The sequence below is a fragment of the Lipophrys pholis genome, assembly GCF_963383615.2.
Source record: "Lipophrys pholis genome assembly, chromosome: 16".
NCBI classification, from domain to species: Eukaryota; Metazoa; Chordata; class Actinopteri; order Blenniiformes; family Blenniidae; genus Lipophrys; species Lipophrys pholis.
The window spans coordinates 23,382,539-23,447,538 of NC_137634.1; the positions used below are offsets into that span (position 1 = coordinate 23,382,539).

The 65,000-nt window shown below is 42.5% G+C and overlaps 5 protein-coding genes across 10 annotated transcripts; 1 reads left to right on the forward strand and 4 right to left on the reverse strand.

Moving 5' to 3' along the window:
- Positions 1-8,419: 8,419 nt before the first annotated feature.
- On the forward strand, positions 8,420-10,234 carry LOC308121509 (uncharacterized protein). The gene is made up of 2 exons (XM_080482771.1): positions 8,420-9,166; positions 9,298-10,234. The coding sequence occupies exons 1-2, from the start codon at positions 8,422-8,424 to the stop codon at positions 10,017-10,019; spliced, it is 1,467 nt and encodes a 488-aa protein (XP_080338897.1). The 5' UTR covers positions 8,420-8,421; the 3' UTR covers positions 10,020-10,234.
- A 5,376-nt stretch (positions 10,235-15,610) lies between these two features.
- On the reverse strand, positions 15,611-18,344 carry nhp2 (NHP2 ribonucleoprotein homolog (yeast)). The gene is made up of 4 exons (XM_080483743.1): positions 18,035-18,344; positions 16,654-16,723; positions 16,227-16,332; positions 15,611-15,875 (listed from the first exon to the last, which is right to left on the reverse strand). Exons 1-4 carry the CDS (start codon positions 18,195-18,197, stop codon positions 15,750-15,752), a joined length of 465 nt encoding a protein of 154 aa, XP_080339869.1. The 5' UTR covers positions 18,198-18,344; the 3' UTR covers positions 15,611-15,749.
- A 305-nt stretch (positions 18,345-18,649) lies between these two features.
- LOC308122103 (cornifelin homolog B-like) lies at positions 18,650-22,396 on the reverse strand. Of its 4 annotated transcripts, none has more exons than XM_080483744.1 (4): positions 22,366-22,396; positions 20,522-20,663; positions 20,269-20,423; positions 18,650-19,514 (listed from the first exon to the last, which is right to left on the reverse strand). In XM_080483744.1, the coding sequence occupies exons 2-4, from the start codon at positions 20,622-20,624 to the stop codon at positions 19,392-19,394; spliced, it is 381 nt and encodes a 126-aa protein (XP_080339870.1). In that variant the 5' UTR covers positions 20,625-20,663; positions 22,366-22,396; the 3' UTR covers positions 18,650-19,391. The 4 variants fall into 4 exon arrangements, with proteins under 4 accessions (XP_080339870.1, XP_080339872.1, XP_080339871.1 ...); XM_080483746.1 differs by having other exon boundaries at positions 20,522-21,199; positions 22,366-22,392; XM_080483745.1 differs by having other exon boundaries at positions 20,522-20,625; positions 22,366-22,382.
- Positions 22,397-23,997: 1,601 nt separating this feature from the next.
- Positions 23,998-31,683, reverse strand: LOC308121412 (hepatitis A virus cellular receptor 1 homolog). 2 transcript variants are annotated; one of them, XM_080482635.1, is made up of 7 exons: positions 31,530-31,683; positions 30,183-30,524; positions 28,845-28,946; positions 28,185-28,225; positions 27,896-27,980; positions 27,011-27,038; positions 23,998-25,391 (listed from the first exon to the last, which is right to left on the reverse strand). In XM_080482635.1, the coding sequence occupies exons 1-7, from the start codon at positions 31,561-31,563 to the stop codon at positions 25,262-25,264; spliced, it is 762 nt and encodes a 253-aa protein (XP_080338761.1). In that variant the 5' UTR covers positions 31,564-31,683; the 3' UTR covers positions 23,998-25,261. The 2 variants fall into 2 exon arrangements, with proteins under 2 accessions (XP_080338761.1, XP_080338762.1); XM_080482636.1 differs by lacking the exon at positions 23,998-25,391 and adding an exon at positions 25,784-26,319.
- A 5,533-nt stretch (positions 31,684-37,216) lies between these two features.
- Positions 37,217-42,543, reverse strand: LOC308122285 (uncharacterized protein). Of its 2 annotated transcripts, XR_013936134.1 has the most exons (8): positions 42,412-42,543; positions 40,030-40,231; positions 39,694-39,830; positions 39,506-39,616; positions 39,361-39,425; positions 39,157-39,268; positions 37,532-37,968; positions 37,217-37,375 (listed from the first exon to the last, which is right to left on the reverse strand). XR_013936134.1 is itself a non-coding variant. In XM_080484027.1 (7 exons), exons 1-7 carry the CDS (start codon positions 42,458-42,460, stop codon positions 37,883-37,885), a joined length of 762 nt encoding a protein of 253 aa, XP_080340153.1. In that variant the 5' UTR covers positions 42,461-42,483; the 3' UTR covers positions 37,217-37,882. The 2 variants fall into 2 exon arrangements, 1 of the variants encoding a protein (XP_080340153.1); XM_080484027.1 differs by having other exon boundaries at positions 37,217-37,968; positions 42,412-42,483.
- Between the last annotated feature and the right edge of the window lie 22,457 nt (positions 42,544-65,000).

Consider the following 65,000-nt stretch of genomic DNA (forward strand, 5'->3'; position numbering starts at 1 on the left):
TAATGTGGATGCTAGTGGAGGAAGATGCTCTATAATGTGGATGTTCTATAATGTGGATGTTAGTGGGAGGAAGATGCTCTATAATGTGGATGTTAGTGGGAGGAAGATGCTCTATAATCTGGATGTTAGTGAGAGGAAGATGCTCTATAATGTCGATGTTAGTGGGAGGAAGATGCTCTATAATGTGGATGCTCGTGGAGGAAGATGCTCTATAATGTGGATGCTAGTGGAGGAAGATGCTCTATAATCTGGATGCTAGTGGAGGAAGATGCTCTATAATGTTGATGTTAGTGGAGGAAGATGCTCTATAATGTGGATGCTAGTGGAGGAAGATGCTCTATAATGTGGATGTTAGTGGAGGAAGATGCTCTATAATCTGGATGCTAGTGGAGGAAGATGCTCTATAATGTGGATGTTAGTGGGAGGAAGATGCTCTATAATGTGGATGCTAGTGGAGGAAGATGCACTATAATGTGGATGTTCTATAATGTGGATGCTAGTGGAGGAAGATGCACTATAATGTGGATGTTAGTGGGAGGAAGATGCTCTATAATCTGGATGCTAGTGGCGGAAGATGCTCTATAATCTGATGCTAGTGGAGGAAGATGCTCTATAATGTGGATGTTCTATAATCTGATGCTAGTGGAGGAAGATGCTCTATAATGTGGATGTTCTATAATGTGGATGTTAGTGGGAGGAAGATGCTCTATAATCTGGATGCTAGTGGCGGAAGATGCTCTATAATGTGGATGTTAGTGGAGGAAGATGTTGTTAACTGACTCAGGTAGAAGGACAGTGGAAAACAGCAGCTCTGCAGCTCTACAACTGTTTTCAAGGTTGTAAGAATTGAACTTTGAGGGTTAAAGTCACAAACCAGCTCGTTTATACAAACATCAGAGGCCCGTGAACGCACCACACTCAGTCAGAGAGAATCTGTTTGACAGGTGAAGGGGTTGGGTTACTCTTTCCCATGATCTCCCCCCCCCCCCCACACACACACACACACACACACACCATGTAATCCCAGTCCCGATCCCGATCAGGCCGTTATCCTATGAGCTACATTGTTTTGTCTGCGTCGTCTGTGAAGGAACCACCGCACCAAGATTACTGCTGCTTCACCAACTGCCACCACACACACACACACACACACACACACACACACACACACACACACACACACACACACACACACACACACACACACACACACACACACACACACACACTTTGTTTTTTAAATTAATTTGTGTTGGAATAAATCAGTAATACTGTCGGCCCACAGGCCACTGCTAGTGTGTGTGTGTGTGTGTGTGTGTGTGTGTGTGTGTGTGTGTGTGTGTGTGTGTGTGTGTGTGTGTGTGTGTGTGTGTGTGTGTGTGTGTGTGTGTGTCAGTAAAAGGAAAGTTAACAGATTGATTGATTTATTACTCTTGATGCTCACAGCTGTATGAGACATGTCAAATATCAATACATCATCGGGCTGAAGTACACGTTCAGGGAAAGGCTGAGAAAGATCCACTGGTCTTCAGCTTTCCTTCAAGAGTTTGTCAACAAAACGTGGACAAAGTTCAATTCAATTCAATTCAACTTTATTTATAGAGCACCAACTACATCACGGTCATTTCTAGGTGCTTTTAACAGAGAAACCCAACAAATCCTCATGAGCAGCAGAGCGGCGGTGGAAAGGAAGAACTCCCTCTAACAGGAAGAAACCTGCAGAACCAGACTCAGAGGTGGAGGCTTCCTGCTGCCCGGTTGGTGAGAGGATAGAGGAATGGATAGAACAGACAGATAGAGAGATTGGGGGAGGGTTACAGACCCTGGTTCGGGGAGCGAGAGGTAGAGGGGGGGGGGGGGGGGGGCATGGCAGTGTCTTAAAACAGCCTTAACTGTAAGCTTTAGAAGCGTTTGCTTCCACATAGTAGCACTACCGCCACCTGCTGGTTGTGGTTCTCCCAGTCACAAACTGACACCTGCAGGACGATCATATTGAGACCCACGTTGGTATCGATGTCAAATGATACCCGTGCAATAAGATTAATACTTACTTTTACTTGTACTCTTGTCCTTTACTCCTGCGTTACGTGCTGCGCCTGCCACTTTAAATGACAAGTGCGTTGTGGGAAGTGGAGTCGTAGCATGTGTTTGTTTTGGGAAATGTAGTTTTTATCGGTGTCATACTGCAGGTGTGTGTGTGTGTGTGTGTGTGTGTGTGTGTGTGTGTGTGTGTGTGTGTGTGTGTGTGTGTGTGTGTGTGTGTGTGTGTGTGTGTGTGTGTGTGTGTGTGTGTGTGAAATGACCTGTAACATTCATTTATATAGCACATAAAGTACGTCATAACACAGACAACACGGAATCCTAGCAGCCCAAAGGTCGTTAATTAAAAGCCTGAACTAATAGATGAGTCTTAAGTTTGTTCTTGAAGATGTCAACAGAGTCAATTGAGCGCAAAGAGGGAAGAAGATCCTTCCAAAGCCTCGGAGCAACAGCCTGGAAGGATCGGTCACCTCGAGTGAGACAATGAGAGCGTGGAACCTTCAGCAGGTTCTGATCCACAGACCTCAGAGCCGTTCAGGGGTGTAAGGCTGGATCAGACCACTGATATAAGAAGGAGCCTTGACCATGCAAGGCTCTGAAGACCAGGACCAGAACTTTAAACTGGATCCTATAGGACACTGGCAGCCAATGAAGTTCTTTTAGAACCGGGGACATGTGAGTCCTCCTATTAGTGCGGCTCAGAATTCTCTCTGCAGAGTTTTGCACTAATTGCAGTGGAGAGAGCTCCTTCTTGTTCAGACATGAAGACAAACTGTTCCAATAGTCGGAACACGAAGACACAAAAGCATGAACGAGAAGCTCCAAATCATTCCGTGAGACCATGTTCCTAAGTTTAGATATTTTCCTGAGTTGAAAGAAGCAGTTCCTCGTCAGCTGCACTATTGACAAGTCAAAGAGAACTCTAGTTTCTAAGACTTGGCTGAGCAGACCAGCCAAGTCACCCAGGTACTGTTTAATCCCAGGGATTGAATCATCAGGGGCAATAACCAGTGTTTATGTTTGGCCTGCATTGAGCTGCAGAGAGTTATCGCTGAGTCACTGTTTTATTTCCACCGGCCAATGGAGCAAGGAGTTCAGCCTCTGGTTCTCCGACGGCTTAAAGGAGCAGTGACGCTGATTTCATCAGTAAATAGGTGGAAAGAACCACCAAGAACCTTTGGTTAGAACAACGCGTGTTAAAAGAGGAATAAACAACCACAATTCTGAACCTTCTGGCGTCTTCCCTCCTCCCTCCATCAACTCCACGTCAGAATGAGACAGACAGTTTTTTGTTAGCAGCGGACACGAGTCCAAACTCTGATAAACCAGCTTCTCCACTGCGGCTGCGATGAGGAAGGAAACACCTGTTTGCTGCTCCATCCTGAACTCCACCTGCAGTTATATTTCATTCTGATTGGTTCTGGAGTGGTAGTTTGGTACACTTTGTTTATTTAAAACTGTCTTGAACAGTATTCTATGTTTACCTATAAACTTTTCCAAAATTCTGTATTAGGTTTAACTTCTTAATAAACCAAAGGAAAAATCATAAAATTCATCCAGTTTAGCACTTTGATGATACATTAACCTTAAAAAGTATTGGTATCGGATCCTATCAGCGATTCATTTATCTACTTTATTTTTCAGGGACCATGTACAAAAACATTAAACTTAAAGAAAATACAGGGCCAGTACATAGTGGACCTATATCTACTTAGTATCGGCTCGATACCAAATCTTTGAGTATCGCACACCACTATGCTGGACCGCTGGTGATTCCCTTAAACCAATCAGGGGACGAGCAGCCTGACGAACAACCAATCACGGAAGAGGGCGTTTTTGCACCGTCATCGTTGCCAATTTTCACTTCCTGTGAATCTCATGAAACCGTCACCAAAATAAAAGAGCGGAGAGCGACTTGTTGTGAACTCGCTGACTACGGCTGAGAGTTGGACAAAACCTGCAGGACGTCCTTTTGTCTCGGCGTCTGAATAACCATGGAACGTGTAGAATTATACCCCAAATGTGTACATCGTGCACAGGACTGTGTAGGAATGTGAGGAAGTTTTATTCAAGTACATTTACACCTTGGTGGTACTTCTACCTTGGGTATTTCAATTGTATACAAATGTATATTTCTACTACGTCACATTTGTGAGGGAAATACTGTAAAGCGTGTCAGCTGTAGCCCTCCTGTCCAAGCTAAAACATCTACTGCAATGCAACAGACTCATTAATACGAATATATATAAAGAATTATACATGTTGCATACTTTTGATGATCTCAGTACATTTCTCTTATCTTCTGTACTTTTAATTAAGGACCTGAGTTCTTTTTTCACCCATATTGATTCAGAGTGTTTTTTTTATTTTTAATTTTTAAATGCATTGTATTATATTTTAATGACGACTGTGAGATATTTTATATTAAGAATGCTTGATGCTGTAGCATTAAACTATAATTTTTTTTTGCTTCGTTACACATTGGAGATCGCTTGAAGTTGTTATTCTTTCAGAAAACGTCTTGGAAGAAGAACCACAAGGCCCTGGAGGACTGGACGTGGCAGCAGCTGGTTCCCGGCCCTCCAGTGCAGGCAACCGGCTCCCCGGAAACAACTCTGGCACCACCTTCACCATGAGGTGGGGCTGGGCAAAAAATCCATTTAATCGATTCATCGAATTTGTTGTGAAAGAAAAGTTTATATAGTTTTTTTTCCCTTGAATTCTGTGGTTTTGTCTGAAACTGTAAATGATGAGGTTTTTTTTTGTATGCGGTTGTATTTGAATAAAGTCAAACATTTTCCATGCATCAATAAACTGTCACGTGTTTTTCAAAAGGAGTATTTGTCTTCACCTAGTGGCCGAACCGTGGTACTGCTGTCTGGTAATAAGAATTAACTATTCAAACACAAGAATAAATCTTACAACGAGAGAGGGAGAGAGAGAGGGAGAGAGAGAGAGAGAGAGAGGGAGAGAGGGGGAGGTAGAGAGAGAGAGAGAGAGAGAGAGAGAGAGAGAGAGAGAGTGAGAGGGAGAGAGAGAGGGGGAGGTAGAGAGATAGAGAGAGAGAGGGAGAGAGAGAGAGAGAGTGAGAGGGAGAGAGAGAGGGGGGGGAGGTAGAGAGAGAGAGAGAGTGAGAGGGAGAGAGAGAGGAGGAGGTAGAGAGAGAGAGAGAGAGAGAGAGAGAGAGGGAGAGAGAGAGTGAGAGGGAGAGAGAGAGAGGGAGAGAGAGAGTGAGAGGGAGAGAGAGAGAGGGGGAGGTAGAGAGAGAGAGAGAGAGTGAGAGGGAGAGAAAGAGAGAGAGATCCGCTAACCGCCTGATGGCTGGCTGCCACATATTTGCATAACTCACACACACACACACACACACACGCACACACACACACACACACACACACACACACACACACACACACACACACACACACACACACACACACACTTCTCAATACCAACTTGATGTAGTTTTAATGAGAGATTTTAATTGTTATTTTATTATTTTCAGTGGGTTTGGATTCAGTTTTTTTTAGTTCTTTTAGAATTTGATACCAGTTTCGGTGGCGTTTGAAGGCACGTTTTTAACTTTCTTTTCTTTTTCCCAACTTTAAACGCTTTGTTTGGTCATTTTGTCGCACAGTTTATTGAAATGAATTGTTGCAGATATTTGGAGTAAATTGAGACGGATATTTGAAGTTCTTCTGTCAGTGTTTGTGAAGTTTGTGTTTTTGTTGAGGTTATTTTCAAGTTGCATCAACTTGGATGAAGGTTCTCAGAACTGTGTGTCGTTTCCCGACACACTGACTGAGGCTGCAGGATGATGTGAGCTCCACCAAACCAGGTGTTAGTGCTGAGGGTGGGTGGAGGCTCTGGATGATAGATGTAGGCTGACTGATGGTGGATGATGGATGGAGGCTGGTGGTTGGAGGTTGTGGATGGTGCTAGTAGCCCAGTGGGTTGTAGATGGAGGCTGTGGATGGGGGTTTAAGGCTGGTGGATGCAGGCTGATTGCTGTGGATGGTGGATGGAGGAAGAAGGCTGATGGATGATGGACAAGGTTGTGGGTGGTGGTTTACGAACGTTGGATGAAAGCCAATGGCTGGAGCCTGTTGGGTGGAGGATGACAGATGGTAGATGGAAGCTGGTGGTTGGAGCCTGGTGGATGAAGACTTGTTGACAATGGAGCTTGGTGGGTGGAGGATGATGGATGGATGCTGGTGGATGGAAGCTGGCGGATGGAGGCTAGCGGATGGAGGCTAGAGGATGGAGGCTGATGGATGGAGGCTAGTGGATGAAGGCTGACGCATGGAGGCTGATGGATGGATGCTGGTGGATGGAGGAAGATTGATGGATGCTGGTGGATGGAGGATGATGGATGGTAGATGGAAGCTGGGGGTTGGAGTCCTGGTGGATGAAGGCTGGTTAATAATGGGGCTGGATGGAGGCTGATGGATGGACCTAGTGGATAGAGGCTGACGGATGGAGGCTGATGGATGGATGCTGGTGGATGGAGGCTGATGGATGGAGGCTGATGGATTGATGCTGGTGGATGGAGGCTATAGATGGAGGCTGGTTATTAATGGGGCCTGATGGATGGAGGCTGACAGATGGAGGCTAGTGGATGAAGGCTGATGGATGGACCTAGTGGATAGAGGCTGATGGATGGATGCTTGTGAATGTAGGCTGATGGATGGAGGTTGATAGATTGATGCTGGTGGATGGAGGCTATAGATGGAGGCTGGTTATTAATGGGGCCTGATGGATGGAGGGTGATGGATGGAGGCTGGTGGATGGAGGTTGGTTATTAATAGGGTCTGATGGATGGAGGGTGATGGATGGAGGCTGGTGGAGGGAGGCTCGTTATTAATGCGGCCTGATGGATGGAGGCTGGTGGATGGAGGCTGGTTAATAGGGCCTGGTGGATGGATGCTGGTGGATGGAGGCTGGTTAATAGGGCCTGGTGGATGGATGCTGGTGGATGGAGGCTCGTTATTAATGCGGCCTGATGGATGGAGGCTGGTGGATGGAGGCTGGTTAATAGGGCCTGATGGATGGAGGCTGGTGGATGGAGGCTGGTGGTGCTGATGCAGGGGCTGCAGACTGGCTGACTGTCATTGTGTTTATGGAGGTGAGGAGAACAAAGGGGGAGCGAGCGACGCCTCAAACAGCAGCTGTCACTCTGTTTATTTTCACACTCGCCAACAATCAGAGGACATTAACGTCCCTCAGCTCATCATGATGCCTTTACTGACCCTCAGCTCATCATCATCTTCCTCAGCTCAGCTCATTCAAACACCGTTTCCACTTTAAAGGCGACAACAGACTCATGAATTTATGCCCTGAAGCTCTGAGACAACATGTCTGTTTGATCCTGTCTGCACCTTACATTCCACTTACTCCTCATGGAAAGTAACTAGTTACTACAAAAACACGACTTGTATTACTTTAGTCTCATTGAGGAAGTCTTAGTAATGTGTTCAGGGTGCAATCAGTCTTGTCCCACATTCTAACATAAATTAGAATTCCAACAAAGTATGAGGATTGATTTCAAAATATCATCATTAGCAAGTGGGAGGAAGATGCTCTATAATCTGGACGTTATCCAATAAGACATTATTTCATGTTTAACTGTCTCCTGGAAGAAAAAAATAGTCTTGAGAAAATTCATCTTTAGAAATCCTAAATAAAACATCGTGTTTTGCTATTTAATTTTTTCTGAGACGAATAACAATAAAACGCCCAAAAAGCAAAACTAAGGAACATTCCAACTGGTTTAATCAGGTTTAGTTTTTAATTATGTTGTCTTGACTTTCTCTACTCAGCAGCGGAGCAGGAAGTTAAAGAGTTAAATGAACCCGATGAGAAAACCTTATCTGGTGAATCGGCTTCATGTGTAGATCTCAATCCAGCTGCTTCCACTTCCAGAACTGAACATAATGTTGGTTCTCCTGAAAGTCCCGAGAGAGACGATTCTCCGTAGGACTGGCTGATGAAAACCAGTGAGACGTCACAGTGAAACAGGTGGAGGTGGAGATCCAACGTGCTCCGGATAAAAGCTGTTGGAAGAAACTCGGACGTGAGTTTGTGTCTGAAGGAGCAGCTGTGATTGAAGACTGGCAGGCAGTTACAGTTTGTTTGGTTTGCTCTGTGAATCAGCGACTTGAAGCGACTCCCGTAACGTCTGAAACTGTAAAAAGAGGCTCAATCAGCCATTTGTCAGGAGACGTGTTGACATTCGTCTGCATGAGCTCCGAGACGCCCCGGGCCCTCCACCCAACCTGTTCTTATTCAAATCGGGGCAAACCAGCGCCGGCCAATCGGAGGGGCCGGGAGGCGGGGCGGCGGGGGCTTTAAGTGTGTCTCAGGTGAGGAGCACAGCACACAGACATGGAGCAGCAGACTCTGCAGCCCCTGTTGCCTCCCCACCTCCTCCCCCAGCAGGATGGTTCGTCTCTGGGCCTCGATCCATCGGACTTCAGCCTCTACGGCGACCCGGAGCCTCCTGAGAATCCCTGGGGCTCAACGAGCCGCCACAGCCAGTCCTTCTCCTGGAACAGCAGTACTGACCAGGGGCTTCCGTTTGGCGCCACGGGAGGACTCGTAGGGTTCCCTTCAGGAAACCCTCGAGAACCCTCCTCGGAACCCCGTTCAGGCCTCCTTCCAGGTTTCTCTTCTGGCGTCCCTCATGGACCCCTCTCAGAACGTCCTGAAGTATTCCCATCAGGATACTTTCCAGGATTTCATCAAGAACTCCCTCAAGGACTCCCTCCAGGGAACCTTCAAGAGCCCCCTTTAAGACTCTCTTCAGGTTCTCCGTCAGGACTCTTTCCAGGACTCCTGCCGATGTTCGGAGGTCTCCTCCCCCACCTCTACAACCTCTCCAGTGGCTCCTGGTCCCCGTCCGACGACTTCCTGAACGTGATGCGCCCGCCCTACTCATACTCGGCACTGATCGCCATGGCGATCCAGAGCGCGCCCGGCCAGCGGCTGACGCTCAGTCAGATCTACCGCTACGTCTCCGACAACTTCCCCTTCTACAGCCGCAGCAAAGCCAGCTGGCAGAACTCCGTCCGACACAACCTGTCGCTCAACACGTGCTTCAGGAAAGTTCAACGGGACGAGGGTGACCCAGGTGAGACCGCCGCACGTGAGCTCTACCGCTGGTTCTGTCAGTTGGTGGAGGTCACAGAGGAGCAGTGGATTAGATGAGCAGCGTATTGAAGTTCCCAGCAGATGACTGATTGTGTGTTTTCCCTCCTGCAGGTAAAGGGTGTTACTGGACTTTGGATCCAAACTGCGACAAAGAGTTTGACAACGGAAACTTTCGCCGGAGGAGGAAAAGGAAGTCTGACGCCTTGACCCCCGACAGAGAGCCCTCCTCTTCTTCCTCCCCTTCGCCATCTTCATCATCATCAGAGCCCAGTCCCAAACTTCCCAGCATGCACTGCAGCAGCAGCAGCAGCATTAGCAGCAGCAGCAGCATTAGCAGCAGCAGCAGCATTAGCAGCAGCAGCAGCAGCAGCAGCAGCAGCAGCAGCAGCAGTGATGACGAGCTGCCTGCGATCACCTCCGACCTGTGCAGCATTCTGAGTCACCTTCAGGAATCCTTCTTCCTCCCCCCTGCTCCTCCTCGGCCCGACTCCTCCTCGCTGTGTCTGCAGGTACCAGACAGCGCCTGCCCCCCTGCTCCTCCTCAAGGACACAGCTTGTCGTACTCGCCCGGCGCCGTAGTGCCACAGTGGGACCACAGCAGCTCCTCTCCTCCGCCACATCTCTCCTGGTCCACTCAGCTGACCCCCCTTCACCCCGCCTCCCCCCCAGGTCTGGCTGGCCCCCCGCCCGACTCCCCCTCCCTGTACTTGGAGCCTCGGTTGGAGCTCCAGGAGAAGCAGCTGCAGCGTCTGCAGGCCCAGGACCAGACTCCACTGTGGGGGGGCGTCTGTGAGGCTGAGCCCCTGGACGTGTTGGTTCTGTGTTCACACTGAGATGTGTGTGTGTGTGTGTGTGTGTGTGTGTGTGTGTGTGTGTGTGTGTGTGTGTGTGTGTGTGTGTGTGTGTGTGTGTGTGTGTGTGATGGAGAGAGAGAAAGAGAGAGAGAGAGAGAGAGAATATTCTTATTTATGTTATCAAATGTTCTGGAATAAGCTGATTTTATTAATGTGTAAATATGAGTTGAAACTTTGGAATAAAACAACAGTTGAAAAGGAATTGAGCGTTTTGTTTAATGCTGAACCAATTTGATCAAAATACTCGTGAAAAAACAAACATATTGTCCCATTGTGTTTTAAAAATGTAATGAATAATCCATAATGATAAACGAGTCAATAAATGATAAATACTTCATTACACTGTAACTTTGATACTTTAATCAATAACCTGCCAGTGAATAATTACTTTAGTGTCTTGTGGTTACTGAAGTCAGAGTGGGCTTGGTCAACAACCTGTAGTGACTCCCTGAAGATGTAGAGAAATCATGATGAATGAACAAAAAGTAAAATGTAAGGAATTATTTAAAGGGGGAGAAATGCTTGATTTTTTTTCATTTATATTTTCAAAAAATAAATAAAGCAGCCAAAAGCTTGAGAAAACGGAAAAGAAAAAACTTCTAAAAATGTCTAAAAGCTTCAAAGTCGTTTTAACAGCTTATATGAAAATACTAAAAATGCTCAAAACGACTAAAAGAGACGCTGTGAAGTTGCTATGAAATGAAAAGTGGCTAAACTAACTTACACCAGGAATAAAAAGAACAAAATAAGTAGTTTAACATGCCAAAGATGATTAAAATAGCTAAATGCCTCAATCCACTGAAATATCTAAAATCTTAAACAAAAAAAAAACGAGTAAAGATTTATTAGGATTTCTTATTTTAAAAGTTAAACATGTTTTGTGGCTTCATATGAACTTGGTGGCTCAAACAGCTCGTGGTAATATAAACACCCACAGAACAGTTTCCATTTCTCTAAACTCCTGTTCACTGCAGGACATCATAGGATCTGGACGTAACACCAACAACCTGTTTTAGACTCTATTCATGGTCTCTCTTCCATATTTCGTTCCACATCCATTCATTGCAGGTTAAGGCCTCGTTCACGCCATGATTCAAGTGAAAACGCATCGATTTTTCTATGTTTCAGAAAGTTGTTGTTCTGCGTTTAGGTCGTCATCGTTGTCACTGTCCTTCTCCTCGTGTGGACATGTGCACAAGGGCAGTAGCGGCGTTACAGAAAAGTTGCATCTCCCCCAATTCCATGATGGTGGAGTAAGAGCGCTTTCAAAGGTGCGTTTTTAGTGTCTCCGAACACCGTTGCCTCGCAAACGGACACCCAGAACGCTACGAAACCTTTTCACTTGAAAACGGGAGCTGAAATGTTGGGTTCAAACTCATCGTGTCTGACTTCTGGGAAAGTTCTGGGAAACGTTGTGTCGCAACAAATGACAAAAATAAGTGAAATATATGGTGAAATTGTGAAACGTACATTAATTTCAGAGGGTTGGCTGAAATATTTCAAGCAGAGAGAGGAGCTGTGGTTTGTGGATCTGCTGTGTGTGTGTGTGTGTGTGTGTGTGTGTGTGTGTGTGTGTGTGTGTGTGTGTGTGTGTGTGTGTGTGTGTGTGTGTGTGAGAGAGAGAGAGAGAGAGAGAGAGAGAGAGAGAGAGAGAGTATACAGACATGGTGAGATCAGTCAGTTTTCACTTTCCAGCAATCTGAGATGCAAATGATGCCTATCAGGAGGCGTGTGGCGGTAAACAGAGGCCACACACTTCTCCTCCTCCTCCTCCTCCTCCTCTTCCTCCCCCCTCCTCCTCTTCCTCCTGTTGTGTCAATAACAGTCTGATGAAAACTATCAGATCCTGAAGGCTTTGAGAGTGGGCCTGTGATGTGTGTGTGGAGTGTAAACACATGGCACACTTAGGCACACACACACACACACACACACACACACACACACACACACACACACACACACACACACACACACACACACACACACACACACACACACACACACACACACACACACACACTAAACATACATACATAAATGAGATCCTGGCACACTGGTTCTATATAAACTGGTAACCTATAGAATTAGAAAAAACAAACAAACAATGGAGACAAATAAAAAGACATAAGCTATAAGATATAAATGACTTCCCACAGCTGGTTGGAACAAGTGACTTCTCTAAAGTAACATTTACAAAGAGCAGTGGGCGTCGCCTGAAAACAAATATAGATTTTATTTTTGGTCCGTAGATGCTTGGCTGGGTTTCTTGGCTCTTTAACTGAAAGTCCTCATAGACGTTTTGTGCTCCTGTGGTGATATATATTCTAGTTGAACGTTCTGAGTCACGGGTTCTGAAGGTTCCTCTGACTGCAGACAGGCGAGTGTGAGCAGACGAGCGTCCAGGTGAGGCCTGCCGATCGTTGGGGGTTAAACTGGATCCGATGTGGTGTCGCTGTAACGGACGCGCTGGAGGCATAGGGGTCTGCTTCATTAGAGCTGTCAGGGTACCAGCATGACGATCCGACCGCCGGCTCACCTCTACCCGTCTGTCTGAGTCGTGTCGTGACTCGACTTCTCACAGGTGACAAACATGAGACAAACTCCGGAAAGTAAGTCGCCCCGACCGCAGGGATAGATAAGACGTCTGCAGCCGGCTCCATAAATAATCTCATCACAAGTCAGAAATGGAGCCATCAACGTCGACATATTCTCACACTTGTGAAGGTGCAATGCAAATATTGTAGATGAATCATCAAACATCAACAGAACTACAGCGGAAAAACACCGAACCGTCCTCAGTCTTTCACACATCGACAGGGCATCTTAAAACGTTTGATAAGTTTTAGAAAGACCCAGAAATCTTTCACCCCTCAATCCCAGATTGTGGTCGAGGTAACTCCTGGAACAGTCCAAACCTGGTTAGTAATCCAAACAACTCTTCAAGAATCTGTCCTGATGGTTAAAGAAAAAAAACAAACAAACAGTACGACATACGTTTCCCGAAGAACTCTTGTAGTCCTTCATTGACCCGTCAGAAGAATCCAAATTTACTGCAAGAAGTTCTTTTAAAATCTCATGAAGCCCTTCGGTGTCTCCATCAAGGTCTCAGGCGCTGAACCCTCAGAGACCAATGAATCTCGTGAACGAGTCGGCTGAAGCTGCTTGGTGGAGTTCTGTGACCCCGAGGACCCCCGAAGGTCCGAAAAACACCTGAAACTATTCAGTAGCACCCGGTATCGCCTCATGTCCTTCAAGTACCTTTGGAACCGCTGATCTGGAGGAGAGAGCCGTTTCTGTTGGCGCTTCAAACCAAACAAATAGTTCCGTGACTCCTTGAAACACCTAAGAAACAATTAAAAATCCAACAGAATACTTATAGAACTCCAGCTGTCGTTGAATTCTTCTAAAGAGCAAGAAAAGACCATAAAAAATGCACTGATAGCACTTTTTTAAAGAACAAGTACATGTGCCAGTGCTAAACTTTAGCTACTTGCTGATACGCGTACTTATTAAATGCCATTACGCCTATATTCCATACTCAAATGATGCGCGAAGGTTAAGCGTTGCCCTGAAGCACCCCCGCTAAGCCTCTGCGTCGACGCTATGTGAACCGCCAACAGCCTTATAGCCAACAGCAGCATAGCGCAGTGCGTAGCGCTATGCACTGCGCTATGCTACTGTAGTCTGCATATCTAAGGACTACGTGGTCCAGCTCGCTGTTAACGAGTGCGTCTGTCGTACTTTAATCGCCTATAAGGTCGCAGGTGTGTGAGCCCCAAAACTCTTTAGCTTGTAGCATTTAGCATGTAGCACGGCTTGGCGCTCCTGGATCAACTGAGCATTTTAGCTAATGAGCGACATCTGGACATGCTGGAAATGTCTCTGGCGATTAAGTTGCTGGTATCGTACGAACTATCTTTTGGCTCCTCTTGATATTTTGGCTTATGTCTGTCATCCTCATTATCAACGACTCTCCAAACCATCGCTTGTGTTCCACTGTGTTCTTGCGAGGTTGATGACGTCACTTTGTACTCGCCGTGTAATATCCGTAATGAGTATACTTTGCATTATTGGACCCGATACCGGTATTGGTGCATCCCTATTCTGGAAGCCTTTGAAAAACTTTTTAGGAAAACGACTCAAGGTCACCAACGGGAAAGTTGGTCCCACATTTTAATCAATTTCCTTAAGAAATCTCAATAAACAAAGCGTCTCGTCCGTCACCCTGAGACCTGGAGGACGGCTGGACCTGCAGATTCTGTTCATGTTCGCTTTGCTTCATCTCGGCCTTGCTTCTTCTCTGCCTTGCTTCTTCTCTGCCTTGCTCTCGGTCTGCGGCTCTCAGCAGTGGAAAGTTTCTGTTGCCTCGGGGTCGGAGATGACAGGAGTTTATAAACATCATTGAGTCGAGCGATCGGGAGGGCGAGTCTGAGCTCGCCTGCCGAACGGGCGAGGAGGAAGATTTACAAGCAGAAGAAACTTTCACTGCAGCTGCTCTGAAGAGCCACAGCGGCGAGCCCACACCTCCGAGGGCCAGAGGCCAAACAGGCCATAACTGAAATCCCGTTTTTAGCACATTTCCTCAAAATGCCAATAAAAAAAATTAAAGGTGACCATTTAAACTTTTTCACTTTCAGAAGTGAAACAGGAGTCACTTAATTAGGTAGCATGCCGTAGCTCCCAAAATTATCTGATATGTTTTAATTGGGAATAAAATGCTAGATTACCAGATTTGTAAGTCTATTTCCAATATTTTAGGAAATGTGGTTGTACTTTTACTTCATTAAACAAGTTTGTTTTTTTAAACAGTTCCCAGTCTGAGTATTTGTAGCTACTGGGAAGAACGACGATGTTTGAAGCCTTTCCTGAAGCTTCTGGAGGATTAAAATCCTCATGGAGACTCACTGCAGCACGGATAAGAGAAGCAGTAATGCCCCCTACTGGCCAGGCATGGGATAAGAACAATCTGAAGCTTCCTTGCGTAATTGTCCCAGTCAACAACCGCTTCCATATGTCATTATCTGTAAAGAATAAACAGTTTGGGTTCCAGTTCTAAACCCTGTGGGACACCACAAGTAGAGTACACGCATGATAATTGGAAAAAAAAAAAAGAAAAGAAAAGTTTTCTAATACTATGTAAAATTATGGCAAACACATATCTGTAGTTATCAGTAACTACAGACAGTGTTTATGTTTTTTTTTTCATATGTGGAGTATTTACCAGTTTAGAACGATAGATTAGATGCGTGTTGATGAATTTGATCAACTTTGGAACGAGGATGTCACAATCAAAATGTGGAACAAGAGAAGTGCTGTTTATACTTTGACCACTTTTTGTATTTTAATGGGAAACTGTCTTTTTTTTATAAATGTATTTATGACTGAAATACAAGACTAATTTCCAGGCTAGTGTTTAAGCATCCATCACTTGTTGGGGACATATTATGCTCGGATGTAAACAAATATTATACTACTACAGCTCATACCAATAATTGTCCAGTTCATATAACTCAATAATCTAGTCTAAGTGGAATTAATCTAAAAACAAGACAGGACACATCCAGTTGGTTCACATTTTTTAATTAAAAAACAAACATCAGTTTTTATACAAAATCAAAATTTAAACCACAAAAACTTCTAAAGCTCGCAAGGAATATTTCACTCAAACAGAAGAACAGAAATCCTCCTGCCTCCTGATTGGCTGCCGTGTTAAAGTGGTTTGGGCAGGCTGCTCATCTCCTCCGCGCACTCGTCGTACGCCTCCTGGTACTCCTGGTGAGGCTTGATGAGGATGACGCAGGTCGGCCTCTTGGAACCCGCCGACGAGCCCAAATCCTGATTTCAGACAACCGGAAGACAAAAACACGTCAGGAAAACAATTACAGAGGAAAAGAAAGAAAAGCCTCAGATAGTTCAGGCTAAAATTTACTAGAAAAATTAACAAAATCAGCAAAAGTATTGACGCATAAATAACATACGTATGATAATTACTAAAAACACAGGCTAAGAACCAACTTTGTCCCACATATGACCGTTTCTATTCAGTTTTAAATCTTATGCACCGCCACAATAACAAACATTAGAAATCCAATTTTAGCATTTAGCAATAAAACAGTAAATTATGAATACAGTTTGCAGTTTTAATAGCAAATGTTGAAGACCCATGAGTGTGAAATGCCGACTCACCACTTTGGACGGGATGTAGGCGTACGGCAGGTTTCTGTCCTCGCACATGACCGGCAGGTGACAGTAGACGTCAATGGGCAGCGTGTCGCCCGCCAACACCACGAGGCTGCAGTCCCAAAGCACACGAGAACAAACAAAACACAAACAAAGGGAACATTAAAACAGTTTGAATGCAGCCGTTAGGGTCATTGAGCAACACAAGATCTGGTTGCTATGGCGATTCAAGAGAGAGGACAGAGCAGCACCAGGACGATGGACATGGGGGGACAGCAGGCGGCTATAGAACGACAAACATGGACGATGGCTCAAAGCTTTTTTGGGTATTCACATATCCATGCACGAGTCACAGTCACTGATGTATGTGTGAAATTAAAGAAACAAATGAAGTAGATGATGGCCGACAGCTACAGGACTACAAACGCCTCACCCCTTTTCTCCTTTGTTGATAAACTTCTGGACCTCCTTCACGCCTCGCCGGATGTTCTTCAGTTTGGCGGCTGGAAGCAGAAAAATCAAGACTACGTCACAAGTCCTGTACAGACGGTTCAATCAGTGAGTAAGCAGAAGGTGGTCAACTTTGTCTGAACTGAGTTCAGTAGTCTGATTCTAAAGTAATGTTTGAAATGTCCCAACCACAGATAACTCATCATTCTGACTGGATTTGGGTTTTTGTGCTGTGTCTCATTAGAAATGTCTCAAAACCCCGAAACTGAACATTTCAATAAAGACAAAGATTTACTATAAAGTAGAATCTTATGAGAGGAGCAGTTTTTAATTTAATGTCCAATATAAAAGTTAATGTCGGGATCTTAACAGTAGATCTTTAAATTAGTGGATTTCTGAAAATAGTTGCAAAAGTTAAATTACAAACTGAACACTTGGACTAAATGAAGATTCCAGGGAGCTGAAAAACATCATTTTCTGTCTTATATCATCTAAACAACCAGAATTTTTAAATGGATTCTGGTCATCTACTCAAACAGTTAAAACCTGTCATCCTCAAATCAACTTCACTAAGAGACGAGGGAAAAAACAAACATTTTAATGATATTAACAGATCAGCCTAAAGACTTACTTGACGTCATAGATTGTTTTCATCGGGGTTATCACAGGAAGTCCTCAGTCGAGTCTTTAAAATTCAGTTTTGTATTCAGTCATCTGAATATATTCTTCTTTGATATTTTGGTGATAGTTCTTTTAAAGAAATTGACATTGTTGACATCTATCAAAAAAAGGTGAAAAAAAATCTCCTCTAAATGATATTTTAATAAGAATGAGCTACTCATTGCAGGGGGCCGCAGCCCTGCATGTTTTCTATGTCTCGTGTCTCATGATGGTTCATCACTGAGTTCAACAGGAAGCCAGGTAACGAGCTGCTCACTGCGATCAGCTGCGTTGAAGCAGACATGGAAAACATGCAGGGCTGCGACCTCCAGGACCTTTGACACCCCTGACTTCTTGTGCGCCTTAAAAAAATCAGTTTAAGGCGATACTCCTGGAAAATGGTTCATATAAAGTCAAAGATAGTCAAGATGAACAATGTCTACATTAACGTACTGGATGTTTACACCGGGATATTGATACAATAAGTAAGTATAGGATTTCAGAATGGACTCTGGCATCTTCCCTTATCGTGAACGTCAATTTTAATCACTTGTGATGCACAGTCATTGCATTTTGGAGACATTTCCTATCATATCTCTCCCTTTTTGACGGACTTGTGGAGCTTCTCGCTGAATACTTTTTGTTCTGGAGTCGTTCACAGGGCTTCTTGTTGAGGTCTGGTGCCGTTTTGAGTCGGATCTCACCCTTTTTGACGCACTTGTAGAGCCTCTTGCTGAGCTTCTTGGAGGCCAGCGGCTGAGCGATGCAGTTCAGGTTGGCGATCAGCTCCTGGTAGGTTTTCTCGGAGCCTCCCGGCGTCTCGGGCGCCTCCTCCGCGTCCCCCTTCTCCTTCCTCACCTTCGTCATTACTCAACAGCACCGCGGGGACAAAAACTAAACGCGAAACGACGACGCTCCGACGCTTTTTAAGATCTAAACTTCAGCCGGTCCTCAGTGTGGGGGACACGTGTTTAGATTTCTTCTTCTGCGGGTTGTTGTTCGAGGAAAACTGCAACAGACGACGAGAGAGAGCGCCCTCTTCGGCCCGGAGTGGAACTGCAGGAGCAGACAGCGCGGCCAAAGAGGAAACTGCAGCAACTCACTGTTCACCACGAGCAGCTCACACGAGTAAAACATTCTCAGCAATCTAAGAAAAAAAAACAACTCATACATTTGAAAAAAAAAAAAGCAAAAACGTTTTTTTTAAGCACAAAATTGCAACAAAAAAAGAAATATTTAAAAATAATTCTGAATTACAAGGGGGAAAAGATATTGAAAGAAAAAGAAACCGAATTTCAAGAACAACAACAAAAAGATATTGATGTTGAGATGTTGACTTTATTTTCAGAATTCAAATGAGGGGAAAAATTGAATGAAAAATATTGATAACTCTCAGAAAAAGAAACGGAATTGAAAATAAATACATTTCAACCCTAAATGTGACATACATTTTTAAATTCTAAGAAACGTGCCGGAAAAGAAAAAAAAAAGTTAATTTTGAATTCTGATTTTGAACTCAAGATTGCAGGAAATGTATTTTGCTTTTTTAATTATGAGTGTGTGAATTGCAGGTACTGGGCTGCAGCACAGAATACAAACAAACATGTAAAAATAAAGTCTTATGAAATATTCTGATGTTTGGAGATACTGTTTTTGATTTTCCTGATTTGTAAACTCAACTCAACTCAGCTTTATTTATAGAGCACTTTAAAACAACACAGTGAACTGAAGAATAGGCCTAACGCAAACAAACAAAAAATAATATGCATGTTACTTTATTCATCATAAAGCTAAAAGAAAGTTTCACCTCTTTGGAGAAAAATGAGATTTGGAAATGCAATTGTTTTCCTTTGTGTGTGCATGTGAATGGAAGAGAACCAACAGAGAAACAAACACTTCATTAAATATCATAATGATTTTAACAGTATTATATGTGCAAACTCAATGCGGATGTAAACAGAGATAAATAAACATCTAACCGACGAGGAGAAAAGTCTATAACAAACACTTGATGAATAAATACAGAATATAAACAGAATTTATGGGACAGTGACGATGTCTTCAGCGGCTGATGATGTCTCCCAGCACGGTGGGAAGTTCCCTCATCTTCATCTCTCTGGCTATCTGACACCAGACGCAGGACGCGCAGCAGGTGGAGGACACACAGTCTCTGCACAGAGAGCCCTGGACGCAACACGAGAGGAGGGTTAAAGAAACTACCGCACAAACAAACACAGGAGGGAACTTAGGCCACGTTTACTCATTTTTCCAGGATTCTGATTGGCTGCCATGGCTTCATGCTTCTCGTTACACTGCCCCCTACAGGTTTGGCTGCTCATAGTAGCTCTGAACCAGGTGTATATGAGGGTCTGCGTCAATGAAGATTTCTTTTGTCAATGTAGAGGGGAAATATCCATTTTCGGAAAACACCGGGCAAGTGTAAAGGTGGCACAGAGGGCCCTGAGCGCAGCACGAGAGGGTTCTCAGTTCATACATGGCCATTGTTGTCCATCAACCATCCAATGAATAATGTCAATAAAAAAAAAACAGCATTAAAAACAGCATCCATTTTTTCAATAAGCGTCTTTTGAGATGCTCAAGGTCGTCGCACATAATAATCTGAACAAAAAGCTGCTTATAGCAGAAAAATATCATCCTAAACAAACCTAATACTATCATTATAATAACATAAAGTCCCCTGACGTTTACCATTTTTTCATTGCAATATATATATATAAAAAAAATATATATATATATATTTTTTTTAATTTAATTTTATTATTATTTTTTTAAAGATATTTGTGCTTCACCAAACAGGGTGAAGCACATCAAGGGTTTATCGAAGGTGTTAGCATTAAAAGCTTCTGGAAAATATTTGGGTACTGGAATACTACAACTGGGTTTTTTCGAGGAAAGCCATGTGGTTTCTCGTCCTTACTCTGATGCCGTAGCGGCGTCGCACCGACAGCCTCACGGACATGGTGGCAGGATGGAAGCAGCTGCAGATGTCCAGCAGGGGGAGACAGAGACACTCACCGAACACTTTAGTGGTCCGACAGGCGAAGCAAGGACAACAGCAGCAGGCGAAGCAGCCTGTAGAAACACAACAGCAACAAAACAACAAAAACGTGAACACCACAACGCCACTGTGTTGTTATTTGTTTATTTATGTGTGTGTGTGTTTACTGTACACTGTCTCTTGTCCTGGCAGCAGTCGTAGATCCCGGACATCCATTCACCGTCATCGTAGGAGACAAGTGCGGCCTGCGGCTGCGTCGACACCGTCCAGCTCATCCTACACCCGGCCAATCAGAATCCAGAATCGAAATGATTCTTCAAATGAGAAAATACTTAAAGTGTGGTGGAGTGGAGTCTATTGAGCAGCTGAAATGACTCTACAATGACTGAAGATGCTAAAACATTTTATTACTGGTGAAGAATATCACACTTTTAATGCTAATGACCATAATGTTATACTAATAATTATTCATTATTAAACCTGCTGAAACTGCTGAAACGGTATGATACAGTCAAGGCCACAGATACTCCAGAAAAACTACGATCCTCCACAGAGTATTTTCCCACGCGAATTGATGGGACGTCTTTTCTGACTGGCAACAAGACGTCAATTCCCCAAATGGACCAATTGCGTAAAGCCCAGCCGATTGTTGTGGTTGCGGCCGACACCTCGAAGAAAACCGTTTGAAATCGACGGTCTGGCGCCCAGAGGGGGCGTCTTCCTCTTTGTACGACTCGTCTCCAGGGACCAGCGCTGAACATTCCACTTTGCTCTCTTTGCCTTAGAAATGGTCCAACGTGTCTCGCTGGCTGGAGACTTTTTGAGACAACCAAGTTCAGGATCATAGGACCTGGGCAGAGTCGTGAACTTTAAAAGTCTGACCGTAACAATAGAGTCTGGTCTGGATCATTAACAGCTATAGAGAACAATATAGACATACATACTTATGCCACTGACACATTCCTCGTACATTATGACAGAATTCTATAGAATATTTGTATGTTTAGCTTATGGAAATATGAAAAAATGTCTGAAAATACATAAATTACATTTGAGTAACAAATTCTCAAAGTTACATGAAGTTTCTAGTATTTGAATAAATGTTAAATTTGCTGATTTAAGAATGGAATTTTAAAAATGCTAATAAAAAAAATCGCAGAAAATTGCACGCAGATTGGAGTGGATTATTAACAACAATCAACATTAGTCAAGAAATACAGCAACGTTATGCCTCAAATAACCTAATGATCCATCAACTGGTGTGCATGTATATCAGATAGTAAGCACAAATATATGGACGGCTGACATAAGCAAAAATGACACAAATCAGCACCAACTTAAAAAAACAAACAAACCTTAAACAGGGTGAAAATTGAATGGAGTCTGGCACAGCTTCTTCTCAGACAATCAACAATTTCTATCAATTCACCAATATTATTCCAGAATGTTAAAGTGTCAGGTATCTCACTGGACCCTGGAGTTGGAATAAATTTTTCCAAAAAGTATAAATTAATGTCAAGTTAACAGATAAAAGCTCAAGATGAGCTGTTAGGAAATACATGAAAAATGACAAATCAGTTTAAATGAGTAGATATTTGAATGGAGTCTGGTGAGGAAAAGATGTCAAATCTTTACGGAGCAATCGAGCAAACAACCAGTCAACGAACCAACCAACCAGCCAACCAGTCAACCAACCAGCCAACCAACCAACCAACCAACCAACCAGTCAACCAGCCAACCAGCCAACCAGCCAACCAGTCAACCAGCCAGCCAACCAACCAACCAACCAACCAACCAACCAACCAACCAACCAACCAACCAGTCAACCAGCCAACCAGCCAACCAGCCAACCAGCCAAACCAACCAGTTAACCAGTCAACCAGTTAACCAGTCAACCAGTCAACCCTGGTGTAATTGAAATAAACTACATATTAAACCGAATACAGATTTTAGTTCCTGTAAATACGTGACAAAATGACAGAAAAGGGCAGAGGAGCGAAGCAGGCGCTGTCTTACCTGTGTGAGCCTTGGTCTGATCTGATTGGTCGGTTTCCAGCAGGTGAAGTTTCTGATCAACCTGATAAACGAGTTCGGTTGGAAGGCTCGTCTTTACCGTCATGGAATCCCCCGGCAGTTATTGTTGATTTGTTTTTCTTCCTGGCCTCTATTTGTAAAATAAATCCAAATAAACACACGTTGAAAATATTTGTTGGAGGAAATACCACGAGGCTAATGTGTTAGCATGAAGCGGCTAACAGCCGCTCAGTGATCGTCGCTATGTCATTCAATTCCTGCAATAAATGCCTCAGTCAAATTCTTTTAATTAATTTCACATTATTTTAAAGTTCATTAGAATTCTACGGAAGAGTTTTAGGGCCACTGAAGAAAAAAATAAATTCGGAGGCTACAAACAAAAAAAAAACTCCATGCACTTCAGAAAAAGTCGAAAATCAAAGTCAAGATTTTTTTTTTTCACGATGGAAAAAAAAGTCCATCCATCCACATCCCAGCTCTGTGACTGCTTCCTAATGCACATCAGGCGGTTTAATGAAGTGATGAAAAGATGCTTCAGGACAGAATGTAGCTCATAAACACGGTGCAGTTATCATCAGTATCAGGACCAGAAGAGACAGAGCAGCCTGCTGCCTGGTTCTGTAGAGGAACACAGTTATCATCAGTATCAGGACCAGAAGAGACAGAGCAGCCTGCTGCCTGGTTCTGTAGAGGAACACAGTTATCATCAGTATCAGGACCAGAAGAGACAGAGCAGCCTGCTGCCTGGTTCTGTAGAGGAACACAGTTATCATCAGTATCAGGACTAGAAGAGACAGAGCAGCCTGCTGCCTGGTTCTGTAGAGGAACAGTTATCATCAGTATCAGGACTAGAAGAGACAGAGCAGCCTGCTGCCTGGTTCCGTCATGGAAGTTCGTCGAGTACGAAGGACAAAGACACGGATCCTCGGCTGCTTATTTAAATGTTCTTATTAATCAAGGAAATCCTGTGTAAAATCACATGTCCATAAGCAGTAAGCAACACTAAATAGTCACAATTAAGTGATTTAATGTTGATTCACATCTACGGGCAGATGATGGGGGATGGATAGACGTCTCTCCGTGACTTTGATTTTCGACTTTTTCTGGGGCCACAAAGGTTTTTTTTTTTTTAGCCTCCAAATTTTATTTTTCTTCAGTGGCGCTAAAACTCTTCCGTAGAATTCTGACGTGAAAACAGGGTTAAGTGAAACTTTTTTCTTCTTTGTTTTTCACCAGTTTAGAACATTTCTTCACGGACCACCAGGAAATCAGATGTGGATCGGTCTTCTGCTTTTCATCTGAAAATACACTGAGCGGAAAGAAACCAGTGTCCAGATGTTTTACAGCAGAGATCGAGAGAGCTGCTGTTATTTTCCACCAAATAAAATCCAAGTTTCTGAAATGGTGTGTGTGTGTGTGTGTGTGTGTGTGTGTGTGTGTGTGTGTGTGTGTGTGTGTGTGTGTGTGTGTCATTGCCCCCAACTTCATATTCTAAATGATTGAAATCAGTCGACTTTAAATATAATAAAATAAAATAAAGTAAATCAATCAATAAGAAAAACTTAATGATGTTTGTTATTAATGTGAAAATGAAAAGTGAAGGAGAAAAGACCTGAATTCATCATCGGTGTTTATTTACAGAGAAAATTACGTGAAATCAGCAGAGAATTCAGCCGCAGACTAAAATCACACGGAAAGAAAACACTTGAATCAAACTGAACCGATAAAAGTTCACAGATTTGAGAATCTGACTAAAATTCAACAATTTACAAAACTACAATAAATTAGCAGAAAATTAAATTGAGTTTGGTTCAGTTTGTCACGTTACAGAAAATACATAAATGTGATTCTTAATATTTATATTTAATTTTACAGATATTCTAAATGTGTTTCACTTGGATTTATTAACTCCCAAATTACATTAAAACACATCATAAGTGAATTTGTTTTGATTAAAATAGTTGAATTTATGGACACAGACGGAAGTCAGACAGTTAAAAATCACCATATCATTTTTCAGTATACAGATAAATATGAAAGCTCATTAATATCTGCAGGGTGTTTAGTGTGAAATTAAATATAATAGTTTAAACAAGCCTCCCATCATTGATTTTTTAACACAAAATAATGTAAACACAGAAGAAAATTGGAATCTGCGGCAGCTTTGTCTCAAATATTCAGAAAATATTTCACATCATCCTTAAAACTCATTATGACAGTCAAATTTTCAAAGTGAAGTTTGAACATAAAACTAATAATTTAACTGAGCAGATAGAAGTGAGTCTGCTGTGGGCTCATACTGACACACAGAAATAATAAAATAAAAGTAATATGAGTAAAAGTCAATTTACCAACGTCAATTGGTTTTTCCTTGAAAGTGATATCAAACTCCGCAGATATTCTAATGGAGCTTAAATTAGAAATAAAGATCCAAAAAAACAGATCAATTTGTACACATAAATTAGCAGATATTTGAATGTAGCCTGGTATGATGCTAAAAACATGCTGCTGCTACTGCTGCTGCTATGTATATAAATAAAAAAAATAAAAAAACAGTGAAAGAAAAAATAAAGAAAAGAAAGAAAATAAGTTTTTCCATGTAACTTAAATTTATATATATTAAGTGAGCTCCGGTATTTCATGAATGGGCATCTTAAAATGGAATCAAGTCACTAGATGCTGATTCAGATGGGTCCTGAATGCAGCACGAGTCCAATTCAATAGTTATTTGTGCCAAGTTGACCACCAGGGGGCTCCACTGAGACTCCTCCAGACCACTCACATCCACCACCAGGGGGCTCCACCGAGACTCGTCAGGCCCAGTTGGACTTCCAGGTCACAGGTGAGCTGAGACGGTGAGTGAGCGGAGCCTCGGAGCTCAGGGGCAGTAGTCGTACTCGCTCTCGTTGATCTGGTAGATGTTGTCCACGGCGGAGTTCCGGCTGTGCAGCTGCAGCGAGGATGAAGTGGAGCTGAAGCCCACCGAGCCCACCGCCCGCGGCTGAGGTCTGCACCACAGAAGAAGAAGAAGAACTCAGCGGAGGCGGCCAGAACAAAGTCTTGTCATCGGGCCTGTTGACTCGCATTACGTCTGTGGGTTTTTAGGGTCTGTTTACATGACAACGGTGCTACTGAAAACACAACTTTCTGAGAACGACTCCCAAGCGCCCACATATGGCCATACATGCTAACTACATCTTTTTTTTAGGGTTTCTGCTGTTTCCATGGAAACAGGACCTCGGTTTCAGAATGTTGTCATGTAAACAAAAACGCAAAAAAATGACGCATTTTGCTTGAAATTTTGTCGTGTATAAGGAGTAGATTCTTTCTTTCTTTCTTTCTTTCTTTCTTTCTTTCTTTCTTTCTTTCTTTCTTTCTTTCTTTCTTTCTTTCTTTCTTTCCCTATTCCTCCTCCTATTAATTATCACACAAAATTATTAACGATAAGCTAGAAAAAAAATCTTATTTTTGTTTCTAGTATTTGTGGCTTTTTACATTTAATGCATTATGTTGTTTTTTCACTGAGTAAAAGTCTGATATGAGGAAACATCCCAGATTGTTTCTCTGAATTTTAATCTCAGAATCTTAACTTCTTTTTTTTTATGTTTCAAACACAAAATCCCCACTCGCTAAAATAAAAGCTTTTCTTTAAGGTCTTGTAACATTAAAGCTGTAAAATAATATGTTTCTCATCGTTCTAGCAGAGACACCAGAATCTGGAGGACGAATCTTTGAGGCGGTTTTGTGACCTTTAATCGGTGACATTTTCAGTAGCGTGAGCAAAACCGTCGAGGTTTCTGCCGCCGTTAAAAAACCGTCCAGGAAGAAAAAACCCTGGTTTCCTGGAAGTGTGCGCTCTGCGGCACGGTGAAGTCACCACGAGGTCTTCACATCACACCCCTGTGGTTTATGTTCAGCTCGTCTCCGAGTTTCATTCTGAAACGTCAAAAATAAACTGCTGATGTATCGACTGAAAACACTGAGTCATGGAGATTCGTGGTAACGACCACTCAGAGGAAGGAAAAGATTTTAGTTTGTATCTGGTTAATTTTGACTCATGTTGCCTCTTTAATATCAAAACATATTCATGCACTCTTTCAAAAATCAACATAAAGTAATTAAGTACAATAAAAAATGTCTCTCATTTTTTTCTTTAATTCTAATGTTCTAAATTATAAGAGATCTTCCACATTCCAACTTTAATCCGACTGAAAACTCAACTTTCTCAAAGTTTGTTCTCATAAATGTGGACATTTAAGATTTTTTTTTTCTATCGATCCAAGATTTTAACAGTTTTTATTCAAACAGAAATATTGTAAGATTTTTCTTAAGAAATGTTCTGGTTTAATTCTTTATTTGTAATTAAACAATTTCAAGCACCAATTTTTTAAAATAAAATTTCTTTACTAATATATCTTTTATACGTCATTTAGTGTTTTTTTTTCCATTGTTAAATTTTGGGCACGTCCACATTTTTTCCCCTGACAAATATAACATTTTGTATATATTGGTGTCGTTCTGAAGGGAAAACAAATCTGCGCCATTGGTTTGTTGACAGGACGTTCAAATCACAGCTACTTTTACTTGCTAAAACATTCCGACAGAGACGAAATAACAAGTCACTCACAGTTTGTTGAGTTGTCGCCATCGTCTCCCTGCAGAAACACAAGTAGAAAGAAACCCTGAAAATATTCTCTGAACTTATCACTTTCCTGTTGTCAGTATTTTCTGAAATATCATGATAAATAATAATTCTGTCATTGATGCGCTTTTCCAGACCCTCCTGACTCCTGGAGGACTGAACGCTCTGCGCTGCTGTTTGGTGTTTAAGTAGCAGTAACAGTGAGATTTCTCCTCCCTGCCACCTTAAGCCACAGGGAAGGCGACTCTCTCTTCTAGCGAGTCGGGGCTAATATTGCGCGTGGAGGTGCGCCCAAATATAGCCTAGCCGGTACCCCTCAAAGTCTCCTGCTCCAGCTCTGGATCCTCCCTCTCAATGAGGCAACAAGAGTCCGTTTCACTTGCAGAGGCCACCGACGCCATGGACTGTTCCTCTATGTTGGACTTGGTGGGCCCACGCAGTCCTCTCATGTGGCTTGTTCGGGCGGTACCCGACCGGAACAAGTGGTCTACCCGATCCAGCAGGGCCCCACCGGTGATCACCAACCCTAAGCCTGGCTCCGGGGTGGGGGGTGGGGGGTCCTGGTGACCCATGTCTTACATGATTGATTGTGTTCTGTATTGGTGGGTCAGAGGTGGACATGTTTGTCTGGGCCTTCACTCCAGACCTGTTCACCTTGGACCCTCCTAACAGGAGCAGACGCTTCTGACGGCGTCGCTCTGGAGGTCACTGGACACACAAGCCCCTCTGCCACAATGAGGCCAAAGACCAGAAAGGACGGGAATCACCAACCCTCCATTTTATGAGTTTAATTTTGTTAAACAACTGTGAGGTTGAATCTCCAGCATCTCGTGGCCCGTGAACACTTGGTGGGAGTCTGGTTCAACTCACCGATGACGAAAAGTCCTCCTGCTGTGACCAGGAACACCAACCCTAAGAGGGCGCTCACCAGGACCACCGTGAGCCCCCCGTCCTCCTGCGGACACCACAAACACAGCAGACGGATGCAGACGATTAAAACAAAAATGACAAATTCTGGAATTCTAGAATTCCAGACACTGGATTTCATAAAAGTCCTGCTTTGTGACATGTAATTAAAAAACAAAGGCAAACAAACTAAGAACTCAACATGAAGATTGAGAAATAACTGAATCAAGCAACAGGAAACGGGACGTCTCACCTGCACGCTGGTCACAGGCATTTCTGTGGGGGTCATGTGACCTGCAGGACGAGGAAACGAAAGCAGACGTTGTTAACTCGGCTGTCTCAGCGGCGTAACGTCACCATGGAGCCAACGGAGGAAGTGAAGCCTCTGAATTTAGATCTTTGCTGAAGTTGCTCCGGAAAACCTCTGTGAGAACGCCTCTGACTCATCCAACAATTTAATAAACAGGCCACCATGTTAGGTTTCTGTTCAATACAATTGACTATAAAGTAAAAAGTTGAATTTCTCAGTTTGAACTCAAACTCTCTTTGGGTCACTTTATTTTCGTTCTTTGAGGTCAGAGCCCGGATCGATTCCGTCTGCCCTCTAGTTCTGAAATATGTTCTGAACACATCAAATGTAATCGTTTAAAAGTAAATGTTGGAAGTTTAGTTCATCATTAACACATTAATGACACATCTGAGGTGTTCACAGCTGTTCTACAGACACCACAAGCAGGAAGGATTGAACCACAACTGGAATTTTGTCACAAACTGAGGGTTAAACATGATATTTCAGATTTAATCAACAATTAAATTTGTTTCAGAGTGAGATGACAGTCAGAGCAGATTAGAGCAAATTAAAGTTCTTCTCAGGGTTCTGCAAATTATACACATCCTGATTTCTAAATCGTACCTGCAGTCTCATTGGCTGCTGGAGCCCATGATGATGATGATGATGATAATGATGATGATGGTGATGATGATGATGATGATGGTGATGGGTTCTGTTGTGGAACTGAAAAGCAGCATTACCGACATGTTACAGTCATTCAGACTCTGCTGTCAGCACAGTTCAGAGCAGCTCATTGGAAGAACCAGCATCTCCCCGATGACGGGAAATAAACAAAAAGCTAAAGCGCATGCTAACCGACAGATAGCATGCGCTGTGCTAGCGTAGCGCCTGTTAGCTGTCTAAGTCTCGTAAATAAGAGATTCATTTAGTTCAGAACAGTTTTTTACGTCAAAACAATGGTTAGCTGTTTGGCTATGAAAATGAGTTAGCATAGCTTAGTGTTAGCGTGTTAGCCGACTCATACTAATTCGAGCAAAGCTAAACTGTATTACACATTATTATTTTCCCACAGAGAAGACTCAGCCGTGTGTCAGGCCTTCGAAAGACGAGCTTCTCAGTACATCCAAAACACAAAGTAATAATGAAGAACTGGAGTCATGTAAAGAAAAAACAAGGACAAAAAGCTCTGACCATATATTTAATTTAACCATTTTACCGACTTAAAATCTAAATAAATCCAGGTCCTGTCCACACGAGCAAAAATATTTTTTTTTCTCGCGGTTGTTTTTAAAAGCTTCCGGTCCAAATAGGAAACATCTGAGTCCACGAGACACCATGAAAATGACTCAAATCGATGTAGTGCATATGCCAGGCTGATAGGTGGCGCTGTAACTCTGCCACATAAATGTACTGAAAACGGAAAAGAAGACACACAAGCATGAAAAGAAAGGAGAAATCGACAAATCTAACATCTGGCCATCAGTAGCTTCTGCAGCTCGATGCGGAGCAGGTCGTCCGCCATTGTTGTTGCTAAGTGACGTTGTGGAGAGGGGCGCGGGGTTGTCAGGTCGAGAGGAGGGCCGATGACATCATCGTTTTCATCAAACATGCGTCTTGTCCGTCCACACGTCAAAGCGGCGTTTTCAAATTTCTCCACTCTGGAACCCGTTTCCAATACAAACGGTTTTCAGCCTCCTAAAATGACCGGCCGAAAACGACGCGCTTACATGGAGCGGCGTTGTCGTGTGGACGGGCCCGAAACATTAACTAAGTCCTGACTAACAGTCTCTGTTTGAATGATAAATATACATATTTTTTCCAATACACTTTTTACAAAATGACGGGGTGAGACAGGGAATCAGAGAACCAACACTCAGACCAACACTTGGTGGATAAACTGTTTTACCGACCGATTTGGAGTCACAAACAGACTTGTTGGGTTTCAAAGTGATTTCTCACCAACAGACAGATCATAGTGATGTTTGTCATCGTTGAACCAGCCGGGTATTTCCACTCTGCAGCCGTATCGTCCAGCGTCGTCCTCCGTGACGTTCAGTATGGTCAGAGAAACGTCCCCTTGGTTCAGCTGTCCAAGCAGCCGATACCTGCTGGAGAAGCGGGTCTCTTCGTTCACTCTGACTCCATCTGTGGAGACGAGGATGTTGTCGCAGCCCCGAGACGGGATTTCTCCTCGATTCCAGCAGACCGGCAGAGGTTTGTAATGTTTAATATTATATTTACAGGTCAGAGTGATGTTCTGACCTGTTTCACCTACAACGCCCGTACTGCTGCATCCAGAGACTGAAAACACAAAGAAACAAGGAGATCGGAGGTCAGAGCGTCACAAGAGTCCAAAACCAAAACCAACCCTTCTAAAAGTAGAACGAGTTGAATCATGATAACAACCATGAAAGACAGTCGACATCAAAACAAACCAGAGCCAAATATTCACCAGACCGAAAAAAAAGAAGAAGAAACTAAATTTGTGTTTAAAGAGGCTCTGATGTCGACTGAGATCTCAAATTGAGTCAGAAAAGAAGTGATGAGTCAGGACAGATCCAAAATCAAGAAGTGTCGTGAGTCAAAATGAAAGAAAGTCAAACATGAAGACAGACCGGGAGAAGACTCTCGAGCAAAAGAGACGACAAGTCAAATCGTGAAGCAAAATATTCGATTGACATTAAAACAGCAAAAAGAGCAAAAAAAAAAACATCAACAATTTTTCAGACAGCGAGTTAAAATAAAGCCGGTTCTCAAGTCAAGAGACGTCCAAAACAAGTTTACAGTCATTTAAAGAGTCAGAGAGAAGTTCAAAAGGACAAGTCAGGACCAGTCAGAAGAACAGTTCTGTTTCCATTGAAATCAACTATGAAAGATATTCAGTTATTAAGCTCAGGAAAAGGTTCAAGACGAAGAGACCATCATCTTCCATAACGCTTAGATCCTGTTCAGGGTAGCATGTTGGAGCCACGATCACGACAAGTCTTCATTTAAACTTTTAATGAAAACACAAATAGAATGAGTTCGATTAGAAAGTCAAAATGAAGCGAGAGGACGGGCAGAGTCATAATACGGTCAAGTGTCCCGCAAAGACATTAAAGAGCGACTCGTGTCTCAAGAAATAAAGACACAAGACTCGTACCAGGTCTCAATTCCACTTCACCAACAATCACCAATCACCGTCCAGAAAACTCTACAAATTTGAATAAAAAACAAAACAACTGCAAAGACAGAAGTCCCCAAGAGAAAATGTCCTGAGATCGAGTCCAATGTGAAGTTCCAGATCAAGATTTAGTTTTTCTTTACCTGTGAGGAGAACGAGCAGCAGAGAAACCTTCATGACGGAAAGTCAACGGCAGACTGACGTTGACCAACCTGAAACACGAGTCACCACAGCTCTGAGACGATTCAGAGCAGGAAGAGACCACCAAAGAAACTGCAGCATGAAGACACATACACTGAGAGAGAGAGAGACAGACAGACAGACAGAGAGAGAGGGAGAGAGATGAATAAAGAGGAACAGAGACGGTCTCGTTTAGCTCGGGGGATGAGGTCTCATAATGCTGAACATTTGTGGGAAAATAAGACATTTTATTTCAAAAGAGGAAATCAAAGATCCAAAGATGAAGTTCAAGGGGAGTGAAACTGAAACACGGGAGGGCAGAGGTGCCGAGTCGCAGACGGACCGGCGACATGAACACACAAAAAAGTCCATTATATTCCAAAGCCACCAGGTGACGACAATCAAACACTAAAGCCACGTTCCCAGGTACCCGGGGTTTTAAAAAAACTGGTATTTCTCTACGTTTGGGCCTTGAATTTACACATAAACAAGTACGAGTCTCCACAAACGATGATTCCTGAAAACTCCGGCTGCAGTGGAGATTTAGAAAACCTTCATGTCTCCGTTTGCATCTGAAGGGCGGAGGCGGATATTTACATCACGATTCCTGATGTCGTGTTTTTTTCCAGGATTCTGATTGGCTATCGTGGCTTCATGCTTCTCGTTACACTGCCCCCTACAGGTTCGACTGCTCATAGCAGCTCTGAACCAGGTGCACATGCGGGTCCGTGGTAACGAAGAGTATTTTTGTAAACGTAGAGGTGGAAATGTCAGTTTTTTCTAAAACCCCGGGTACGTGTACGCATGGTCAGAGTAAAGACACAAACAGAGCGGATTCTATCGGACCGGACAGGACAAGAAAATCCTGAGTAGTCCAGTACTCTCCCCGGTACCAGAAAAGATTCCTGCAAACAGAGAGGAGAGGACTGTTTCGGAGTTTTTCCAGCGGGTATCCCGCGTGATTTCTACTGGCAGTTTTCCAAAATGGCAGGAGTCCTCAGCAAAAGCGAAAACAGAAAAGTATTTATTCTTTTATCACTAATGTTGGATGACTTACAGGCGAGTGAAACCCGTGAAGAGGGGCCAGGTTGTCAGGTCAGGAAATGGCTGAAAAGCTATTATTGTATTGTCCAGGAGCTCCTGCTCAGCCTTACTCGCCTCGCCTCTACTCCACTCAGCCTCCATCGTTCTCCATTACAATATAGTACGACCACGGCGGGGGTGGGGTCATCGGAGCCTTTCCCCATCCTGTACAAGTAATCACCCCCGATACGAAGCGGAGTGAAGGTGCATTGGATATCCGCTCAAATGATAAATCAGATTGTATATATTTTTATTTGTTTATCAATAACATTACAAAATGTGCTTCACTGTCCGGTGTTTCGGTTTCCCTGGTGCCCCTGTTAAATGGTGACTTCTACCACCAGCCGTTAGCAGCAGCTGATGTTAAACTAAGACAAACAAGCGATACTTTAAACTTTAATGGAAATGTGGTTGAGCGGCTTCCACCAGGACAGCTACGGAGTTTGGTCGGGTTTTTACGGACGCTGGAGGACGGCGAAGGTCCGATGACTCCGCCCACGCCGTGGTGGTGCCACATTTTAATGGAGAACGAACAAGGCTGAGTCGAATAGAGGCAAGGCGAGTAAGGCTGAGAAGGAGCAAGTGGAAAAGCACCATTAAAGGCCGCTGAGCTATGAATCTGTCCCGTCTTATATATCTGTAAGTTTAGTTTTGTCCAGCATCGCTCTGGACCCGTGAATCCGATCCGCTGACATCACAAACAGCAGATCAGGACAGATTTCTTGTCTCAGACAAAAACATCTGTCCTGATCTGCCCTGTTTTCTGTTTGCGCCGTGCTTCTCTTTAACTCACAAAACACACCAGGCAAACATGAACCATGACGGACTCCTCACACAGTTTGATTCATAGATGTTGGAAACTTCACTGCAAAATTTTATCATAATATAGACTTAAATGATTTAATCTTAAAAAGAGAGAACTGTGAGCTTTTCCTTTCACATCTGGAATTTATTGTTCAGTGATATTTACATGATACCACAAAAAAAAGAGGAATAACTCATTCTGGACGTTGTTGACACGGTGTTCCATCAGACTGGTTCATTAAGGTGCAGAATCACACCGGGTTGCAGTTTCAAGGGAAGTCGCGGCTTCTTGCGGCTCCGGGCAGATGACTTTTAAAGTGCGGTCAGCTGACTTCCTCTTTGCAGCATCGGCTCGCAGCTGTTTCCTGAACCTCGGATGCAGAGTTTCGCTTCTCCGATTCGCCTGAAGCCGAGTGAGCACGAGCCGAGAACCGCAGCCCTGCAGCCCTGCAGCCCTGCAGCCCTGCAGCCCTGCAGCCCTGCAGCCCTGCAGCCCTGCAGCCCTGCAGCCCTGCAGCCCTCTACTGTGGCTGCAGCCCTCTACTCTGCAGGGATGCAGCAAACGCAGGCTGAGAAACATGTACACAAACTTTGGTTGCGTGTGTTTACACGACAGCGGTGCCCGGAGAGACGGAAAATGAAACTTTTTCGAAAATGCTCAGACTCCGTAGAAACAGGGGAAAACACAGCTTTTCTGAAACGCTGCTACTGCTCATGCGCACCACGGCTGTAGTGAAGAGCTGTGCACATGCTCAGTAGAGACAATCGGAACAATGTTTCCTCCGTGGTGTCATGACTCCCAGTCCATAGTCTCCTGGGACTTGGTAGTTTTATTTTGACAGTCACCGTAATAACAATGAAACGTGGTCGTCTGTCCGTGTACTCCCATTGTTGGTGTTTATAGCGTTTTGTCCTCGTGTTTGTGGTTTCATTAGAAAAACAACCAACAGCACCCTCTCCTGGACCAACATGCTCACTACATCGTTTTCAGCTTTTCTGCCGTTTCCGTGGAAACAGATGTCCCTTTTCAAAACGTTGGTGTCTAAGTGCAACACTTTTCTGAAACAAAAATACAAAATCGAAGCATTTTGAGTTGAAACGTTTCCAAACTCTGATGACCTCAGGTCGAGTTAATGAGCCACAGGGCCCAGGCTGTGGCTCTTTATACTCGGTCGTGTTCTGTAACTACATTTAACGTGGTCACTTCATTCACACGAGGTCACACGGGGTTCAGAGGAGGTCACTTCTGCTCGGCCATGACCCTCTGAACCTGGATTATTGAATCACATAGACTCTTTCGCCTCTCTCTCTCTCTCAAACCATCGGACCTTCCTGTCCAAAATGTGGATATTTCACGTCTTCAAAAGGAGTGCGGCTGTGTTTTTGAGATGTGAATAAACAGTCTGGACCTGAGGAGTTAGATGGTCTGTATTTGTTCACTGGTTGTTTATTTGGTATTTAGATCATTGCACTCCTGGCTGCACTGTGTGGCAGTGATCTGGCAATCATAAGGGATCATTTAAAACAGCACGGCACATTTATTTGGCCAATTTTAAGCAAATACGGCATTTCCTATCTTCTTTTTCCTATTGTCTTATACGTCTATCGCCTACTTATGATTTATGGCTTCAACCAACACTGAAACATCTCAGGTGGACGAGATATGTGTTGAAACTTTCAGTGTAGTCTTTTCTTTTTATGTGTGTTTTTCTGAAAGACGCCTCAAGTAGTCTAGTTATATATTTGTGAACATGTATTCATTTTAGTGGTGTCAATCGAATAAAAAAAATTACAAATTAATTGCCCAATTTTCTGCAATTAATTGCATTGTTTTTCTACTGAAGACAGAAGCTTGTAATTCAGGGAAAACCACGGAATTAATGTCGACTCGACACACAGAGGCTATATTTAAATTCAAAGACCATTTTAATAAGGTCCTTTTAGCCTTGCGTGAATGCTGCTTCTCTCCAAGATTAGCAAAATAATAAAAACATAGATCATTTAATTAATAAACATCTAGCAGAAGTCTGGGGTTTGTTAGAGTGCAGGTCCACCGCCTGGAGAATTTGAATATTTCTAGAAACAAAGTTGTGAACTTATTACATGAACAAAGTGGCAATAATATACTGTAATATCCACACATGAGGGACAGAGAGAGAGAAAGTAGCAGGCAGAGAGAGTCTGCGCGCGCGCGCGCACACACACACACACACACACACACACACACACACACACACACACACACACACACACACACACACACACACAGTATACAGGAGAGCCAGGGAAAGAGAGAAAGAGGTGAAATTGATATTTTACCTCGAGTATTTCCTCCAGTTTTAGCACTATAGTGGCTCCTGGTCAGCCAACCTGGCAACATGCATGTTTTGCTGAAGAATTACTTCTATGGTCGTTAAATTCGGCTTTTCAAAGTAAAGGTAATGACTTTCACTTTGTCAATCAGCCTCAGGTAACTTTTTAAAGTGAAACTTTCTGCCTTAATATTATTCCACTGGGTACTACGCTGCTCTGGAGCCACGGTGCTGCACCCATTGACGCTGCACATGCTGCTGCTCCAAGGGAGTAAAAAACAAAAACCGGAAGTAAACAAAAATGCGTTAATTACGTTATTCTTTTTTTTTTTTTTTTTTTTTTAACGAATTAAACATTTCAAATCAATTAATTAAATTAAGGCGTTATTTTTGGCAGCTATAATTTTCATTTATACATGGTCAAGCTTTAATGATCTTGAAAGCGTCCTGCTGGGGAATTAAATGATGTATTTTGCGGTTAAATTACTTATTTGTTGCTTGTTGTTTTGTATAACAGTAGATTGTAATTCCTGTCACAATTAAATATAAATTAGCAGAAGATTGTGTCGGAGATGACAGGAAATGCGTTATCCCTCTTTAAAATCTTGCTAGACTTAAATAAACGTCACTAGAAATTGTAGAAGCAGAAAAAGTAAAAGAGATGTTTCCGCCCGGTCTCGAACCGGGGACCTTTCGCGTGTTAGGCGAACGTGATAACCACTACACTACGGAAACTCACATGTCTCTCCACCGTCCATATTAGATACAAATTGTCTCACGCTTGCACGTGTTACGGTACGATCTTTACATAAAGGCACAGTCAGCTTCCACAGCAGTTTCCGTAGTGTAGTGGTTATCACGTTCGCCTCACACGCGAAAGGTCCCCGGTTCGAAACCGGGCGGAAACATTACTATTTTAATTAGTACAGAATAATCATCTATAATTTCTGCTTGGTTTCTAACACCTTTCTAGTAAATAGAATTATAATGAGAAGTATTGACTTCATTAATCTACTAGTTTATTCAGGACAGGTTTACTTCACCATGTTTACACATTGTAAAACCTTGTTTTGCATTTTGTTTGTTTATAGATTTAATCTTTTTTCATGTTACTTCACAGTTTCTAACCTTCTTCCCGTTGGGTTCCACCACAGTGGAGCAAAGAAATTAGTAATGTTGGTTTATGTCTGATTCTGGTCGAGCCGAAATCTGTGTCAGACGAAAAGATAAGAAAAGAGATTTCTCAGTGCGAACCACAAACTGTTGATCAGTCATACTTGTTTTCACTGGTGCCTCAAACAATCTTCATAAAAACTGTAAAATGAATTAGTATTTATATCAATATGTTTCAAGCAAGATAAGAAAATAAGACGCCAAACTGTGTATGTCACAGGCTGTGCAACAGAATCTGCAGACTTTTGATAAACATACCAAGAAGCTGAGACCAAATTCACTGAATAAACATATTTATATCACTTTTGCCAACAATGTTAAAAAAAAAGGCTTGACAACACCAAAACAGTTCTTAAAACAACAATGAAAAATACCTATGAAAAAGAATAAAAATCTGAAGGACACATAATCTTAACTATTAAAATAAAAATAAAGCTCTGACTGTTAAATGAGATTTAACAGTCAGAGCTCGATGGAGTGAGGACTTCACAGTGTTGGTACTTTAATCATTAGCAATGACAATCACATACATTTGTCGCAAGAAACAAGCAACAAATAATGACTTGTGTCTATAGATCTTAGTCTAGGTTTACTCTGATAAACTTAAGAAATTAATATAAACTAGAGTTTCATCTGCCGATAAAATTCCATTAAAATGGCAGAGGATCTCATACAAAGCCTTTTGGTACACAACAAGCTATACAAGCTGAAGAATAGACCTGGGAGATGGAATTAGTTTAAAAAAAAGAAAGAAATGTGAACGTTACGGTTATTTTCAAGCTGTAGTCGTGGTTTACAATCAGTAATGACTCCACTCAGTTGATTGTCTTCTTCCCGATCATTAGGGAGCTTGGAGCTAATCAAAGTCTCAGTGGTGACTTATCTCTACTGTTTGGCTTCATGGTGACAAAAGTAGAAGATAAAGTCAGTACAAAGTGCAGGATTCACACCGCGGTGTCGTCCTCTTCCTCCCCCACTGACTGGCCGTGCCTCGTGTCCTTCTCTGACCGGGGAGTCGACCTCCAGACTCCTGCAGAACACAAACATGGAATCAGCTCAACACTGAGAAGAACTTGCTGATTACAAACACACAGAATTAATATTTCCTGCTATGACGATGGATTTGTTATTAAACTAGCCGCTCCGGTCTGGATAAAGTCTCTGAGAATATACAGAAATATTATGTGTGTGAAAGCAGCAGCTGGAGTCTGATTCTTAAAAGTATCAATCATTCAGAAATGTCCCCGTTGATGGAGGTTAGACAGAAAGGCTCTTTTTATATGACAACGATCGAATAAAAACAGAATAGTTTTTGAAAATGACCACCAGAACCACAGAAATGCTCAAAATGCTGTAGTTTACACGTCAGGCCACTAGGTGGTGATGTGTTTTCATCATAAAATCATCAACGAACTCAACCAGAGGCCTTAAAGCCCCTTTTAAATGTTTTTCTTCTCCGTATAGATCCACTCAGTTTCTGCATGTAAGAAATCCACATATGCAGAGGATGATGTAGTATATCTCAGTGAAAGAAAGTGTCAAACAAGGTTACACCTAAGTGGGCGTGGTTAGAGTAAATCAGATGAAACTGAAGGTAAATGTCATCAGCAGCAGTCAGCTGTGGCCACCATGAAACTTCAGCAGACAGATTGTCGGAGTCTGAAACTAAAGCAATTCACAGACCCGACACCAATAAATGCTGAGGAACAAGACCAGTTGTTTTAAAACACACAAACTGCTGTGGGACGTCCTGATGTCCTTTAGTGTCTCTGCTGTGAGTTGTATAAGAGATCTGACACCAGAGAGACTCAGACTAGTAGAGAATAGACATATTTTTGAAGTATTTGTAAGTTGAATTTGAACGAGTTTCAGACTCGATAAATCAGTTTCAGATTTTGTTTGTGTAGTTTTAGACTGATTGTGAATTTGGCTTCAGTTCTAGTTTTAAACATTTGTTTTAGACTATTTACACTATTTGATGACTTGTTTCACAATGGTTTTAATAGATGTGTAGACCTGACATTAGCCTTTTGACTACTTTTACACTTGGTTCTGGCTTTAGACCTGGTTTTGACGCTTATTTTAGACCTGGTTCAGGAAGAGATGTGATTTAGACGTAGTTCTGGACTTGCTATAAGGTCATTTTGGATTATTTCCAGCTGTTGTGTCAGACATGGACTCAGACCTGCCCATAGACGAGGTTATAGAACAAACTGACTGTAGGCAGCAGTGAGCAGCAGAGCCGGGACGAAGACGATGAAGGACAGTCGGACTGTGTTTCCAACGAACATCTGAAGAGGATTTTCAATCTGCTGCTTCTGGATGGACGACTGCACACAAACAAACAACCACACACTTCAGATCCAGGAAGCTGAGACGCCCAGACGCAACCGAACCAAAAAACAAAAGCAAAAAGTGTTACCAGGACCGGGGCTGCCATCGGCTCCGTGGTGTCTTCTCCAGTGTCTTCTTGCTCTGTGACGGGTCCTGACAACACAACGTGGAATTAATTGTCGACAGCGTGAAGAAGGAGTTTATAATTAGTAGGCTGAGCAGAGTGGGCCTACCTGACTGCTCCCGAGCAGTTGTGGTCTGTGGTGCGTTCAGGAACCCCTCGTCCTTCTTGTCTGAGACCTGTGAAGCTTCAGCTGCTGGGGGGCCGGGGGGCTGGGGGGGGGCTGCAGGACGAGAACAAGCAAGCGCTCAGATTGGAAGTGATGAAGGCCAGCGCTGAGAGCCTGCGGAGCGGACGTACGGTGGAGGATGATGAGGTGGACGGACGACGTCTCGTCATTGAAGAGTCCGGGAAGCTGAACTCTGCAGTGGTAGAAACCAGAGTCTGACGGCCGCAAGTCCGAGATGGACAGGGAGGAGGAGGAGGACACTGAGAACCTGGAGACCAGAAACACAATATGATCTGATCTGATCTGATCTGATCTGATCTGATCTGATCTGGTCTGGTCTGGTCTGGTCTGGTCTGGTCTGGTCTGGTCTGATCTGATCTGATCTGATCTGATCTGATCTGATCTGATCTGATCTGATCTGGTCTGGTCTGGTCTGGTCTGGTCTGGTCTATTCAGTGGAGGTGTACCTATATGACTCCCTGTATGCGACTCTGTTTCCAGCGCTGTGGATCACAGTGTTGTGGCAGCCGAACAGTGAGGGCTCTCCCCTCCCCCAGCACACGTCCAGCCCTCGCTGCTCCGCCGCTTCCGAACGACACGGCAGCATCGCCGCCTGCCCGACAACCCCGACCACCGTCTCCGTGGTGACGGCTGACCCGCATTCCAGCACTGAGACAAACACAAAGCATGTTGAAGAACATCTCTGGTTCTGCAAGTTCAGGTGTGTGGAGGCTGCAGTTCCTCTGACAGCCACCAGGCGCTGCTGGTGCATCAAACTGTGATTACAGAGGCTGATGAGGGACATGAGATCCAGAAACAAACTCAGACTGCAGCTCATTATTGATACCTGAAAACCAGCAGAACTTTAAATTAAAATCCTGAATTATTTCAAACAGTTAAAGTTAACATTCATCCATTTCAGCTGCTGACATTTAAATGTTAGTCACTAGCTCTACATTCTTTGTTAAAAGAAATATATATAAGTACGTTTATATATAAATATGATCTAAATTTCAAAGTTGTGAGCATAACAGGGCTTATCAACTTACTGCTAATTGCAAGAATATGGATTCAAAATATTTCCTTTGAAATTCTGTCCAGTTATGAAACTAAGTGTGAAAAAAACATTACTTACTTGATGAAGAATGGTCTTTTTTTTTTACCTTTTAATATCTTCTTTAAATACTTATTACCTTTTAAATTGTACTTAAGAATTGTGAGCATATAAATGTTAGTCCTTTCATGCAGAATGCTAACTGCTATGCCATATACTACAAGCTGTTGCGAACACAAGAATGCCAATTCTTGGACTAAAAATGGAAACTTGTTCCTTTTCAAACGTTATTGGCTTCTGCCTAATGGCTGCAAAGCTGAGAATGCAAATTCTTAGCATTAGAATCTTAGTTACTAGTTCTTATAACCTTAATTGTTCAGGAAGAATTGCTACCTGCTAGGCTAACAGTGTAAGTATATGATAATAACAATGCTATTCACCTGGCTAGGAATGGTAGCACCATGGCTAAAAATGTAAGTTTTCAGGCTAGAGTCAGAATCAAATGTCGTTTCTTTTACAATACATAGGGTTTGTTGACAAGATGCTAAGCTAGCTGTGCACCATTAGCTCGCTTGTAGTCGTTTGTCTTGAAAATTAAATGGTTTTTGGAAAAATACGGACTCTGAAGCCCGTGACAGGTGTTATTATCGATAAGCAAGTTCTTAATGGTTCACTTCAAAATGCTAGTGTCAGGCAAAGACAGTAACTAGAACAGAAGGTGCTACCTTGAAATTACGAGCTGTGAAGCTAATGCTACAAAATGTTAGCCTACGACATAGCTGATGGTCCACACGAGACCAAATGATAATTTTTCTCCCCGTCGTTCTTTAAAAGTTTTCTGGCCACACGGGAAACATCTGCATCCAGGCGACACCATGAAAACTACTCAAAATGATGTAGTACATATGCCAGGCCAGTAGATGGTGCTGTATTGCTGCCACAGAAATACACCCAAAATGGAGAAGAAGACACGGAGTATGAAAATACAGAAGACAAATCTAACATCTGGCCTTATTGAAGCAACTCGCATCAGCAGCTTCTGCGTTTGATGACGTTTATTCCACAAAATGTATTTTATAAAAAAAAAATTTCCCTTCAAAACTCTCTGCAATGACTTCAAATTACTGCTTTCCAGGATAATAACGTAACTTGTCCATTTAGCAGCCATATTGACCTGGCTAGTAATGCTACTGATGGGCTACACATTTATGTTTTTCATGCAAAAATGCTAGTTTTACAAATATAGCTATTTTCTTTTTCCAGATTTGTTGTTTTTAGGCAATAAAACTGTAAAACTTTATTTTCAGATTTGTAGTTGTTAGCATATGGACGCAAAACATTAGCAATGCTAACGTCACCCTAAGAATGGTAGTTAAAGTTAATCATTATTAACCAAACAATGACACATAACACCTTGAGAGTTAACGCAAGACTTTTCGCTTTTACCCTGAGCATTCGATTCTCCCCAAAAAAACAACACAATTTGTTTCACATTTTCGGTCCTTTTGAGTAAAATTGTTTCCGAGCAATAAGTCACCAATTGCATTAATAAGCCCCGCCCCTTTAAATCAGGTGAAACTTAGCGGGAGAAGCTTTCACTGCAGGAGTTCATCCACCCGCCTCACGTTCATGATAAACGATGTTGATACATGTGATCCATCTCAACACGCGTCACTGCTTGAATTCAGTCCATATGTGGCGAACAATGAAAACCTCCCAGCTCCATTGTTCGGGGCATGAAAAGCTCCCGTCTGTCTCTCGTCCGTCTTTGCGCCGTGTGGACCGTCAGACTGACCTGAGAGGACGCAGACGCAGGTGAAGGTGTGAAACAGCAGCGGCGGCATGTCGTCGAGTCTCCCGATGGACGGAAAACAAGCCAGACGCCGACTCACCGCTCTGACTTCCCCTTTCCGATATTTTTAGAGTCAGACTGCTGCTGCAGCCCGACGACCTGGAAAGAAGGAAAACCAGCAACAAGAAGCAAAACAAAGACAGAGAATCCGACACTCTGAGGCTCAACACTTCTTTTAGGAGGCGAAACTCAAAGAAATGATATAAATCTGCAATATAAGAAACAACAAACACAAATATTCTGTAAGAACATACAAAAATCTGGTAAAACTGCAATAAAACTGTTCATGAAGGCACCAGACAGTGGTGAAACGCTTTAATGCTTTAATGCATTACTGTTTGCAGACAATGGTTTTCAAAAATCTTTACTAGGTTTTTTTATTTTAATTTTTGTTCATTTTATTTCTCTCAGATGGTTTTAGACAGTCTTTACAAAAGATACTGTCCATATTTTGCAGACAAGGTTTTGAACCAGTGCACACAGACAATGGGATTTCAATAGCTTCCAATAGTGCTCACAGACAATGGTTTCCACGAGTGTTGCTCACTAAGATTTTCAGAAGTCTTCATTATCTTTCCATTCAACGTGCTGACAGTGTTTTTAAGAATAGTTCACATGCAGTGGTTGAGAGCGGTTTACAGTTGCTTCCAGAAATTCTCACGGACAATGGTTTCCATAACTGTTTGTTGGCAATCAGACAATGGTTGTCTTCACAAACTGTTTGTTTTTATTCAAGTAAAAGTGTTTACAAAGTTGTTGTTTGTTTGTTTTTTGTCTATAGACAATGATATGATAGTCCATACAGGCAGTGGATTTCCATTTCAAATAGTTTCCAAGTGCTCACAGACAATGGTTTTAGAAGGATATTAACAAAGCACGTTCTTTTTCATGTTTTGTTCACAGACCGTTTTTTCCCCGCAACAGTTGTCACTGATAACGGTTTTCTAAAAGTGCTCTTAGACAGTGGTTTCTAAAGTGTTCACAAAGTTTTATGAAGTATTCACACACAATGGTTTTAAGATGTTATTCAGAATAGTTCACAGACCGTAGTTTGTTCAAAGGTTTTCACACAAGATGATATTATGAAAGTGTTCATAGACAATGGTTTTCAGATGTCTCATGCAGACAATATTTGTTTAGTGTTCACAGATAATGGTTTTAAGAAGTGTTCACACATTGTTTTTTATATAAATATTGACAGACGACAGTCCTCACAGACAATGTTAATAAGTTGTAAACAGTGGATTTTCAAAGTGTTCACAGACAATGGTTTTAGTCCGTATTTATTGAATCTAGGTAGGAAGTCTTTACAATCTACTGTTATGAGAAATGTTCACAGAGGATAGTTCCTTCAAAGTGCTCACAGACAATGGTTTTCAGAAGTGTTCACAGACAATGGTTTTCAGAAGTGTTCACAGACAGTGGCAATCGGAATATTGCCCACAGACAATGTTGTTCATTCTGCAGTGGCTCAGTATGTTAGTGTGAAACACAGATGAGTAAATGTCCAGTGTTCATCCTTGTATCTGTTTGCACCCTCAGTGTGTTTCTAACCTGCGTTTCCACCAGACGTTCATAATAGTGGTCCATTGAGCTCAGCCACGTGACGGACGGTTCGATTTCCCGCCTGCCCTGCTCATCAGATCAGCTCTCGTCCCCGATAAAGTGAAAACATTCAGAGGTGAAAGGTCAGTTATTTCTGGCCTCGCGTCTCTCCGACATGATTTTACCAAACATTCCTCTTTAATCACATTCCTGCTGCTGGAAATATAAACACTTCATGTATTTATATATTTGTACAACATATTAAATTGTAACATCATCATCAGGAGCAGGAGGAGCTCCCATGATGCATCTGTCTGTAGTTTTTCCTTCAGAGGCAGCAGGGAAGTTGGGTTTTGTCTGACAGGAAACACAATGACGTTTAATGAGTGTTCTTACTGCTGCGGGTGTGTGAATCACTGCTTTATGGGGACCAACAAATCTCATCTGCTGTTATCGTCATCCAAACGTGAGCTCTGACCTTCGATTTTAATTTCACCTTCAGTAAAAAGAGTCCTGAAACACAAAGAGCTGCTCGCCACATGAGCATCAAACCTGCAGCGTCGACACCTTAACTAAGAATTAAATGAATAAAACATGAAACGAGTGTAAATATAGACACATTTAGAATGTCAATACCCTCGTTCTCCTTCTCCTCGCCTCGGTTCGTCTCTCCTCCGTGTCCGAGCCTCTTCAGCTCACATTAGCATCCTGCTAAATGGCCGTGAGGCTCCACTCATGCTAATGACATTATTCCTCTGCATGATATCATGAACATATCGAAGGGTCCACTTGTGAGCGTCGAGTGTTTCCGTATGAATGAGGATCCAGCAGCTCTGCAACAGGAACCTGAATCAACGCTATGCTTAGCATGCTACACAGATCTCGTGTGCAGAAATGTACCCCGGGGTATTTTACTAGGGATTGTAAGTTTGGATGTTATTGATGCTCATGAGTTGATTTGGTGGAACAAAGTTTTAGTTTTTTGTTGACATTTTGCTTTTTTTGTGGTCAGATGATATCTGAGCTGCTCCAGAGGGCCGCCACATTGGTCCACTTTAATTCTTAGTTGTATTCCATTTCGCAGTTTTTAATAGATGCTACAATTTACAGATGCTCATAATAAAATAAATACCTCGAATGCCATAAAATACTTCACATGTGCAAGTTACGGTTTACCAACATTTTCTGAATGTCACAAAGATGGTTCAATTTCCAGATGTTCTCTGAACGCCTCACAGCCACCATGGATGGATTCACCCGTGTTTCCTAAACATGAGCTCAGTGAAGTAGGACGCTTTATTATCAAAATGTTCCTTACATGCCACACGTGTGTGAGTACGTTTGATAATTCACATTCTTTCTCTGAATGTCTCTCATGTATGTAATAAAATTTGCTCAGATCAGCAATGTTTTATAAAATGCTTCATGTGAATTGGTTCTGTCATTGGTAATACTACAATTTAGCAGCAATCCCTAAACAAGAGACAACTTTTCAGTTTGCTCAATTTTCCAATTGGTTGTCTTCACTTTGACATGCTCGGAAACACTGACTGACGTTTGATTCAGTATTTTGACATATTTCCTGTAAAAACACGTCAAACTGAATTTAAATATTTCTATTGGCTGAAGAATCAGGACACGTCGTAAAGTGCCTAATGATGTCATCAGACATTAATCATCATTTAACTGAAGGAATCTGATGTTAAGTACAACAATAACTCAAGAGACAAATGAATAATTATCCCTCGGACATCATTTTAAAAGAAGTAATTTCATGGGGTCTTTAAGTGTTTTAAATGTGAGGAACTCAACTCAACAACTGGTGTAAACTAAAAACATCTGTTTTTACGGTGGCCCAGAAGGGCCAACAACACAACACACCAACAAAAGCCAAAACACAATATCAAAAGTCACAACACAACAACAAAAGTTCTTTAAAGCTCTCTGAATGCTGCGTCCTTCCGTTGTGGCATTTTGTTGCTGTGTTGTGACTTTTGTTATGTTGTGGCTTTTGTTGTTGTGTTGCAGCTTTTGTTGTTGTGTTGTGGCTTTTGTTGTTGTGTTGTGGCTTTTGTTGGTGTGTTGTGGCTTTTGTTGTTGTGTTTTGACTCTTTGTTGTTGTGTTGTGGCTTTTGTTGTTGTGTTGCAGCTTTTGTTGTTGTGTTGTGGCTTTTGTTGGTGTGTTGTGGCTTTTGTTGTTGTGTTGTGGCTTTTGTTGGTGTGTTGTGGCTTTTGTTGTTGTGTTGCAGCTTTTGTTGTTGTGTTGTGGCTTTTGTTGTTGTGTTGTGGCTTTTGTTGGTGTGTTGTGGCTTTTGTTGTTGTGTTGTGACTTTTGTTGGTGTGTTGTGGCTTTTGTTGTTGTGTTTTGACTCTTTGTTGGTGTGTTGTGGCTTTTGTTGTTGTGTTGTGACTTTTGTTGGTGTGTTGTGGCTTTTGTTGTTGTGTTTTGACTCTTTGTTGTTGTGTTGTGGCTTTTGTTGTGTTGCAGCTTTTGTTGTTGTGTTGTGGCTTTTGTTGGTGTGTTGTGGCTTTTGTTGTTGTGTTGTGGCTTTTGTTGGTGTGTTGTGGCTTTTGTTGGTGTGTTGTGTTGTTGGCCCTTCTGGGCCACCGTATGTTTTCAAACCTACGTTGAAGAAAAAAGGAAACTCAAAATTCTAATTATCTAGTTTCTCTCTGTTTTCTGCAGGACGAGCGCCCCCTGCTGGTCGTTTCCAGCAGCAGCAGCAGCATGAATGGAAACATGAGTACGCTCGTTGTTTCCTCCTGTGAGTCAGTCACACAAATAAAAATATGGCCATGATGGGAGACACCTCATGTAACCATCGGTCAGGTCGTCACGGCAACAGCCAATAAGATGACATCAGCTCGCGGCGGACCGAAGGTCGACCTCGCTTCCATCCAACTGCGTCATGCTGACGAGACTCTGACCTCCACCCATCTATCCATCTCCACCTCCTCCCTCCTCCTCTTCCTCCACCTGCACTCCGGGACCCCCGCCGACCAACCCCCACCCCTGGACCCCCCCCCCCCCCCCCCCCGGACCCCCCCACCCCCACCCCCCCACCATGCAGACAGAGTGTGGTTGTTGCTGATGTTGACGTGTCAGCGGCTACATGATGTTCATAATCACTAATCAGCATCTTAGTATTCAGTCAGCTTTAACCAGTTTGGCTTAAAAACACACACACACACACACACACACACACACACACACACACACACACACACACACACACACACACACACACACACACACACACACACACACACACACACACACACACGTACCAGGGGTGACATCCTGAAGCTCCTCACTAATAGATGCATCGATTGCAGACGTCTTGGCGTGTCTGCACTGAGTCATTGATTATGTAACCTTCATCATGATGATGATGATGATGATGATGATGATGATGATGATGAGGAAGCTGAAGTAATCTTGGCTGTAAATTCATGATTTTTTTCCCCCTTTTGCTTCACCTGATTGATGACGGATGTCGCAGTTACTGAATCTGGGAAAGACACAACTCGACACAAAGCGGGACAGAGACAGAGGTTCTATAAGGTGAATGCTGAATTCGAAATATGCCCTCAAGACGCTGAAAATATAAATATTCCTGAGATGCCTTCCATGCAACAGTACCGATGTTATCCAACTGTCTCACGTACACTGACAGACGGTTCAGTTTACAGACGCTTGGTGTGTCAGTTGATGCTCAGGTTAAATAAAGTTCTCTGAACACGTCACGAACATTATTAAGAGCTACAAGTCACAGATGTTTCATTAAAACCTCACTCACACCCGTCAATTCATAAATGTTTTTCAATAGTTCATATTCAACATTACGAGCTGAAATGCAAAAAATCCTCACATTTGTTTATTTTTAGTTATTCCAACAAAGTTTTACTTATACTTGTGAAAACTACGGCGTCTGTTATGAAGAAAAATCCTAAGTGTTCAAATATTTTGAGCTCATGCTCCTCGTCATGACTCCTGCTGTAATTTTTGCGATTGTCCTTGTTCTGCCATGTCTCCTCTCCATTGTGTGTGTGTGTGTGTGTGTGTGTGTGTGTGTGTGTGTGTGTGTGTGTGTGTGTGTGTTATGGGCGGAGTCTGGCTGGGCTGCACACTTGAGGTCCGTCTTCATCAACCTCCAGTATAAAGTCTCCGGCTCTTCCTCCAGTCGCCACCAGTTCATCAGGTTTACCTCGTGGTATTCTCTGTGTCTCAGGGTCTGTTGACACGGCAACGATTTCAAGTGAAAACCTTGATTACGTTTCGGGTGTCTGTTTACACCGACAGCAGTGCTCGGAGCCAGAGAAAACATACGTTTTTGAAAACGCTCCGGCTGGATGAAAACAAGACTTTTTGTTAATGCTCAGGGCCCGTCTCCTTGTTGACGATGGATTCACTGCTACTGCTAATGAACACCCTAATAAAAGTAGACGGACCTTAACAAACATGGCGGGATCCAGGGTGTCATGACTTCCAGTCCATATTCTCCAGGGACTTGGCAGTTTTATTATTTAGTCTCCTGTAATAGCAGTCAATTTACAATAGGTCCAGTCAAATGTCTGTGTACTCCCATTGTTATTGTTTAGAGTGTATTGTTCTATGCACGCAAGTGTGTGTGTGTGGTTTCATTATGAAAACAACCGACAGCGCCAACTTGTGGCCTGGCATGCCAACTACATCGTTTTCAGAAAGTTGCTGTGTAGACGTGAAACTTTTCTGAAACCAAAAACTGAAGAAAAAAGAAAAAAGAAAAAAAAAGATGCATTTTCACTTGAAATGATAAACAATATATTTTGTAAAATATTTAAAAATAATACAAATGAACTTTTTAGGCAAGTTTGTCATAAGTTGTGAGTTTATGCTAAATAAATGAGGAATACATTGTAATGACGGCTGTAGGATGGCAGTGGCGCTATCAGGTACGACAGCGCAAGGACTTATGGGATGCCATTTCTCAGGATTTTATTTTCTGAGCAAATTATATGTACAGCTTTTTGTGTTTCTGTTATAATCTGTTGACCCCCGCTATGTGTTTATTACCCCGGTTATGTTAGAATTGTTATAACATCAGGGTTGAGATGGGCGTGGCAGCTGATGACACCCCTCTATGTTGTGTAAAATGACTTTATAAAGTCAGACTTCTGAGTTCTCTGATGAAGTTTCAGGAAACACCTTACATGCGTTTCTTTAAAAGCTCCGACATTCAGATGTTCAGAAAATGCCTCTCGTGTATGTTTTGATGCTCCTCAGTGGCTCAGAAGCACTGATGTTACCTGAATGTCTAACATGAAACTGGACAGGCTATGATTTACCGATGTTCCCTAAACACCACGGATTCGGAGATTTACGTGAGGCCTTCTGATGCATTAAACAGGAATGTGTAATCAGGAGTGAACGAAGCTGAAACAGGCATCCGCGATACTTTTATGTGACTGCGTCCTGCAGCAGAGACGGAGAGCCCTGATAAGTTGAGTGCTGTGCTTTGAAGTGGCCGTTCATACGTTCGCCGCTCCGAGTGTTTACGAGACGGAACGGCAGATCAAATCCCCAAAACCTTTTAAACCACGAGACGAGTACAAACGGAGGATTAAAGAGCGGCTGCTTCGCGTCTTGGCTTGCTTTTTTTTTTTAAAGAGTTGGAGTGGAACCGCTCAAGTGGCGTTGAAGGACCTGGATGTGTTGAGGTGCCGTCTGCAAGAGAAACATCGAGTAGCTTTCACTCAGCCTCCACTTTTCTTACAGTACAACTCGTCCATCATCAAGCCCACCGTGCCGAGGCAGGAGGTCCCATCACAGCGGGAAACAAAAACGGGTTCATGGCGACCTCTTGTGGTCGTGAGCGTTGTGACAGCCGCAACGTGGGGAGGCAGAAGACAAAGTGGAAGAAAGCTTGTAAACAGGGAAGCGAAGATCTGACTTTGTACTACTACTAAAGTACATTAATTACATTAAAAATTATCAAAGTCGTTTGGGGTCAATAAACAAAAAAACTCAAGGAACCAATAAGTTTTGTTTTATTAATGGTTTTTATAAAATTAACTTAGTGTACATTAATCTTCAACTAAATCACAGTGGTTTTAAACTCTGTTTAGATAAGATTTTTGTTTGAATTTGGAACTTTTAGAATTTGATATTTTTTGTTGCTGTTTTCGAGTCTATTTCAGTTCATTCTATTGCTGATGTTTGCATGCGTGCAGCTTAGTTCTTAATCAGGTTTAAACTGGTTTGAGATCGGTTTTGAGCCAATGTGAATTAGTGAGAAAACTAACTGAAGGTTGGAGCACATTCACGTTGAGACCGTTTCCAATCTCTGTCTTTTTTGCTAAAGAAGCCTTTTATGGCGCCGATTCATTTCCTCTTTCTGGGGAAAGATGAACCTGGAATAGACAAAGTTTTAGCTTTTATTCAGATTCGATTCAGAGAAATTGTGTCGACTATTGTGAAAAAGCGGTCAGTTTTTGTAGAATACAAGTCATTACGACTGTACTCATGAATTTCATGGGAATGTGTTTTCTCAAATATTGACTCCCTTTCAGGCCGTTTCTTCTCTGGGATGTAGACTGTGAGAGCACTTCAGTTATTGACTTACGGACACTTTGATGGCCAGTCTGTCCTCGAGCTGGAAGGACGGCGTTCAGTCTGCATGCTTCACTTAATCTGATTACGTCCGCCGAGACTCTCAGACTTCACTTATGTAACACAGAAACCATTTTAATCAGCTGGAGATAGTTTCCTGTCGGCTCCAGCTGCTTCGAGGGTCTGACTCGCAGCAGATTCACCCAATTACTGCTGCTCAAACATGAAGTGTCCCTGTGACCCCACAAACTCCCCCATGCTTCAGTGCAGGCACAAGTTCACACTCAACAGGTGAAAGAAAACTGGAATTTTGTTGAGGCGACCAGGAGATTCACAAAGTTGCCAGCAAGAGTCATTGGGAGCTTCTCACAGCCACAGCAGGACCACCAACCAGATGACACACACTACCAAGAATCAACAGCCACCAAGAGTCACCATGAAAAGACAAGCTATAAAGAGCCAATACGAAGTATATCAGCTGCCGAGTGTCACCTAAAGGGAACAATAACTAAAAACGAGCCACCACCACAAGCAACAGGAGGCACCAAGAAGTAACGAGAGACATTCAATACCACAGAGAGTCACTAAGGAGAGAGAGAAAGACAACAAAAAGTCTTCAAGAAGCATCTGCAGCCACAGAGTGTCAACAACAGTCACACAGAAGCAAAAGGAACCAAGAAATGTTTCCTAAAATCACCAAGAACCAACCACAGGCCTCCAGCCAGCAGGACCAGATACTGAGAACCGTCAAGAAGCAATACGTGCTCCCACCAGGAGTCACCAGACCTCAAGTCATCCAGCCACTCTCCAAAAGCCACTACAATTATTTTAGACTCGACTACAGAGAATCAGGAACAGTCACCAGATGTCAACAAGAGCTAAACAAACAAAGATTACATTTTTTCACCAACTCAGCAACAATAGGCTTGAATCGCCTTGTTTTTTTTCCCAGGTTCACATTAGATGGTCGTACCTGCTACTGGATACTTTCATGATGTCAACAGGCTGCTGGTTTGGGAAAAAAACTGAACAGCCAACATTCTTTTTCATTCTTGTGCGATCAAGCCCTTAATCACATTGTCCCATCGTCACCCTGTACGATCAATGATACCTGCTCTGTCTCTGTCATGGTGCATGTCGCCATGTTAGCCTACTTAAACTCCTTGAAGTCAATGATCACAAGTAAAAAAAAATTTTTTATCATTCCATCTCTCTCTTACTTCCCTCGATTGCCAATACATAATCGGACCAAGAGTCACTGAGAATATACAAGAATAAGGCAAAGTCAACAAGACTCACCAAATCCACCAAGTTCGAAAGCAGGCATCAGGAATGAAAATGAAAGCAGGAGCCATCAAGAGTTATTGAGAATAAGTAACAGTCACTAGGAGACAATCCTCAAGAATCAATCAAGAATGAACAGGAGCCGTCAGAAGTACCAGGACTCAGAGACGACGTCAGCAGGAACTCCTCAAGAGGTACAGAGAGTCTCAGATCTCCATCAAGAACAACCAGGAATCAGAGAGTCAAGAGTTATCGAAAATAATGACAGTCGCCGAGGGACAAAACCCAAGAGTCCTCAAGAGCCACCAGGAGGTAGAGAATTAAAAAAGGACACGTAGAACCACAGAGAATGGTGGTAAAGTTCAACTGCAGTCGTCTCAGTGAGTGAACACTGAGTACCTGTCCCAAAGAGACGCTGAAACCCGCCACCCTTCATTATAAACCCCTGATCCTGATGTTCAACAGTCTCATCTCTGGACGACGTTGAGTCATGTAAGACTATGTACGTTGACCTCTGACCTCTGTGCAGCAGAAAGTAGTTTCCATAGAAGGAGCAGCAGCCGGTGCGGACTGGATCCCACCCTGCTGGAGGACTACTGTGCTCTCCCCGCAGCAACACTGATTTACTGCTGATGGTGGAAGGAAGACGTCCGCAGTTTGTTGTTGAGCCGCTCTCACAGCGGAGTATGTGGACGGGCCATTAACCTGTCAGCGCCGAGCGCCGCCTCCTCCTCCTCCACACCCACCTCCTGAGTTATTAGCTGCCGAGCTAAAAATGGCAGTGCGCCCTTTAAATTTCAGCCGTACATTCCTCGAATCGCAGCCTTCAGCGCAGAGCGGCCGGACAGCTCATAAACACAAACACATCGGCGGCGGTCCACCAACTGCTTCACAGCTTGAACAGGCTTCAAGTCGTTCATGTGTTTATTACAGGTCTTTACTGTTTGTCAATTCAAAACAAACACACAAACTACTGTACAGAATCGCTAAGATGCAAAACTCTGACATAAAAAAGGAATATGTAGTCATTTTTCTCTTAAAACAATGTTGTTGGTTTGAGTAAAAACAACAAAAAAAGAGACACGCAGCAACATCCCGAAGAAACTGAAACAAAACACACAAGACAACCAGAAAGAGATGAAACTACCACAAAAACACAAAATAGTGAGAAAAAGACAGAAAGCAAACACAAAAAGATGCAAAATAAACACAAAGAGACATAAAAAACACAAAACGACCACATGTTTCCGGGAAGTATTGCTCCTTTATTCCTGCACCCGCAGCCAAATATTTGTGAGGTTTTGTACTTTGCTTCTGTTGGACTGAGAAACAGAGACCTGCAGTTTGTCCTGTAAAAGTCTGAGGAATCGTCCTCACAGTCAAAATCAGAGTTTTTATTGAGTTCCTCTCGGCTGCAGTTTGTCCTCCTCCGCTCCGGCTGGAGCTGAGTTATGGCGGCAAGCAGCAGCTCATACAGCTGATGGAGGGGGAGGAAGAGGAGGAGGAGGAGGAGGAGGAGGAGGAGGAAGATGAGGAGGAATAGATACTCTGAAACTTCAGACTCCGATTGATGAGAAGCAGTTATGTAATAACAGGCTCCCTGCAGGTTTCACCACTAACATCTAAAGCGGATTGTTTTGACGATGACTACGATCAATAACACCTCAGAGTGTCGCGTTACTGCGACGTCAAATGATTTTATGACATTCGCAGTGGGCTGTTTGTCCTTTAAGGATATAATTGAAGCGCTGCGGAGCTGCTGTTTGTCTTTATCTAACTCAGTGAGCTTTAGCTTTAGCTTAGCTTAGCTTAGCTTTAGCGCCATCCAAACTTCACGTCTGACTTTCAGTTAAAACAAAAGAAAACCGTGTAATTCAATTTAATCTCCATAAAGTTGTGCAGAGCAAAGACCAAGAGTTCACCTGTTAAGGAGGGCGGGAAGAAATGAGTCGATTTATGAGCAACTGAGATGAAAGAGTAGGCGGATGAACGAGTGAAGCCAGAGACATAAACGGGAGAAGTTGAATGAACACATGAAAAAAAATCTCTTGTCCGAGAGTGACGGCGGACGACTTAAAGGAGAGAAAGAGTATTTTAGTGAGCAGACCGTGGCGTTACATAAGCGGATGATTCAGAGCAGGAACAGCGACAGAAACAGAAACAGCAGTGAGGATGAGGATGGTGAGCAGCAGGTGGAGGTCAGGATGAAGAGGCGGATGCTGCTGATGATGGTGGTGAGGACGATGTCCAGCTTGAGTCTGACAGCTAATGTAAGAAATCAATCTTATTTTTGGGGGAAAAAAGACACAAACAAGCACATGGGCTCGACATAAGCGGCTCCTTTGCCTCATGATAACTTTAACTATTGCAACTAAATAATAAGTATGAGATTTAACCCAAACACGTACTACGGCCGTGCGGCGCATGCAGCAGCAGCGTTTCTGCCGTCGCCGTGGACACAGGCCCCATCTTCGCCCATCCACACGGCCCCGGGGGTTAACATTGGCTCCGAGCACCGCTGACGTCCAAACGGAACCTCAAATCGAAAGTCTTTGCCGTGTGAACAGACCCTGAATGTCTGGACCCCACAAGGGTAGGTAAAACTGGAACACACATCACGTTGTCTCTCCAGAAACCTCGTTCCCAGGACTCTGAAGCCTCGGGGGGGCTCCTTACTGACACACACACACACACACACACACACACACACACACACACACACACACACACACACACACACACACACACACACACACACACACACACACACACACACACACACACACCAACGCAAGATGCTCAGTCCATTGGGTTCAGTGCCTTGCTCAATGTATGGGTTTTGCACCTGCAACTTGTCGACTGAGAAACAACCTGCTCTGCCCACTGACCCAGCGCAACGTGTTGTTTCTTTCCACTTTTGGATTTTGTGGGAAACGCGTCGTTGTTTTGTCCCATTTTTCATCACTCTGTTCTTTTCTTGACATTTTGTGTCTAATTTTGGTCGTTTCGCGCTCGTGTGTGTGTGTGTGTGTGTGTGTGTGTGTGTGTGTGTGTGTGTGTGTGGGGTGCCTCTCCAGGTTCATGTCAGACTACCTCACACGGTAGCGGTGGCCGTCCTCTCTGGGGGGTCACGCGTGTGCGACATACATTCCTGCTTTATGAGCGCGTTGCGTCGGAGCGTCGCCGCGCTGGGAGAACAAGTCTCCCTCTGACCGGAGGACGAGTGCGGGAGGTGTTAACGCAGCATTCCCACGATTGTTTCTGCAGGTCCAGCTGGTCGTTTTTCACAGAGCGGGATCTCTGATTATTGGTGGTTTGAAAGCGGCAGAGCCGAAGCAGTTCGGGGAGATTTACACCAACAGTCTGATGAAAAATAGACGCTGTTATAAAGTTCTCAAATGTCTGGATTAAAAATAGTCCACGGGATCATAGACCTTCAGTGTGTGTGTGTGTGTGTGTGTGTGTGTGTGTGTGTGTGTGTGTGTGTGTGTGTGTGTGTGTGTGTGTGTGTGTGTGTGTGTGTGTGTGAGGACCGGTCCTCACTGCGACACAAACCCTCAGAGGATTGTGTGGAGGAGGAGTGTGTCTTCTTGTTGTGTCTTTCTGCATGTCTGTGTTTCTGTTTGGTTGCTTTGCCGTGTCTTAGAGCTAATTTTTTTGTGTCTTTGTCTTATTGTATGTGTCTGTACTTTTTTTTTTTGCTGTTGTGATTGTAATGCGTCTTTCTTTAGCGCAGCAAAAAGTTTTGCACCTTGTCAGGATGGAGAAGTGCTTTATACACTCAAAGAAGAAAATACTTGGAAATATGTTGCACCAACTAAATTGAATTGCTTCTATTGGTAATATCTCAATGACTCAAGTTTTTCTAACATTATCTAATTCATTCATTTAACTTCGAAGAACTTGATTCATTTAGACGTTACCAATTAAAGCAATACAATTTAGTTGTTCCAACATATTTCCTTGTTTCAGTGTAAGGGAAGTCCCTGGAGCCTTTATGCTATAGAAAAAACGGATGACTACAAAATCAGATGCAAACAATTATGAAAGTTCCATTAAGTTCGTTTTGCCTTTAGTTTTCTGCTTTTGTCTTTTAAGGCACACCTTCGACATTATTGGACGGGGTGTCTCTGGTTTCATCAGAAACGTTCAAAAACCTACTCACCTGAAGATTAAATCCAAATAGCGAATCATGGAATCAACGTGAAATTATTATTAAAACATGGAAAACCACCATTGTTGGGAAGCGCCTCCAAAAATCCTTGTATGCAAACAATCTTCAAAGAAAAGCTTTAAAAATGATTCTAAACTGGAAATATCTCAAATTTGCTCCTTTTTTTTTTCCAGTTTGAAAAACATTTTATCGGATGTTTCAGATCTCGTTTCTTCTTTTTGAAATATTTTAACAGATGAAACAGAAGGAACAGTTTGAACTGGTGCGTTGGACTGGCGCTGCCGTCGGCTTTGTGTTCGGCTCCACAATCGCAGCGAGTCCTGCAGGAACCAGTCAGTCAGCGCTCATTATCCCTGCAGCCGCCGCACAATGAGGCCACTCATTTTAGCTTCAGACGCCAAACTGTGAGAAAAACCTCGCCGGCATCGTCTGTGTGGACCTGATGGCGCAGGATGTGTGTTTGAAACTACGACACGCCACAGAACTCATTACTGATTTACTCCCAAAGCAGGAGGAAAACAAAGAAACAGCCTTTGTAGTAACGACGATAGACGGGCAGTTCTACTGGGCGGCCATATTCACTACAATTTTAAAAAAGACACACGGACGTCTGGAAAATATAAAGGATATTAAGACGACATATGAAAGGGAATTTATGTTTGCTAGATAATTTCTCAGTTGTAATGATGCTTGTGGACACCACTGGAAATGTGAATTATTTCTTTATGAAAAGTTGCCATATTATTATACATATCAGGGAGGCGCAGCAGATGTGATTATGTGGCTTGGAATGCAGAAAAATATTAGATTGTTGGTGGATTAAAATGAAAGCCGAGGCTTAATAGATCGTTAGAATATGAGGCTATATTGTTTTTCAGCTCGATTTCAAGCTTCTCAATCATCAAAACACAAAAATTTCAGTCATACGTTTTTAATGTAAATTCTTTTTGTAATTACATTTTGGTGGAAAAAATCCTCTGAAGTTATGAGTGAAATGAAATATTACATATTGAAACTACTTCCTTTCTTTGTTTTCTACATCACAATAAGAGTCTTTTCTTCAGTCCCTCACAAGTTTCTCACACAATCTAAAGTGTTCTACTGCTCTCTCTCTGTTTTCTTTTTGGTGACATTTCTCTTGCTCAGTCAGTCAAATGCAGCAGTGTTGGAGGTTTTTCCATGGTACAGTAGCAGCTTTCTGTTGTCACACAGTGACACCTAGTGTTCACAGATGGTGTGTACCGTGTGTTATATTTAACATATATCAGTCGCATGAGCCAGAAAACAACTAACAAAGGTCTAACTTACGGTCCATGAGGAGAACTGAAGGTTGCTGTTAGTTTAAAAATGATGATGGTGTAGCGTCCGCCCTCCTGGGCAGCGTTGCCACAGTCACCTTGAAAAAGGAATCCGATTACTAGTTACTCCTCTAAAAAGTAACTTAGTTCTTAACCGATTACTTGTTTTAAAAAGTAACTAAGTTAGTTTACAAGTAACTTTTTAGTTACAACACCCCCCACCGTCTCAAAATAAAAATTACAACTGACCTCCCGCTGATACATATTTAACCTTTGACCTTCATTCTCTGTTGTATTTATATCTGACTCACGGTTGTATTATTACATTTTTACTGTTAATGGTATTTATTTACCCCGTGATGTAGTTGTAGTCTGTTGTTGCACTATTTATCTATTTATGTATTTGCACTGCCTGCTCTATGTTACCTTTTAATTGCCCCCTTTTAATGGCCTGTGATTGGCTGAGAGTGTAGAAGGGGGCGTGTCAGGTGAGCGTGCAGACTGCTTGTGTCTGTTTGCTGAAGAATGGAGGAGCGGTCGGCTTCTGTTTAATAATAAAAGCGACTTTGCAGACGAGAAACTCGTCCTGCTGGACGCTACAATAGTAGCACACAGTGACTTGAAGAAGTAACTTTAATCTGATTACTGGTTTGGAGATAGTAACGCCTTAGATTACTCGTTACTGAAAAATATGTCATATGAGAGTAATGCATTACTAATTAATGTGTTACTGGCATCACTGCTCCTGGGTATACGTCGCACCAGTCAAAAAAATGCACCAAGAAGGAAAAAAAATTAAATACAAATACAAATATATAAGTCAAACTGGACTATAACTTGCATTTATTTTGAAATCTATTTCCCAATGTCCAAGATCAAGAACAGAATTATCATCTTGAAGGGCAAGTTGTTCCACCTTTTGGTTTTCAGTGTGAAAATGACCATCGGTGGGAAGTTGGCTCCATCTCCACAACAAGCCGGCACCGCTGTGACTTCTCCCGACCCGTTTTCACTATATTCACACTTTTCTTCAATTTCTCTGCAACACTTCGGCCCGTGGCGATATCAAACGTGAGGTTGCTAAGCTAACCATCTGATCGATATCTATGCGGGTGGCTATGCTAACGGCTGACTGATGAAGTTGGTTTCATATCTTGGTGGAAAAGACATTAAGTGGCTGTACGTTCTGGACAGAACAGGACGGGTGCTCACCCTAACCCCAGCTGTGTTATATAATTTGATATATAAGTCGCTCCTGACTATAATTCGCAGGACCTAAATACAAAAGTGCAACTTATAGTCCGGAAAATACGGTACGTGTTTATTTTGCTTCAGAGTAAAACAAAGACAATATATATATATATATATATATATATATATATATATATATATATATATATATATATATATATATATATATATATATATATATATTTTAGGTCGATATATGTGATTTGTGAGTGATCGGGGTCCGCACCGTCACCTAATAACCACAACAACCACGAACTAGAAGCTCCGGTCGAGCTGCAGAAGCTAGAAGCAGGCGGAGCGGGGCCATAGACCTATAAAACTAGAGTTATATATTGTGGTTTAGGTGTTTATTGCAGAAGTCTACTTCTAAAGTTCTATGTGGTCTGTCTTCTTCTGCTTTTTTATTGTGTTTGGTGAGTCACAGCGCCCCTAAAGGCCTGGCATGTGTACTACATGCCCTGAAGCCTCGTGTTGAGCCGTGTTCATAGTGAGGTGTGGACGGTTTGTTGGGAGAAGGCCAGGGAGGAAAAAGATAGTTTTTTCGTCGTGTGGATGTTCCCTCAGTTTACAACAACTAAAGAGAAAGAGAAGAATTTTGATTCAATAAGTGAGTTTTACAATAATTTCTAGCTAAACAAAGCTTCTGCCTATAGTGCTTTTAGCTTCAGACATCTTAGTCGCTCCAGAAATAGACTATTGAGTATATTTGCAATAGCAATGTGAGTATCGGATCGAGAAAGTATCGGTATCCCAATACTCAATTCTGAAAAATCGGATCGGTATCGGGGGCAAAAAAGTGTGATCAGGACGTCCCTCATATATATATTATATATTAAGTTTAATTTCTTAATATGAGAGATATTCACTGATAAGATGAAGTAAACCATTCATTCAACAAAAGCTATTCATAAAAAAAAGTTTCACTATTGATTGAAACTTTCTTGATAGATCACATTCCTGCATCTTGAATCTCTGCCTAGTTTTATGTTCGCTATTTATCGCGATGCTCTCTAACGGCTTTCTGAAAAGTTCCTGGACGGTTTTTATTCTACAGTGTTGCTGGCTGGTTCCTGATGGGTTTTACTGTTCGTGGATCAGATGAGAAGTCCGGCTCAATGCAGCGTGTGTGAAAGGAAATATGTAATCATTCTATCACTGCAGTGTGTGTGTGTGTGTGTGTGTGTGTGTGTGTGTGTGTGTGTGTGTGTGTGTGTGTGTGTGTGTGTGTGTGTGTGTGTGTGTGTGTGTGTGTGTGTGTGTGTGTGTGTGTGTGTGTGTGTGTGTCAGCCTGGCTGGGTGCCCAGTGGATAATGATTTGGGCTCACCTTGCTGACATCAGCTGCCTCGGAGCTCCTCGCTCCCATGAGCCCACAGCGGTCGTCTCAGAGGACCGTCGCAGTGCGAGCGGTTGTGTTTGGCAGCGTCATCAGCACAGCGCTCCCTGCAGGGCCCGTCTGACAAGCAGCCAACGCTCCGTCGGCCCATTAATAAAGGCGGTGACGCCGGCCATCGCTCAGCTGCAGGTCGACTGCAGAGAGAGACCAGCGTGCAGCGCTGCCGCAGCTCCATATCTGAGTCGTCCCGTTAATCCGAAGCTGGAAAACACGCGATGGCGTGCATCCAGCCTCTTCCCATGACCCCCTGAGGTCACCGTCTTACAGGGCTCCGTGCTCAGCCGCCGGACTCTGATACTCAGCTCCGGATTAACCTCCTGAGGGGCCCTGGGGCGCAGATTTGTTCCTCAGCCCCCGTTGAATATATATATATATATATATATATATATCCATTTCTTTACCCAGAAACTGTCGGGCGCTCCTCGGCTACCGGCAGGATTATTTCTGTCATAGCTCCCGGCGTTCTTAGAAAATTCTCCCTCAAAAACGTTTCAGTTTTTGAACTTTCAAAGTAAATGGGTGCATTCTGCGTCTTTTCCCATGAAGGCCAGGTTTAATAGGATATACCGGTTATTTTGTTTAATCTGGGGACTTTCAAAGAAAAAAAGAGACAAAAGTAAGAGAATAAATATTAGAAACCAGTCCACAACACACACACACACACACACACACACACACACACACACACACACACACACACACACACACACACACACACACACACACACCAAACCAATCAGACAGCAGATGGAGATAGTTAGACATCTATTATAGGATAGCAATATAAAACTAATCAGAACTCAGTTGGAAACTAGTTAGAAACCAACAGAAACTGGTACCAGAAACCAGTTCGAAACAGTCCAGAAGCAGCCAGTGGAAAACTAGTTTAACAAAAATGGAAATCCGTTCCATAAACAAGAGCTGAAAAGGAGGATTTAGTCAGATGTTTGGCGAACTGGGATCCGACACTCGTCCGTAATGGGTCAAACAAGTTAAACGTTCTCAGGAAACAGTCTCAAGACCAGAAACAGGAGCAAGAAACCAGTTTCAGATTAATGAAGGAGAAGTCCCAAAATCTGACCTGAAACCAGTCAGAAATCTTCCAACATGCACAAAAAAACTAAGGAAAACCAGTGGAAAGGTAATTAGACAACATGAACCCAGAACTTTACAGATCGGACAGAAGCTTAAAGGAGTCATATTCTGCAAAAATCACTTTCTACTGGTTTTCCAACAGTAATAATCGTCTCCATACCTGGAATGACCAGAAGAGAAGACAGTCTGTCCTCTCTCTCCCTGGCTGGTTTCTGTTTTTAAAGTGTGTTGCTCCAACCAGCCAATCAGAGATCAAACCCTATATGGTGTCATCGGGGGTTTAGCCAATCCCAATCAAGGTGGGCCCTCTTAGGACTCCTCCCACATTTAGGCAGCTCTGCTCTGGCACATGGCACCACGAGAGGAAGTACTTCCTCCTCTTCCCAAGATGGGCATGTGTGGGCGGAGCCAGTCCAGCTCACACAGACACAGCAGATTCTGAATGCAGCTCCTGTGATCCAATATTCAAATGGAGGAAAATGAAGAAAAAGCTGGATTTGGGGTAATAAATACAACGTTTTTGGACCAACGAGACCAAGTGAATATGTTGAAAAGCTGACTGGTATGACCCATTTAAAAAACAACATTCAGAATCCACACTAATCTGATCTCAAACCAGTTCGATATCAGGCAAACCCCGTCCAAAACAGGAACTAGTCCAGCATGAGCTCAGTCTGCAAAATCGAACCTAAAGATGAGAAATCACCAGAAACCCGACACAGACACGAATCGGAAACGAGTTAGCGACTAATGCAAACAAAACCCATGAAATCTGATCTGACCAACGAGAAATCAGCAAACAACACAGAAAACAAACACAAACCATCAAAGGTAGCGAGCGGCGTGAACGTAATCCAGAAAGATCTCACCTGAAACGCCTCAGAAATCAGTTACAAACGACAGCAAATCACAAGACGAACGAAAATTTAAAGCAAAAATCTGAAACTGAGAAGAGCCAGAAAGCGGTCCAGAACCGATCTAGAACCAATAACTAGTTATAGGTTACAGTAATCCCAGGCCATCACGTCAGCAAGCTGCCAACAAGACAAGAAGAACCTACCAGAAACCCGTCAAGAAGTCCTGAGAGGAAAGTTTCAACCAAAAGTCACAAAACAACCAGAAACTGGGAAAAAGGTGAGCAACCATTGTGGAGTAACGTAAACCCAGCTCCAAAACAGAGACGGGAAACCAGTTAAAGGGCATATTAATGTGAGTTCTGACTGTTTTAATCACTTTTTAAATCCATTTCTTTTTGTGTTGTTTTACCAGGCGGAGTTATTTAAGCTGGTTTGATCTTCTCATCTGAATTTTTCCCTCGTTTGACCTCCTCTTGTTTCTTCTCACTATTTTTCCTCTTTAATCTCACGTCTTCTTCCCGTCGGTCTCGACTGATAAATTCAGTTGCCAATCGCACTAAATACGTCTGAGGCACCAAGCTGCACGTTTTGCAGGCGGGAAATAAGGAGGGAGTTTATTGTAGAATAGAAGACTCAAACGGTGAAATGTATTCATTTTATTTTATTGGGGCTTCACATATGTTGCTTCAAATATTCCAGTTCATTCCAAGGTGGGTTCCTGCCCGCTGACCCGATGCCGTGTCACAGGAGTCGACACGTTAATCTTCCCTTCATGCTTTCAACCACATTTCTTCGCCACTTTGACGGTTTCCTGGAGTCGTTTCTCTGCTCCGAGCTGCACTGACTGATCCGCCTGCTGTTTGATTTGTGTGATATCGGCTTGTATAAAACGGGACGAGGCTCAGGCCCGGTTGATTCACCTCGCAAGGAACACTCGAGAAGGGTCTGCGCCCTGATTGGCTGCTGCTCCGTCCACGCTGCGGCGCCTCGGCGGGGGGTTATAGTTGTTGTGCTGCCGACGGCATGGCACACATTTCAGACCAATCTGGAAATAGACACACACACACACACACACACACACACACACACACACACGCCAGGTCGCTTATATCACCTGAAACTGGTCGACCTTGGTGGGGAAAGAATGAAAACTGCTTCCAGTTGCACACTCACACATTAATCCTTCAACCTGTTGCTCAAACTCAAACTGGCTGGAGGAAAATTCTCTGTTGCTATTCTGGTTCAGTTCTTCATGTTCTAATATTTCAGCTTCATTTCTAAACAGTTTCTCAAATAATCTGAGTCTCATTCAAACACACAGTAGTATAAATCTATGTAAATCAAGGAATTTCATATATTATATTATATTATATTATATTATATTATATTACATTACATTACATTATATTACATTACTTTATATTACATTACATTATATTACATTACATTATATTACATTACATTATAATATATTATATTACATTACATTATATTATATTACATTACTTTATATTACATTACATTATATTACATTACATTACAATATATTATATTATATTACATTACTTTATATTACATTACATTATATTACATTACATTACAATATATTATATTATATTACATTACTTTATATTACATTACATTATATTACATTACATTATATTACATTACATTACAATATATTATATTATATTGCATTACATTACTTTATATTACATTACATTATATTATATTGCATTACATTACTTTATATTACATTACATTATATTACATTACAATATATTATATTATATTATATTACATTATATTACATTACTTTATATTATATTACATTATATTACATTACATTATATTATATTATATTACATTATATTATATTACATTACATTACATTACATTATATTACATTACATTACATTATTATTTGAAATAGCTGAAGATTGAAAGTAGAACCTGTGTGGACTCGTTTAAGGAATCTGGGTCCACATGTAAACAGCTCCGGTGTCTTTTGAAGAGTCCGATTCTGAAAACTGAAAGTCTGTCCCTACGTTCCACTGTCCAATCTTCACACACACATTTAGCTTTTCTTTTTCTTCTTTTTTTTTTTAATCTGCGTTTAAGTGTCCTACTTTTCCCTCCGTTGATCCAACCAGGCAGGACCATCTTGCAGCTCTGTGTGCACACAGTGGGCCGCAGTGGCAGCGCTTCGGTTTCTGTAAGACGCAGGTCGTACCGGAGTTTAGATTAAGATCAGAGGGTCCAGCTCTGCTTTAAAGGAATTCAAAAACATCTTTTTCATTGTTTTTGCAGCCAAGAACAGAAGTTAAAAGTAATTCTGACAAATAAAAACTCCACCGAACTGAAACGAACGTTTATTACTTTAAAAATAGAAACTTTTTATCAGCACATTAAATCTCCTTCAGCCCTTCAGTCACTGTTCTGTAGTGGAACGCACTTCTCTCGCACGACATGTCATCGGGTTTTACACGGGGAACAACCAACCACCAGGAACGGTTGTGTAAAACAAGAGTAGCATTATTAATGGAAATATATTCATGATTGATTGTTAGAACTAACAACCCCATAGGTAAAAATCCCGTAATCGTTGCAGGAATAACTGACGTAAATAAAGCGTTGATCTTCATATTTACGTTTAAATAAACATTTTCAAGAGATTACTTGCAAGTACATGTAAATATCAAATAAAAACTGTGTATGTTTGTCACTTTGTGTGCCAGAGGGTTAGACTAACGACACCTTCTAGTGGTCATGGTGGATTTTACAGTAGCAGAGATAATGTCGTTCAACGCCGCGTGTTAATCAAAACATTGTTCCAGGAAATAGCAGATTAAAATAATCCTTTATGCTAACCTCTGCTATTAATATCTTCATATTCAAAGTCTATTTCATGGAAATGACGGATATGTCAAATCCAAAGTGATTTAAAATGAACTTTGTAGTCAAAGAAAAACATTTTAAAGTTCCCATTTAATGATTATGGGGTCGTGGAGGTAAGTAGCACCTACAGAAGTCAGCAGGTCA

What these genes read in the sequence shown, in the direction of transcription:
- LOC308121509 (XM_080482771.1), top strand. Translation starts at nt 8,422, where the DNA reads ATGGAGCAGCAGACTCTGCAGCCCCTGTTGCCTCCCCACCTCCTCCCC. An exon ending in ACGGGACGAGGGTGACCCAG is followed by an intron (nt 9,167 to 9,297) that starts GTGAGACCGCCG and finishes TCCCTCCTGCAG; the next exon opens with GTAAAGGGTGTTACTGGACT.
- nhp2 (XM_080483743.1), bottom strand. Translation starts at nt 18,197, where the DNA reads ATGACGAAGGTGAGGAAGGAGAAGGGGGACGCGGAGGAGGCGCCCGAG. An exon ending in CTACAAGTGCGTCAAAAAGG is followed by an intron (nt 16,724 to 18,034) that starts GTGAGATCCGAC and finishes TTCTGCTTCCAG; the next exon opens with CCGCCAAACTGAAGAACATC. An exon ending in CCTACATCCCGTCCAAAGTG is followed by an intron (nt 15,876 to 16,226) that starts GTGAGTCGGCAT and finishes GTCTGAAATCAG; the next exon opens with GATTTGGGCTCGTCGGCGGG.
- LOC308122103 (XM_080483744.1), bottom strand. Translation starts at nt 20,624, where the DNA reads ATGAGCTGGACGGTGTCGACGCAGCCGCAGGCCGCACTTGTCTCCTAC. An exon ending in CTGCCAGGACAAGAGACAGT is followed by an intron (nt 20,424 to 20,521) that starts GTACAGTAAACA and finishes GTGTTTCTACAG; the next exon opens with GCTGCTTCGCCTGCTGCTGT. An exon ending in GACGCCGCTACGGCATCAGA is followed by an intron (nt 19,515 to 20,268) that starts GTAAGGACGAGA and finishes TGTTGCGTCCAG; the next exon opens with GGCTCTCTGTGCAGAGACTG.
- LOC308121412 (XM_080482635.1), bottom strand. Translation starts at nt 31,563, where the DNA reads ATGAAGGTTTCTCTGCTGCTCGTTCTCCTCACAG. An exon ending in GCTGCTCGTTCTCCTCACAG is followed by an intron (nt 30,525 to 31,529) that starts GTAAAGAAAAAC and finishes TTGTGTTTTCAG; the next exon opens with TCTCTGGATGCAGCAGTACG. An exon ending in AGCAGCCAATGAGACTGCAG is followed by an intron (nt 28,226 to 28,844) that starts GTACGATTTAGA and finishes CTCGTCCTGCAG; the next exon opens with GTCACATGACCCCCACAGAA.
- LOC308122285 (XM_080484027.1), bottom strand. Translation starts at nt 42,460, where the DNA reads ATGCCGCCGCTGCTGTTTCACACCTTCACCTGCGTCTGCGTCCTCTCA. An exon ending in GCATACAGGGAGTCATATAG is followed by an intron (nt 39,831 to 40,029) that starts GTACACCTCCAC and finishes TCTGGTCTCCAG; the next exon opens with GTTCTCAGTGTCCTCCTCCT. An exon ending in CCACCTCATCATCCTCCACC is followed by an intron (nt 39,617 to 39,693) that starts GTACGTCCGCTC and finishes CTCGTCCTGCAG; the next exon opens with CCCCCCCCCAGCCCCCCGGC.